Here is a 70,469-nt window from a genome sequence, read left to right on the forward strand (position 1 = left end):
GGGAGGCAGAGATTGCAGTGAACTGAGGAAACGCCATTGCACTCTGGCCTGAGCAACAGAGTGAGACTCTAAAACATAAATAAATAAATAAAATAATTATCTGGGTATGGTGGCTTATGTCTGTAGCTACTCGAGAGGCTGAAGTGGAAAGATCAATTGAGCCCAGGAGTTCGAGGCTGCAGTGAATCATGAGTGCAGCCTGGGTAACAGAGTGCGACCCTGTCTCCAAAAATATAAAAATAAAGCCTATATCTCAATGGAAAGATTTCTGCTAAGACAGTTCAACTTAATAGAGTTGCTGCATTAGGTTTCAACATGAATGCTGTCACTTCGAGTAAAGGGTAAGTGATTTTTCCATTAGCTGTAGAAGTCTGGAGAGTTATTTACCAAACCAGATCAATGATTTAAAACTTATTGGAAATTCATCTAAGAATCAAGTCTAAATGCCCAATTCTATTGCAGTTCATTAGTGTGATATTCTTTAAAGTTCAGGAATATTGGCAGTAAAATATGAGCAGCTACTTTTCAACTCTTTTTCCTTTTTTTGGTTGGTCTCCACCTATTTCACATGTCCAGATTAAAACATAAATAGTTGGCATTGTGCCAAGATTTGGTTTTCCTACCAAGGTCTCAACTGTGCCAGAAATCTATGTCTTCCACTTTGGTGGATGCTAAACGTTTTTTCTGAGAATTTGCTTTTTTCAATTCTTGCTTCTGACTTTTCTATGTATGAGTGGATGCAAAATTGTCTTTCTAGTTGAATGAATAATTTTGGCTAATGCACATGGAACTTTGCACCGCAGATTCTTCCCATGGCCATTATCAAGTGAAACCCTCAAAAGCATGAACTAAGAGGCCAGGAATATTCAGGGAGAGCAGGGAGAGTTCTCACCCCAACTGAGAAATTCTATTTTTTTCCCGAGATGGAGTCTTACTGTGTTGCCCAGGCTGGAGTACAGTGGTGTGATCTCAGCTCACTGCAACCTCCACCTCCTGGGTTCACCACTGCACCCAGCCCAGAAATTCCCCTTTCCAAATATTCAGGATTATCTCTGTAACAGCCCTGCAAAATGTTTTTTCTTTGGTTATTTGATAATTCTCTTCTAATCAAGTGACTATTTTAATTCGCAAGGTCAAAATCAGAATAAAATCATGGTGATTGTACTATAGTTGACTACTTCATCAAACATGAGCTTGTATCCTTTTTAAATTTTTCACTGGAGGCCAGCGGCTCATACCTGTAATCCCAGCACTTTGGGAGGCTGAGGCAGGTGGATCACTTGAGGCCAGGAGTTTGAGATTAGCCTGGCCAACATGGTGAAACCCCGTCTCTACTAAAAATACAAAAATTAGCCGGGCATGGTAGCACACGCCTGTAGCCTGAGCTACTAGGGAGGCTGAGGCAGGAGAATCGCTTGAACCCAGGAGGTGAAGGTTGCAGTGAGCCGAGATTGTGCCATTGCACTCCAGCCTGGGCAACAAGAGCAAAACTCCTATCTAAAAAAAAAAAAAAAAAAAATTGTCGCTGGAGATATGGTGGGTGAAGACTCTACATACCTTCTTTGAATACAGAAATGGATGTAAACACATGCAAATTACTCTTGTTTTTTTTTCTTGGTGATACATGAAAAAACTTTGACTTGTGGATTACGCTAATTATTAGTAACTGTTATTCTGCAGACTTGTATTGCAGTAGGGTCTTATTTCCTTAAAGAGAAAAAAAATACAGTCATGCCCCACTTAATGATGGGGGAAACTGTCAGAGAAATGCATCCTTAGGTGATTTTGTCATTGTGTGAACATCACAGAGTGTACTTAGCATATAGATGATATAGCCTAATACCTACCTAGGCTACATGGTCTAGCCTATTGCTCCTGGGCTACAAACTGTACAGCATGTTACTGTACCGAATACTGTAGGCAGTTGTAACACAATGGTAAATATTTGTGTATCCATGTAGATATAGAAAAGGTACAGTAAAAATACGGTATAATTTTATGGGACCATCATGGTATATGTGGTTCATCATTGATGGAATCGTTTTTATGCAGCACAAGACTGCATATAATCAACAAATGTCTATACTTCTTGTTTTTATTTGTTGTGTTTTTGCTTTACACATTTGTTAGGGAATATAGAGCTTGTGTCCTTTCATTTCAGTGGAAAGCAATGAGCCAGAATATATTTATTCATAAAGCATTGAGCCACACATGCATTGATGAACCCTGAAAGAATCCACATTAATTGATTAACAGGAACTATTGAATTAATGATGTCATATGTGGTGAAAAATATTTAATATATTCGTTTCTTGGACTTACATACAGCCCTTTAGCTCCAAGTGCTTGGTTAGATTAGAAAATGGGACGAACACAATTTGATGCTGAAGCAGCTGCTGGGCAGCATGTAGGGAGTCTGGGTCATACACCCTATTTTGTTTTGGGTCCACTTATTATTGAGTTGAAAAGTCTCATATGTGTATACTAGAATGTATGTGTTTACAGGCCCATGTTGTATCCGAGTTTTCTCATGCAACTAAGATCTCTTTCTAAATGTTCTAAAAAGATACCAGTATCTTACTGGCCCATTATTTAGTAAGTTTTAGAATACATGTACATCAGTGTTTCCAACTACTTGGTGGACATTTCACTAATGCATCATGGAATCAGAAGAATAATCTGACAATGGAAATTCTATATTTGCTTCCCTAAAAGAATCAAAACATATATCAGATATAATGTGTGTGCAGTATATCACATAGGAAATTTTATTATAGAAAATGAGAGAAGGATGCTACTCAGTTCATTCTCTAGCAGGAAGAATACAGCTTAAAATCATTTGAGTCCCTTTAATAAAGAAAAGTGTGATTATCTGTTGTGTGTTTGGAACTGAAATTGGAGAACACATACCAGTCAACTGTGAAATGGTTGCTGGTCTCACAGATGTGGTTTTATCTGAGAAATCTGGAACCCAAATTATTTTGATGAAAGGTACATAAGGGAACTGCAGAAAAGACTGTAGCTTCTGAGGAGGCAGGAGTACTTTGTTAATGTCCAAACCACCTCTGAGTTCTAATGTTCCTATACCATCTAAAGAAGTAAACACTGAAAACTTTAAATGGGATCATCTAATTTAAATTCTTAGTCTTTTCTTTGTCTTTCTTAACTGATACTTGTAGTTTTGTTTTGTTTTTAACCACCAAGAACACTTGCAGATTTGTTACTGGAAACATCACTAAAGGAAAAGAAGAGTTTCAAAATGCTTGAAAATAAAAAGTAGTATGTGGTTGGGAATTGTTTTTGTTCAAGTTCCTGGAAGTCTTCCTGGCTTACCTCCCTTGTTCCTGTTCTCACTTCATTTCCTTACTTGACATTCCGCTTTTTTGAGCATATCAATAAGTGCATGATGAAATGCACAGTTGAATGATCATGTAAACTTTAATTGCATCCTTTGTTGCTGTAAACAGTTTCTTCTTAAATTTCAGCCAAGTCTGTGACAATCTCACCAATAAGAATGAAATGGGTGGGGTGTGGTGGCTCACACCTATAATCCCAGCACTTTGGGAGGTTGAGGTGGGCAGATCGCTTGAGCTCACTGGTTCCAGACCAGCCTGGGCAATGTGCCAAAACCCTGTCTGTACAACAAATACAAAAATTAGTCAGGCATGGTAGTGGATACCTGTAGTCCTAGCTTCTTGGGAGGCTTAGATAGGAGGATGGCTTGAGCATGGGAGGTTGCAGTAAGCCAAGATTGTGTCACTGCACTCTAGCCTGGATGCAATAGAGCCAGACCCTGTCTCAAAAAAAAAAAAAAAAAAGAAAAGAAAAGAAAAGAAAAAAATGGCTCACTTCCCTATTACGTACTAAAAGAAAGGTAGGTTGGCAGGACCCCAGCCTTAGCCTTACTCTGTAGTGACACAACCCAGAGGGACCTCTCCTGGAATGCAGGGTCAAGTTTATGTGTGAAGGGACTTAGAATAGCTGGCAAAAATGGCTACATGTTAACCATTCATGGCTTAGTCTAGTATTCCCATAATTTGTAATTCCATAAATTTATTCTCAACTGTCTCCCAGCCATCTCTAATAGGAATATATGTGCCCCAGTTTTGACAATGCTCTTGAAACCAAGTTAGTGTTACCTGCATTGCCTTAGAACTATATGTACATGTTAAAGGGAGCCGTTTGATTCCTTTAATGTGTACATATAGGAATTGCAGAATTGGTTTTTACCCATACCAGTTAAAGTAGGTTAGGTTAGTCTTTGGGGGCAGGGTGAGACAGGGCAGGCTTTTCACTCTGAAATGGCAAATTAGCTGTATTCTTTGAGTCTACCAGAGATTCCCATTTGAGTGTGAATGGGGCGTGTGTGTTTGTGTGTCTGTGTGTATGCTTATTCATCCTCATGGTTTCTTCTGTAGTGTTAATTCGGGCTTTCCTGATAAAGGCATCCAAAGAGTACTGAGAAGTGACCATAGGTATGTGGCATGAGTCAATTTGGTTCCTTTTGCCCAAAACTCTCAAAGTTACAATTGGAGTTCTTCTCGACAAAAGGTTGGGGAAATCAGCCATGACTTTATCTTCATTCCCAAGTACACATCTTACCCACAAGGATAAAACTCTGTAGGGCTCATCCTGAGGGCTCATGTGTTGCATTGGGAGGGCAGCAGTGACCAGAACACCACAAGGCCCACAATATGTTTTGAATGGGGGAACATTTAATGTCATTCGTTAGGAGATAGAAACCAAATAATAAAGGACAAGGACCATGCTCATTCCGTGGAGAAGAGGTGAACTCCCTTTGCTATTTGGAATGGATTAAATAAGGAGGCCACCCCAGCCAGAAGGAGTATTGAAGTCATCAGGCCTCAGAAAACAATGTGCACATAATCTTGGGCTGTGAACAAGAGAAAAGAGGGGAGAAAACATGAAAGTCAATCTTAACAATTTTGCAATACCTCTTATTTGCAGACCATTGGATTTATGTTACTGCACTCTTGGTGTGATTTATCATATGTATCTGATAGTTTTTATGAATTGTTTTAAGTTGTAAACTCCTATACCCTTTATTAAAATGGACCGAATTAAATGATTTATGCTTTGTGCTATTTCTTAACTCAGATCTCCCTAGGATTGAAGGGATTCATAGGTATCTTTCACTTAGTGTGAAGCGTAGTAGTATACTTTTATATTCCTAAAGAGAGGACAGCATTAAGAGAAGTCTAAGAGAGGCCAGCATTAACCTCAAGAGAGAAGTCTAAGAGAGACCAGCATTAACCTCAAGAGAGAAGTCTTAGGAAAAAAATATACCTACGAATTTTAAAAATCCATACTGGGAAGGAGAACCTGCCTATTTCCTCTCCAAATTTGAGAAAATAACACAGAGTGGTATTTGCCTGAACTTTAATGAGCTTGACTTTGTCATGATTCAGGGAGAATGGGTAACACCTCTGCTGAGTTTGCAGAGGTGGTGTTTGAACAAGACCCAGGAATCCAAAGAGTTCTGGTGTTATATGCATGAGTGAAGCCAAAGTTGCCTATTTCTGAAAATTTAAGACCTAAATATATACCCCACCAAATTCTACAATGTGAAGTTCTTATCCTTTTCCTATTTCAAGTTAACATTAAGCAAAAGCACAGTCTTTTTTGTCTGTTCCTCCGCAGTTGCTCTGGGGAAAGCTCTTTTCACACTGCCACTGAGCCTTCTGTTAAGGTGGGCCCTGCCTTCCAAGTAGGGAACACAGGAGTTGTAAGCACAAGCTCCCACAGGTGGGCTCTGCATTCACTGTGTCTCACTTTTGCCCTTAAAGCTAGTTGGTAATAGACCAGCCAGGGAGGAGGTGCCCTTATATCACCCCTTAACAGCCAAGTGAGGAACCAGGGTGAGACCCAGGGGAAAGCCATGAGCAGGTGGTTTAGATCTGCTTCTCTAGATTTAAGTCAAAGTTATTTCCCCGTCCCCTGTTACGTATTTTTCCTTGAGTTCCTCTTTTCTTATATTGGAGTAGTAAGAGTAAGTAGTAAGGGCTTAGCTTAGCATGTCAGATTACATGAAAGGAGACCAAGTAGTCCCTCAACCTGCTATTATATAAGCTTAGCCCAGATGCCCCAGAAAGAGACATATTCTCTTCAGAATGCAGCCCAGGTGCGGACGTGGATAAAGGACTAATGGGAGAAGCACATGGGCATATTTGAATGATCAAGCAGCTACGCTCAGCAGCAGAGGAGAAACTCTGTAGAGAAGGAACAGATGAAGGAATAATAGTAACACGTAAAGGGACAACAAGCACACCTAGCACTCAGTTCGTGGCTTTTAAATACCATTCTCTAATAAAAAGAGCCAGGGCTCCATGGAGAAATGGCTGATTCTAGGGCTAGCGTAGGAAATATACAAGATGAACCAGGAGCATCTTGTACTGCAGTGCCAGAAGGTTAAAAAGTACTTAAAAGCCGGGCGCGGTGGCTCAAGCCTGTAATCCCAGCACTTTGGGAGGCTGAGGCGGGTGGATCACGAGGTCAAGAGATCGAGACCATCCTGGTCAACATGGTGAAACCCCGTCTCTACTAATAAAAAATACAAAAAATTAGCTGGGCATGGTGGCGCGTGCCTGTAATCCCAGCTACTGAGGAGGTTGAGGCAGGAGAATTGCCTGAACCCAGGAGGCAGAGGTTGCGGTGATCGCGCCATTGCACTCCAGCCTGGGTAACAAGAGTGAAACACCGTCTCAAAACAAAAAAACAAAAAAAAAAAAAAAGAATTAAAAAAAAAAAATGGGGCCAGGCGCAGTGGCTCACCCCTGTAATCCCAGCACTTTGGGAGGCTGAGACAGGTGGATCATGAGGTCAGGAGATCAAGACCATCCTGGCTAACATGGTGAAAACCTGTCTCTACTAAAGATACAAAAAATTAGCTGGGCATGGTGGCGGGCACGTGTAGTCCCAGTTAGGAGGCTGAGGCAGGATAATCGCTTGAACCCGGGAGGCGAAGATTGCAGCGAGCCAAGATCGCACCACTGCACTCCAGCTTGTGCAACAGAGTGAAACTGCACTTAAAAAAAAAATGTTAGGCCGGGCATGGTGGCTCATCCCTGTAATCTCAACACTTTGAGAGGCTGAGGTGGGTGGATCACCTGAGGTCAGGAGTTTGAGACCAGCCTGAACAATATGGAGAAACCCCGTCTCTACTAAAAAAAAGTACAAAATTAGCCGGGCAGGGTAGCACATGCCTGTAATCCCAGCTATTCTGGAGGCTGAGGCAGGAGAATTGCTTGAACCCAGGAGGGGGAGGTTGCAATGATCTGAGATCATGCCATTGCACTCCAGCCTGGGTAACAAAAGTGAAACTCCATCTCAAAAAAAAAAAAAAAGTTAAAGTGGTAAATTTTAGCCTGGGCAATATAGTGAGACCTCATTTCCACAAAAAGTTTAAAAATTAGCTGAGTGTGGTGGTTCACACCTGTAGTCCCAGCTACTCAGGAGGCTGAGATGGGAGGATCACTTGGGCCATGGAGGTGAAGGCTGCTGTGAGCCAAGATCATGCCACCACTCCAGCCTGGATGACAAAGCGAGATCTTGTCTCAAACAAAATAAAAATTTAAATTTAAAATGTTAGGCTGGGCACAGTGGCTCACTCCCTCATCAGTTGCGATGAGCCGAGATCACGCCATTGCATTCCAGCTTGGGCAACCAAAGCAAAACTAGAGTTTCGCTCAGGCTGGAGTGGTGGCATGATGTTGGCTCACTGCAGCCTCGACCTCCATGGCTCAATGGCTCCGGTGATCCTCCCATCTCAGCCTCCTGAGTAGCTGAGACTACAGATGTGAATTACCAAACTCAGATAATTTTTTAATCTTTTGTGGAAATGAGGTCTCACTATATTGCCCAGGTTAAAATTTACCACTTTAACGTTTTTTTGTTTTTGTTTCTGTTTTTGTGTTTTCTGACATGGATGACAAAGCAAGATCCTGTCTCAAAAAAAAAAAAAAAATGTGTATATATGTGTGTGTGTGTGTGTGTGTGTGTGTGTGTGTGTGTGTGTGTCAGGCATGGTGGCTCATGTCTGTGATCACGGCACAGAGGAGGCCAAGACAGGAGAATCATTTGGGACTAGGCATCTGAGACCAGCCTGGGCAAACACATTGAATTCCCATCTCTACCAAAAGAAAAACGGAAAAATAAAGAGTCGTGGGAACACAAGAGCCAACATGAAAAAACTCCCAATGGTCAAAGCTAGAACAAATTGAGCAATAAAATAAACACTATATTATTAGATTATAACACATAGGATAAACATCCATGAGCCCATACTGGTATAAAAAATGATTAAATAAATAAACAGGATAAATGTGGGAAAAAATCTCTCACACAGAAATTCAATTAATCCCTCCCACAGGAAGTGGAACTCAAGACTTTCTGTATTGAAACCCAGCCACACTCTTTCATTTTTGTATTGCCTGTGGCTGCTTTTGCTCTACAAGGACATGGTGGAGGCGCTGCAACAGAGACCATGTGGTCTACAAAGACAAAAATATTTACCCTCTGGCCCTTTACAGAAAAGTGACTTGACCCCCACTCTAACTAATTCTTGCAACCTGCTCCTCTCACCTCCTGCCCCTGATAAGCACATTCTACTCAGCAAGCTGGGGTCCCCTTCCCTGCTAGGGCCCCTCATTAGCAGAATCCCTCCAGGACAGCTCAGCCTGGCTTGCTTCTGCAGAGCCCGCTTGGCCCATAGGAAAGTCTTGGCATCCTTGTCCCACAAAATATCGGGAATGCAAGCTGGTCTCCTGTTCCTTCTCTCTTTGCTCTGCCACTTGTGGGCTACTTGGACCTGCCTCCCATCTCTGGAATTTATCCCCAAACTCCTGAGGACACTCCAAGGACTATCTTACCATATTTTATCCCAAAATTGGGGAGACTGACCCCAAAATTTCTGCAGGTCAGGAAGCCTGCAGCCAGAGAGCGAGACTTCACCCTCCTCTATCATAGGCACCCTGGGACCTATAAGTCTCGGTTGGCTTGTCTTCTGTAACCTGGATGGGTTGGGTGGAGGTGTCACCGTTTTGTTTTGTTTTTTAAACATATTTCAGGAAGCCTAACCACTTTAAAATGTTTTTGGCCTTATCACCCAATGTCCTTGACTTGGAGGCTTAAGCCAAAACTCCAAGTCAGCAGGAAAGTCCCAGTCCATACCCTGTTACACAGGGCTACCACGCTGGGTAACTCCTGTAACGATTCACATTGCATCCTATTTTATTGTGGCCCCTGGAGTTAAGCAGGACACACCCTTCATAACCAGAAGAGGTAGCCCTCCAGCTACATCTACATATACAGAGCTGCAAACCTGAATGACCAGGTGTTCCCAGGTATTCTCTTAGATCTCAAATCTAAGGACACCTGGCTTTGGAGGTAAAAGGAGAGTACAGTTTGATGAAGGAAATCAAGGTTTTGTTGGTTATTGAGGTAATCATTAGGTATAAAATAGTAGAAGAGCTATAAAGCTTGTAGAGAAATTTTGGGAAATATAAAAGCAGGAACTTTGTTTTAAAATGTTTATTCCAGGTCTGGCATGGTGGCTCAGGCCTGTAATTCCAGCACTTTGGGAGAAGGATGCAGGAAGATCGCTTGAGGAGTTTGAGAACAACCTGTGCAACATAGTGAGACCCCATCTCTACAAAAATAAAGATAAGAAAATAACTGGCACTGTGGTGTACACCTCTAGTCCCAGCTACTCAGGAGGCAGAAGTGGAAGTATCACTTGAGCCCAGGAGTTTGAAGCTGTAGTATACCCTGATCCCACCACTTCATTCCAGCCTGGAAGACACAGCAAGACTGTGTCTTAAATATGTGAAAGGTTTATTCTGGATTATTTAAGAAAGATTTTCTCCCTCTTAATTAACAAACGAAAGGCAGTGCAGAGGGAGCTGTATGTAATTAGAGTGATAAATGGAAAGTACTGTCTTCATTGTTATATGCTTAACCTTTTTTGAGACCTTCACCAACCTCTTAGTAAAAATAAGGTCACAGTACAATGTGACTCTGTCTCTACTCCCACCTTCCCTGTGGAAACAATGACTGACATCTCTTTCCATCCATTCCTGGGATCATGTGTGCTTGGAATAGGTTCTGTTCTGCTACCATTTACTCATTTTTTTCTTCAACTGCTCTGCTGCCTGCGACCAAATTAGCCCCAGAAGGTTGTTAACAGAAAAATTTTAGACAAATTAAATTTAACAGAGCTTAATTGAGCAAAGAATGATTCACAAATCAGGCAGCTCCCAGAACCAGAATAGATTCAGAGCAACTCCAGGATTGTCACATGACTGGATAAGATTTATGGACAGAAAAAGGAAAGTGATCTATAGAAAATAGAAGTGAGGTATAGAAACAGCTCAATTGGTGACAACTGGGGATTTACCTTATTTGACCTGGTTTGAACATCTGACTGCCTGTGGTTGACTGAAATTTGGCTCCTGTGACTGGCTGAGACTCATTGCTTGTTAGAAGAGTATGTTTACACATCAAGTTGGGTTACAATTCACTGTGTTTAGAAAAACGTATCTTAAAATATGTAAGGAGGCAGCTTTAGGCCAAACTTAACCATTTTCTCCTTTTGAACAACCTCTCAATTTGAGAGATTAAAACTTTAGGCATTGATATAATTCTGTCACCATCATACATGGAATTATTTGGTTTCAAATTTCACTGAGAAATAGAAGAACAGTGGGTTTTGTAAGGTGGGAACAAAGAAACAGAACAATAGGAAAAAAACCTGATTGGCTAAGGGTTAGAGCAGAGGGGGACTTCCTTATCATGCTGGAATCTCCTGTTTTCAGGAGAAAAAAAGAAACAGGTCTGTTGGGGGGGTCTATCTGCCTCCTTCAAGTTTCAGTTTGATTACATTTAGCATGAGTCACTCCATTTTGGTTTGTTCTGGTCTGTTGGGACCTGGCACAGGGGCTCAGTCCAAAACAATGGCCTCCCATAATTTTATTTAACAAGACCAAGGCACCTATGGTGTAATGTCTTCCCACTTCTCCTGTTCAGATGGGGGCCGCTGCAGCCTGCTTCAGACCCTCACATCCAATCAGCAGTTAACTGTGCTCCACTGGTCCCACTGGGGTACAACATGCCCCACTTCTTTCACTGGCTAGAAAGCAGCAGAATCCTGGGCTCAGGGCTCACACAGTCCTAGATGTTTTAATGAAACAACAACTTTTGTATGTCACTTTTGTTTCAAACCCTCTCCCTGAGCCTGAGGCAGAGTTCATGGGGGTTGGTCCAGAAGACAGTCTGAGCATCTGGGCTCCCTGACCTTTGATCAAACATACGGACTGACTCTTTCCTCAAGAAAGGAATTTTTCCCCAGGATGAATTCTTTCCCAGAAGGCTTCACCATGCCTCAGGTAAATATTTCTCTGCTGCACCTGCCACAACAGCCCAGCAGAAATGCTCAAATCCATCTCATTTCTAGGAAGAACACAGATCAGTCGGCTGACCTCAGGTGTCACTCCTTGTAGAATGTCAGGAATGAATCTAAAAGTGTTACAGGAGAATAAAGCAACAGCATCATTACAGCTACCTATGTGACAAGCTCAGTTCAAGGCACTTTGAATGCATTTTCTCTGACACTCATTTTCAATAGGTATTGCTTCCTACATTTTACAGATTAGGAAAGTTAGCTCATCCATTCAACAAGGTTTCTTTCGTGTTTTGTTGTTGTTGTTTTTGAGATGGAGTCTTGCTCTGTCACCCAGGCTAGAGTGCGGTGGCACGATCTCGGCTCACTGCAACCTCTGCCTCCCAGGTTCAAGCAATTCTCCTGCCTCAGCCTCCCTAGTAGCTGGGACTACAGGCACATGCCACCATGCCCAGCTAATTTTTTGTATTTTTAGTAGAGATGGGTTTTCACCACGTTAGCCAGGATAGTCTTGATCTCCTGACCTCATGATCCACCCGTCTCAGCCTCCCAAAGTGCTGGGATTACAGGTGTGAGCCACTGCACCTGGCCCTAGAAGGTATTTTCATAGTCCAATGATATGATCTCCAAAGTTATCAGAAACTTGTATTCAAGAGTACTTTTCAGTCCTTTCCATAAATTTATTTAAAGAAGAAAATTTCCTTAAAGAAGAATATACACTACTTTTTGAGAAGACTCAAAGTAAAACAATTGTTTGTGGATGACAAAACTCCTAGAACAGCCATGGTTAAATACACAGCTGGCAAGGACATTTGGTGATTTCTGTGGCACCCAACAATTTAACATAATAATTATAATTATTACTGATATTATATACTAAGATATATCAGAATTACAGGAATCTCACACAATTTTGGAACACACATTAACCCAAAGAAAGTTAAACACCATTTCACATTCGGCAATGCTTCCTGTCCCCCACATACAGTCTATTCCGCTAGTGCCTTTGTTGATTCACACCTCTTCTCCAGGAGCTCCCTGAGACCAGGAATTGTTTTGTTCATCTTAATATCACTCCATGAAGGATTTCAATCATCTCTGAGTAACGGGAAACCTAATTAAACAGTAATGTGAGCAAATGTTGACCTAAAAGGAAGAAGCTGAGGCAAAATTAATATAGAGAATTTATTTGGGCCAATGTTGAGGACTGTAGCCCTGGCCATACTTCAGGTTGTTCTGGAGAGTGCTCTGGGGAACAAAGGAGAGGCTCAACTTTTTAAAGAAAAAGACACAAATCAGGGGAGGGGAACAATTACAAAAGTTGCCCATCAGGGATTCTCACTAGACTTTTTAATTTTTTTCCTTGAGACACGGTCTTATGCTGTCACCCAAGCTGGAGTGCAGTGGTGTAATCACGGCTCACTGCAGCCTCAGCTTCCCAGGCTCAGGTGATTCTCCCACCTTAGCCTTTCAAATAACTGGCACTACAGGCATGTGCCACCATGTCTGGCTAATTTTTTGTGGAGACAGTGTTTGCCGATAGAGACTCCCAAAGTGCTGGGATTACAGGCATGAGCCACAGCACCCCGCCCTGATACTTTTTTTTAAGCTAGTCAGTGGGCCTGATAATTTAAAGGGGCTCATCTTCCTCAGATATTCTGCCAGGTGCAGTGGCTCATGCGTGCAATCCCTCGCTGTTTCTCAAGCTGGTCTCAAACTCCTGGGCTCAAGCGATTGGCCTGCCTCGGCCTCCCAAAGTGTTGGGATTGTAAGTGTGAGCCACCACGCTCAGTAGGTATTCTCACTGTTTACAGAAATAACATTGTGACTGGCTATGCACGCTGAACTATAGGATGTGTGGCATATCACAGCTTAACATTAGTCTAGTGCATACATAGCAAGTGACTTCGAGAAGCTATTCTTTAGCTCAAGGGGAATGAGATATTACTGCTGTTACATTTTAAATGCCTCTCTGGGCCTGATGCTTTTTCTTTTTTTATATTTTTATAGAAATGTGGTCTCACTATATTGCCCAGGCTGGTTTCAAACTCCTGGGCTCAAGCAATCAAACCACCTCAGCCTCCCAAAGTGCTGGGATTATAGGTGTGTACCACAGCACAGGCCTTTTTATTTATTTATTTATTTGAGACAGGGTCTTGCCCTGTCACCCAGGCTGGGGTGCAGCAGCACAATCATGGCTTAGTGCAGCCCTGACCTCCCGACTCAAGCAATCTTTACAGTTTATACCCACTAGGTGAAAGGGAAGCTGAGAAATAGGTTTCTTAAATTGGACTCATTGCTATGTGAATAAAATCAGTGTTCACAGGTAAGGAAGAAGGGAGAAATAGATATTGCAAGGTACCTACATTTTCTGCCAAAATCCTCAACAGTTCCCAGCACCGAGAACCCACTTGATGAATAGTTATTGAATCAGTGAATCGATGTATGAGTAAATGACTTTTTGGTCTTTGGCACATGGTCTGGGAATCTTCTTAGTCAACCAATAAAACATCTTTGCTAAGATATAGAGAAAACATCAGTTGTCTATGAGTTATGAATGTATGTATAACGGTGCATACGTGCACGTGTATGCGTGTGTTATGGGGGTTATAGAGCTATAGGTATCTCAAGTTGTATTTGTCCTTTTTCTTAAAAAGTCGCCCACTCTCTAGTATATGTGGGAAGAAGGAAAAGCTGTTTCACCTCTGCTCCTGGCTACTGTCCCTAGTTTCACATGCCACTGGATACGGTCTTCTCCATAAAATGCTGCACCCTGGCTTGGCACAGCACCGGGCGAGGGGTGAACTGGAGAGGGCCACCCTTTCCTTCCTGACTTTCCCTTTCTGCTGTATACACAACCATCACACTGGGTGAAAAAGTGTACTGAATTTGACAAAGGGTTGAGATGCCTCCATTCATTCACTCAACAAATTCCTTTTGAGCACCTACTGTGTGCCAGGCACTTACTAGGTGCTAAGGATACAAAAGTAAGGAGGCTAATATGTCCCTCAGGAGTCTGAGGCAGGAACATCGCTTCAGCCCAGGAATTCGAGGCTGCAGTCAGCTATGATTGCACCACTGCACGTCAGCCTGGGCAACACAGTGAGGCCCTCATCTCAAAACGAAAGAAAAACAAGAGAGACTGACATGTCCTTCATCAAGCTTAGAGTATGGCAGGTGAAAGGATCATTAATCAGTATCCAAATTCATCATTTCAAGTTGTGAGAATGTGCTATGAAAGAAAAGGACAGGGTGTTTTGAGAGAGGCTAACAGAGGAGACAATTTAGATGGAAGTAACAGGGGGCCCCAAGGAAGGGATATTTAAGCCCAGACCTGGGGGACTCAGTACAAGGGAGTTAAGAAAAGAGGAGGGGAAAGGCATTCTCCGTAGGGGGAAGATCTTATGCAAAGGCCCTAAGGGAGAAATAATTTATCATATTTAAGGAACTAAGGATGGGATTGTGGGAGAGAAAGCTGACAATCTGCTTTCAGACACCTCTTGTGCACACATATACAAGCACACACAGACACACAATTTTATATAAATGAGATCACCCTATACACACTGTTTCTAATCTGCTTTGTTTTCATTTAATCTAAGTGATCAATAACTGGCAAAAATTAATGTTTTGTTAACCCAGATTTTGCAAGAGAGAGAAACATATTCTGGCGGCTGACAGAAATGCTAATTGGTGAAATCTGTCAATCACAAAAGAAAGGGAAGAGAAGAGGGCCTGGAATGGGGGCCCAAAAAGCACCAACATGGAGGGGAAAGCAGATGAAACCCTGCAAGGGAATCCGGGGAGGACTAACCAAAAAAGTAGCAGGGAAAATCTGTGGTTCCTGGAAAGCCAAGATATAAGATTATAAAAGGGAGGGAGAGTTCCTCAGCCTCTGATGTTGTGGAGGTCAAGAAAGAATGGAAAATGGTCCTTGAGGTTAACAGCACAGAGGCTGTGGGTGATTTGACTAGAGCAGGCCCGGGGAACGATGGGACATAGAAGTCTCCTTTCAGTGGCTTGAGGAGTGGGAAGTGAAAGGCTAGAGACTAAGAGTGTAGACAACTTTTTAAAGCCACTTGGCTCTGAAGGGAAGAAAAGAGAGTGGAAGAGGATTTGGGTCTGGGAGGATTTTTCTTATGATAAGGAATCTACAAGAGAGAAAACAATTGAAGACAGAGAACAATTGTTCCCAGGTGGAAGAGCCACATTTTATTCTTGATTCAGGGTCAACAAGAGAGTCTTGGACTGTCTCAACCTTGAGGTCTAGAATGGGGGTGGGGGTGGGAACAGAGAAAGGCCACTGGTGGTTAAAAACAAGTAGGCAGCATTGGGAAGCAAACCAAAAGAGGTACAGCCCACTCAGCGCCGAGGCTCCGCTGAGCTGCAGGCCTGAAACCTCACCCACCCTCTTAGATGTGTCTCCGGGCCACAGAAATGACTAGGGTTGTCTTGGGTGTGGTCTCAACCTGTTCAACGACAGGTGTGCTGTTTCCATTCTAGAAACCAGTCCTCTGTCTTCCAGAACTGTGGTTCTCAAATTCAGCAGGCATCAGAATCCCGGGAAGAGTCTGTTAAAACATTACTAGGCAAGGCCGGGCGTAGTGGCTCACGCCTGTAATCCCAGCACTTTGGGAGGCCGAGGTGAGTGGATCACCTGAGATCAGGAGTTCGAAACCACCCTGACCAACAAAGTGAAACCCCATTTCTAAAAATAAAATAAAAATATTACTAGGCAGGGCGAGGTAACTTAAGAGCTTTTGGAGGCCTAGGTGAGAGGGATCACTTGAGGCCAGCAGAGTTCAAGAGCAGCCCAGGCAACATAGGGAGACCTCTTCTCTATAAAAATACTACGACTACCACCACCACTACTACAATAATAATAAAAATAGCCAGGCACGGTGGCTCACACTTTTAATCCCAGCAATTTGGGAAGCTGAAGCCGGAGGATGAATCACTTTTGGTGAGCTATGATCACACTCCTGCTCTCCAGCCTGGGTGACAGATAGATCCTGTCTCTAGAAAAAACAAACAAAAAAAACTAACAAAAAGATTTCTAGTCCCCACCTATAGAGATTCTGCAAAGTCTAAAGTGGGGCCCAGAATTTCTAACATGTTCTAACGTACCGTGTTCTCCTGCTGTTTTTGGCCTCTAGTCTGCACTTTGAGAACCGTTGTCCTTGAGAAAACTGAATTTCCCAGAAAGGTTCTGGAAATAATGGGCTTTGGAACTCTGCTCTGGAAACTAGTCAATGCCTATGTCAATCCAGAAAAGGGCAGCACTGTACCAGTACGTCCTCTGTGCTGGTTGGTCCAAGATGACCGAGTGGCGGGCGACAAGCACAGCCTATGAGGAAGGGTTAGAAACACGTCTACATCAGACCCATGGGGAAGAGAAACGCGAGAACCTTTGAGAGGGGATGCTCCGGGGAGTCTTTAGGGGCAGTCACTGAGCTGGGCCTGGAGACTGAGTAGGGTCCTACAGGGGGGAATGGGTCAGGTTTAGGGACGGGGAACAGCATTCGAAACCGCAGGACCAGCACCAGCTAAAAACCCAGATAGCAGTTAAAGCAAAGTACGGAAACAGCATGCTTTCAGGGTGCTACGTGAATTAACCAGGGCGCCTGCGCAAACAGCAAAGATTTTCCCCCGCCCCCGCGCCTCTCTGGGTCAGGCTGACGCAGCAGGCCGCAAACCTCCGAGCGCAGGCCACCGCACTTATCCGCAGCAGCGCCACCCGCAGCCTGTGGGGTGCGCTCTTCCAAGTGGCCGCCCAGCTCCCGGCCAGCCTGCGCCTGCGCAGATCTTTAATGGTTCTGTCCGGGAGACCCCTGGCACTCCGGATTAAGATGGCGGCGGCTGCCAGGCGGGGCTGGGGAGCTGCGGCTGTTGCCGCGGGGCTGCGCAGGCGGTAGGTGACGAGCCTGGAGCTCCAAGTAGGGGTGCCGCTGGGCTTAGCCCGCTGAGCGTTCGCCGCCTTGCAGACCCTCTCTTGAGGCGGGTGGGTAGTGCATCTGATGGAGCCGGCGGGTCCGCCGCAGTTCGGGGTGAGCCCTGAGGTGTGTGGCTGTAGGTGCAGGAGCCCGGAGCTTCTGTGGCCTAATCCGGGCGGACTCTGTGGAGCTTTGTGTTAGGCTCAGAGACCCGGTGCTTGAGTCTCTGTAGAGACTGGCTATAGAGCCGGAACGGAGGAACTGTTTTTAAATCATGTGCCTGTCTGGCCCCAGGCACTTTGCCAGGTGCATGTCCTCTTTTAAACACAGAATCAAACTGTCACGCAGAAGGGAAGAAAATACCTTGTCTCGTTTCTTCATTTTCCCAATAAGGCCCTGAAAGAGGAGGTGACATGTCCACGGTCAAACAGTTTCTAAGTGGTGGAACTCCGAAGAGAATCCAGACCCCTAGATTCCCTGCACCCACCACCATTAAAGCCCACTCCGTTCCCTTGTTTTTCTTCCTTCCTTGAGCCGTACCTTTGATTTTCACCTTTCAAAGACTTCTCTGAACATTGTTAAGAGGACATTTATGTAGGTGTATCTTGATTTTACTTCTGGAGAAAAAGGCCTACAGAGAATTTGCCCTCGAGTATCAGACATTTTAGTGTCAATGATGTCTTGAGGTTTAAATGTATATCCTAAAAAGATTTAAGTTAGTAGAAGGTTTTTTGTTAGTTACCTACTGTGTTTGAGTAGATGTCGTCCTTGAATAATGTAATCCACTCTTACTTAAAAACAAGACTTTAAACCCATATGTCGGAATGTGCTGCTGCTTTATTCATTCTGCTACCTTTTCCCTGGGCTGAAGGGACAAGAATATTATTCTTCCAGTGTATTTCCAAATTCCAGTGCATCCGCAGATTCAGGTAGTGAGCTATGGAAAAAGGTATTTCTACCCCAAACCTTGGACTTCACTCATTTAATTAGTAATTATTGGGCACCAATTACATAATAAGGGGTAGCAGCTGCCATTTATTGAGCACTTACTGCATGGCCTGGCACTAGTTTAAGCACTTTACATGGATTTTTGGATTCTTTATGAGGTAGCTGTGAAATTAGTTTTATTGTGAGATGAACTGAGGCCATTGTGCTAGCAGCTAGAAATGAAGACAGTTTCTCCCCTTGAGTATGCAGTCTAGCAAGAAAGATATATTAACAAATAATGACAAAGTTGTAAGTGCTGTAATAGATTCATATAATTTAAAATGGTGACAGCTCTTACCAGGATCAATACTGTTTGGAGCTAATGTGGGGAATGGCAGTCAGGACTTCACGGATTATTTGATTCCCATTCAGTGTTGACTCCATTGTTCTCTTGAATCCTCAGTGCCAATCCTTTTATCTCTCCAATAGCATCTAAGAAACTCTATGGGTTACAGTCCCACAGTATCCCAGTAAAGTAGTCTTGCTTATCAATGGTGTATAAGGATTACTAAAGGTAGGAAACAGTTAATCTGTATTCTGTTAATACTTAATTTATGCCCACTCATTCTTTTCCACAAGCAGAATTCCAGTTTTGTGAGAGAAAAAAATGTGACAGCCACTGTCTGTTGCTTCTTGCCTATTTTAAGCAGAAAATAATTAGATAAATCTTTTTTTTTTAAAGTGATCTTCTGTATGATCACAATTTTTGCCTTTGCAAAAAATTTTAACAGAAAATTGTGACAGCGAAAGACTGTTCTAACCAACCACCATTTTGTCTTTAACCTCTAGACTGCCTATTCCTGGGCTTGGTCAAGCCAACTTTGGGAGACATTTATAGTTCAAATGATAATAGCTCTTCCCCAAAATTAAACCACCTTTATAAAGCTAACGAAAGACCACCAGGTTTGGAGGTTGAGAGGAGCCTGAATTCTACTAAGGTATAGATGTAAATGATTGCCTGCCATTATTCTGGAGGTCATAAGAGTTGCAACTTCCCCAATTACTCCTGCAGACAACATCACTCTTGTAGAACCTAAGATTAGCCTTTTCAGGTTTTTGCATTTCTGACTGGTCCACCCACAAACAGACTAAGCACTCAGTAGGACCGTTTTCCACACCCCTATGATTGCATCCTCAACCAATCAGGAGCAACCATTCCCTGGCCTGTCAATCTATCCTTGAAAACCCCTGGCCTCAGTTTCAGAGAGACTATTTGAGTACTAAAACTCCAGTCTCCCTTTCAGCTGGCTCCGTGTAAATTAAACTCTTCATTGCAGTTCCCTTGTCTTGATGAATTAGCAGTTTCTGGACAGTGGACAAAATGAACCTATTGGCAATTATAAATGACTCCTGTGCTTAAAATTTTTCCATGGCTCCTAGGAAGTGGCAATCGTAAATTGATAACGATGATATTTTCAAGTAAACTGGATTTTAAAGTAAATTGCATTAGGATTCTAAGAATTTTCACTATTAAAGTCTCCTTTTACTTCTTTTTCTAGTAATATTTGCTTTCCTTCCTTTGTTTTCAGTTTGTCAAAGCCATCAAAAATAGCCAATTAAGTTTTCTCTGTAAGAGTAAAGTAAAGTTACTACACTGGGTTAATATGTTTCCATCCAAAAAGCATATAAAAAGCAGGGCATGGTGGCTCATGCCTAGAATCCCAGCACTTTGGGAGGCCAAAGTGGGAGGATTGCTTGAGCCCAGGAGCTGGAGATCAGCCTGAGCAACATAGTGAGAACTCATCTCTACAAAAAGTAAAAAAAAAACCAGCTGGGCATGGTGGTGCATGCTTGTAGTCATACCTGCTTGAGAGGCTAAGGTGGGAGAATCACTTGAGGCTGGGACATCAAGGCTGCAGTGAGCCCTGATCATGCCACCACACTCCAGCATGGGTGACAGAACAAGACCCTGTCTCAAAATGAAACAGGAAAAGCATTATCAAGATTGTTGGCTGCATAATCTCAGCATTTTGGGATGTGGAGGTGGGTGGATCACTTGAGGTCGAGAGTTCAAGATCAGACTGGCCAACATGGTGAAACCTTGTCTCTACTAAAACTACAAAAAATAGCCAGGTGTCATGGCATACACCTATAATTCCACCTACTAGGAAGGCTGAGACAAGAGAATCACTTGAACCCAGGTGGAGGTTGCAGTAAGCTGGGATTGCGTCACCACACTCCAGCCTGGGCAACAGAGCAAGACCCTGTCTCAAAAAAAAAAAAAAAAAAAAAAAGGACAATAGTATTTCTCTCTTTCTTTCTTCCTTCCCTCCTTCCCTTCTTCCCTTCTCCTTTCCTTCTTTCCTCCCTTCCTCCCTCCCTCCCTTCCTCTCTTCCTCTCTACCTTCCCTTCCTTTCCCTCCCTCCCTTCTTTTCTTTTCTTTCTTTCTTTTCTTTCATTCTTTATTTCTTTCTCTCTCTCTCCTTCCTTCCTTTCTTCCTTTCTTTTTTCTCTTTCTTTTCCTTCCTTCCTTCCCTTCCCTTCCCTTCCCCTTCCTTCCTTCCTTCCTTCCTTCCTTCCTTCCTTCTTTCTCTCTTTCTTTCTCTCTCTCTCTCTTTCTTTCTTTCTTTCTTCCTTCCTTCCTTCCTTTCCTTCCCTTCCCTTCCCTTCCCCTTCCTTCCTTCCTTCCTTCCTTCCTTCCTTCCTTCCTTCCTTCCTTCCTTCCTTCTTCCTTCCTTCCTTCCTTCCTTCCTTCCTTCCTTCCTTCCTTTCTTTCTCTTTCTTTCTTTCTTTCTCTCTCTCTCTCTTTCTTTCTTTTTCTTTCCTTCTTTCTCTCTTTCTCTCTCTCTTTCTCTTTCTTTCTTGTCTTGCTCTGTTGCCCAGGCTGGAAAGCAATGGTGCAATCTCGGCTGACCACAATCTGAGCCTCCTGGGTTGAAGCGATTCTCCTGCCTCAGCCTCCCAAGTAGCTGGGATTACAGGCATCCACCACCAAGCCTGGCTATTTTTTGTATTTTTAGTAGAGACAGGGTTTCACCATGTTGGCCAAGCTTGTCTAGAACTTCTGACCTCAGGTGATCTACCTGCCTTGGCCTCCCAAGGTGTTAGGATTACAGGCATGAGCCACCGTGCCCAGCCCAGTAGTATACTTTCTATTAGACTTTGTGAAGTATTGAAATACTTTTCAAAACAGGTAATATGGGTTATGAGAGAGGGAAACATGGTAAGGGACAGGAAAGGAGGGAGACTTTCACTATATATGCTTTTTTCCCTTATCAATTTTGAACCATCTAACTCTATTGCCTAGTTCTAATTTTTTTTTTTTTGAAAGAGTCTCACCCTGTCACCCAGGCTGGAGTGCAGTGGTGTGATGTTGGCTCACTGCAACCGCTGCCTCCTGGGTTCAAGTGATTCTCCTATCTCAGCCTCCTGAGTAACTGGGATTACAGGCACATGCCACCATACTTGGCTAATTTTTTTAGTATCTTTAGTAGAGAAAGGGTTTCACCATGTTGGCCAGGCTGGTCTCAAACCCCAGCCCACCTCAGCCTACCAAAGTGCTGGGATTACAGGCATGAGCCACCGCGCCCGGCCCCTAGTTCTAAATTTTTTTTAAAAAGAAAAAAGAAAAGCTTATAGTTATTTGCTTCCTTTGTGCATAACTAAGAGTCTAGGACTACAGGTTGTAAGTTACTAATGTAGATACAATTCTGTTTCTTATACCTGGATGCAGTATTCTTCTATGCATAACCAGTTATCAAGGGTAGTAATTTCCATTTGAGCTCTACCTGATTTTGAATTGTTTGTAGATATTGCTTGCCTAAGTAAGTGGAAATAACGTAAATGAAAAATGAAAAGTCAGCTCTCTGTTTCTATTGCTGGTTATGTTTAAATTTTGCATAGGTCTTTTTTATACATGAGAAGTAGAAACTGACTTTAAAAGATGAGAGCTCTTAAAATGTCATTCATTATGTGTTTTTAAATGTAGGTTCTGTCATATGTTGAAGAATCCATACACCATTAAGAAACAGCCTCTGCATCAATTTGTACAAAGACCACTTTTCCCACTACCTGCAGCCTTTTGTAACCCAGGTAAAATTTCACCTCTTTTATAGCAATTATGTTTCAGAAACTGTGTTAGGATTTTGTGGATCATAAAGGATGAGAATTTGTACATTTTCTAGTTAGAGGCCTTTAGAAAGAATATTGATAAAAAAGCTATATTTTTCTTATAGGCTTCTAAGTAGAAAATTTATTTGCAAGGACATTGTCCAGTAGATCTATGAAATCTCAGTATCTTGTATAACACATCCCCTGCAACACAGGAGTTGCTCAATAAACGATAATGAAAATATTGTAGAAAGAAGTTAAAATCTGACTGGGTATGGTGGCTCGTGCCTGTAATCCCACTGCTTTGGGGGGCTGAGGCAGATGGATCGCTTGAGCCCAGGAGTTTGAGACCAGCCTAGGCAACACAGTGAAACCCTGTCTCTACAAAAAAATAGCAGGGCATGGTGGTGTCCCAGCTGCTTGGGAGGCTGAGGTGGGATTATCACTTTAGGCCAGGAATTCAAGCTTGCAGTGAGCTGTGATCACACCACTATGCTCCAGCCTGGGTGACATGTGGAATTCTGTCTCAAAAAGAAGTTTCAAATGAGGGTTGTGTTTCAAATAATTCTATGTATTTCAAGCTACTGCTTTCTTTTTTTTTTGATAAGAATACCCCTAAAATTAGTAAATTTCTGGCCTTTATCCAGACCTTAGAACACAGGATTTTGATGTAAAAAAGTACATACAAAATAAAGAAAAACTTTTTTGCTAAAATTAATTACTATGGTTTTGTTAATAATCTTGATTGCTAACAAGATATATACTTTGATTTTTTTTTAATATGGGAAATAGATAGAAGGAAAGGATTTGAAAATAATTTGAAGTCTGATGACTATAATGTGGAGTTAAGGAAGCTTAAGGGGAGAGGATGTGTGTGTCTACATATATGTATGTATGTATGTAAATGTATACCTATATGTGTTATGGAGCTGTAAGCATATAAATTCAGCCTCTCCTTTCCATCACTAGCTTGAACACATGCCTGTGGCCATACTCTGGAAGGTGGCTGATTCTGGCTAAGAGCATGAGTTAAATCAGGGTAGACCTTACCCTTTCTGTAGCCAGGGGCCAGAAGAGGAACACTTTCCTGCAGGCTTGCCTGACTTCCTGAATCACAGAAGAGTTTAGATGTAAATATTGTAAATACTGAGTAACTCAGCCCCTTAAACCACTTTAATTGGACTTTTAAACTTCGTAAGACTGAAATACGTGGTCATATAGGCTTTTCAAATTGGAAACCCATTAATTTTAGTCATTGATATTGACTTTAAGCACACTAATCTGTATTTTGGGGGAGTTTACATCTACCTACTTAGGTACCTATTAGTACCAAGCATAATAGGAAGAAATAGACTGAGTGTGGTGGCTCATGCCTATAATCCCAACATGTTGAGAGGCTGAGGCGGGCAGATCCCTTGAGCCCAAGAATTTGAGACCAGCCTCAGCAACATGGTGAAACCCTGTCTCTACAAAAAAAATTTGAAAATTACCTGGGCATGGTGGTGCGTGCCTATAGTCCCAGCTACTCAGGAGGCTGATATGGGAAAATCACTTGAGCCTGGGAGGTCGAGACTGCAGTGAGCTGTAATCATGCCACTGCACTTCAGCCTGGGCAGCAGAGTGAGACACTCTCTCAAAAAAAAAAAAAAAAAAAAGAAGAAATATTTTTTATCATTCTATCCTGTTGTAACTCTCATGACATTTTCATGAGCATGTTTCTGGGAGTCATTTTTGAAATACCAAATTAAACCCAATTGAGACTATAATTGGAATGATTTTATTAAATACCTATTCAAATTTGATTTTTTTTTTTAATTTTAAGCAGGATCTCACTACGTTGCCCAGGCTGAAGTGCAGTGGTGTGATCTCGGCTCACTGTAACCTCTGCCTCCCAGGCTCCAGCCATCCCCCCACCTCAGCCTCCACAGTAGCTGGAACTACAGGTGTGTACCACCACACCCAGCTAATTTTTGTATTTTTTTGTAGAGATGAGGTTTTACTACATTACCTAGGCTGGTCTCCAACTCCAGAGCTCAAGTAACCTGCCTGGTTCAGCCATTGAAAGTGCTGGGATTACAGGCATGAGCCACCGTGCCCAGCCTCAAATTAGTTTTTTAGTAATAGCTTTATTTATTGTCAAAAGAAATAAGTTCTGTGGTGATGTCATTCATTTTCATACTTTCTACTTTAGACAGTATAGAGTATATGCTCTTCACTTTTTCTTTTCTTTTTTTGCATTTGTAGTTTTTACCCTCAAGTATTTCTAAAAGTTTTTCTTTCTGCAGGTATAGTTTTTCTCAAATTGATTGAGTAGAATAAAGCCAGATTTTTTTTTTTTTTTTGTCTTGGCTCACTGCATCCTCTACTTCCTGGGCTCAAGCAATCCTCTTGCCTCATCCTCCCACATAGCTGGGATTATAGACACGTGCCACTGCAACTGACCAATTTTTGTATTTTTCTGTAGAGACAGGATCTTTGTTTCCCAGACTGGTCTCGAACTTTTGACCTCAAGTGATCCTTCTGCCTTGGCCTCCCAAAGTGCTGGGATTATAGATGTGAGCTGATGTACCCAGCCAAAGCCAGATTTAATTCTTCAAATACTGGTAGAGTACTGTGTGCAGATTTTGGTTAGCAATAAATTATTAATACAAGCTGCAATAAATGATTGGTTCAGAACCAGAGTTAGATTATTCACGGAAAGGGTTGGCAGCCCTGTCTTTAATGTGTCATTGAAAAATCATTCCCTTGTAACACAGATTTTCAGAAGAATATTTTGCTGGAAATATACATATTTTAAAGGAAGCACTTGGACATTGAGGTTATTTTTTCATTTTTTAGGATTTGCCTGGTGTCTGATTAGGACAATGACTTAAGCAATATGTATGGGAGTTTACTTTCAATTTTTTCTTTATCTACGAAATGGTTTTATATCAGCTAGCTGGAATTGCATGGCAAAGTGCAAAAATGACTCTCAGTTGTCAAATTAGAACCTTTTCCCTAATGGCTAAGAAAAGCATTTTTGTACCAACCATATGTTTTGCCAAATTTAATCTCTTTCAAATTTAAAATAAAACTGTTGCTTTTTGATATTCTCTCTCCTAAAATAGGCAATATGAAAATTAGAACAGAAAGACTGATTTTAAATGTGTTTTCCTATTTCGCTTGGCAGTGTCAGATAAGGATTAGCAATATGTACAGTGGCTAAAAGAGTCAGTACCTAGAAAATTGTCCAGCTTTGAATCCTGGCTCTGTCACTTAGTAGCTTAGTGACCTTTAGTTTTCTTATTATAAAATAAGATAAAAACAGTATCTTGTTGAGAGGATGTAAGGATTAAATGATCTAATACATGTAAAGTGCTTAGCACCCAGCCCAGCACGTGATAGGCACTGAGTAATTTTTTTTTTTTTTTTTTTTGGGACGGAGTCTCGCTCTGTTGCTCAGGCTGGAGTGTGTGGTGGCTTGATCTCAGCTCACTGCAAACTCTGTCTCCTTGGTTCAAGCAATTCTCCTGCCTCAGTCTCCTGGGTAGCTGGGATTACAGGTGCATATTACCATGCCTGGCTAATTTTTGTATTTTTACTGGAGACAGGGTTTCACCATGTTGACCAAGCTCCTGACCTCCGGTGATCCGCCTGCCTTGGCCTCCCAAAGTGCTGGAATTACAGGAATGAGCCACTGTGCCTGGCTAGGCACTGAATAAATTTTAACTGTATATCCTATGGTCAATTTATTTAAATATACTCCTGTAAGATGGAGGATTTCTTCTTACTCAGAAGGCTCATTTTCTTTTTTTTGAGATGGAGTCTTGCTCTGGGTCACCCAGGCTGAAATGCAATGATGTGATCTGGGGCGATTCTCCTGCCTTAGCCTCCTGAGTAGCTGGGATTACGGGTGCCTGCCACCATGCCCAACTAATGTTTGTATATTTAGTAGAGACGGGGTTTTATCACGTGGGTCAGGCTGGTCTTGAACGTCTGATCTCAGGTGATCCCTGCCTGCCTTGGCCTCCCAAATTGCTGGGATTACCGAGTGAGCCACATTTTTTTTTTTTTTAACTGAATCTCACTTGTTTGCCCAGGGTGGAGTGTAGTGGCACACTCTTGGCTCACTGCAACCTCTGTCTCCTGGGTTCAAGTGATTCCCCTGCCTCAGCTGCCTGAGTAGCTGGGACTACAGACGCATGCCACCACAACCAGCTAATCTTTGTATTTTTAGCAGGGACAGGGTTTCACCATGTTAGCCAGGCTGGTCTCAAACTCCTGACCTCGTGATCCACCTACCTCAGCCTCCCAAAGTGCTGGAATTACAGGTGTGAGCCACCATGCCTGGCCTTCTTTTTTTTTTTTTTTTGAGACAGAGTTTCGCTGTTTTTGCCCAGGCTGGAGTGCAATGCTGCGATCTCAGTTAACTGAAACCTCCTCCTCCCAGGTTCAAGTGACTCTTCTGCCTCAGCCTCCCAAGTAGCTGGGATTACAGACACCTGCCACCATGCTCAGTTAATTTTGTATTTTTAGTAGAGACGGGGTTTCATCATGTTGGCCAGGCTGGTTTCGAACTCCTGATCTCAGGTGATCCACTAGCCTCAGCCTCTCAAAGTGCTGGGCTTACAGGTGTGATCCACCATGCACCTGACAGAAGATTCCTTTTCTTTTCTTTTTTTTTTTTGAGACAGAATCTCTATTGCCCATGCTGTAATGCAATGATGAGATCTCCGCTCACTGCAACTTCCACCTCCCAAGTTCATTCAGTTCTCCTACCTCAGCCTCCTGGGTAGCTGGGATTACAGGCACGTGCCACCACTACCAGCTAACTTTTGTATTTTTTTAGTAGAGAGGGGGTTTCACTATGTTGGCCAGACTGGTCTCGAACTCCTGACCTCAGCTGATCCACCTGCTTGGCCTCCCAAAGTGTTGTGATTACTGGTGTAAGCCACTGCCCCTGGCCAGAAGGTTCATTTTCCATAATGAATAATCAGGTCTGTTTAATAGTTTTAAAACTATTAAAACACCAATGCTGTATTTTTGTCCTGCAAGCCGTTGTTATAATAGCAAAATAGGAAATTAAAGATTCTGTTATATCTTTATTGCTTTAGTGAATTCATTCTCAATCTAAACATGGTCCTAGAAAAAACATAAGAAAAGAGTTGGCCAGGTGCAGTGGCTCATGACTGTAATCCCAGCACTTTGGGAGGCCAAGGTGGGTGGATCACCTGAGGTCAAGCGATTGAGACCAGCCTGGCCAACTTGGTGAAACCCCATCTCTACTAAAAATACAAAACATAGCCAGGCGTGGTGGCGCGTGCCTGTAGTCCCAGCTACTCCGGAGGCTAAAGCAGGAAAATCACTTGAACCTGGGAAGTGGAGGTTGCAGTGAGCTGAGATAGTGCCACTGCACTCCAGCCTGGTGACAAAGACTCTGTCAAAAACAAACAAACAAACAAGCACTAGCTGGTTATGGTGGCACATGCCTGTAATCTCAGGTACTCAGGAGGCTGAGATGGGAAAATTGCTTGAACTCGGAAGGTGCACATTACAATGAGCTGAGATCATGCCACTGCACTCCAGCCTGAGCAACAGAGCAAGACTTGTCTCAAAAAAAGAAGAGTCTCTAATGATATCTTTTAGGACAGGTGCAGTGCCTCATGCTTTTAATCCCAGCACTTTGGGAGACCAAAGGAGGCGGATCGCTTGAGGCCAGGAGTTTGAGACCAGCCTGGCCAACATTGCAAAACCCAGTCTTCTACAGAAAATACAAAAATTAGCTGGGTGTGGTGGTGCACACCTGTAGTTCCAGCCACTCGGGAGGCTGAGGCATGAGAATGGCTTGAACCCAGAAGGCGGAGGTTGTAGTAAGCTGAGGCAGTGCCACTGCTCTTTAGCTTGGGCAACAGTGTGAGACCTTATCTCATAAAAAAAAAAAAAAAAAGGTATCTTTTAAATATTCCAGGAAGTAAATTGCATAGATTTATGCTTATATTTTGTTATGTTACTTACTGTATCATTAGGCAACTTAATTAATATCTCTTAGCCTTAGTGTCTTCATTTGTAAAATGGCAATAAGAATTTCCTCTTTATAGGGTTGTTAAACGTATACATACATTTAAAGCACTTGCGCCAGGCCACGATGGCGCCTGCCTATAATCCCAACACTTTGGGAGGCTGAAGTAGGTAGATCACTCAAGGCCAGGAGTTTGAGACCAGCCTGGGCAACATGGTGAAACTCAGTTAAAAAAAAATTAGGCTAAGCATGGTGGCTCACACCTGTAATCCCAGCACTTCGGGAGGCTGAGGTGGGTGGATCACCTGAGGTGAGGAGTTGGAGATCAGCTGGGCTAACATGGGGAAACCTCATCTCTATTAAAAATACAAAAATTAGCCAGATGTGGTGGTGCATGCCTATAATCCATGCCACTCTAGAGGCCGAGGCAGGAAAATCTCTTGAACCTGAGAGGCTGAGGTTGCAGTGAGCCAAGATAGCACAACTTTACTCCAGCCTGGGCAAAGAGCAAAACTCTGTCCCAAAAAAAAAAAAAAAAAAAAAAAATTAACTAATTAAAAATAAATAAAGCACTTGGCCCCAGAGCTGGATATGGTGGCTTATACCTGTAATCCCAGCACTTTACTTTGGGGGGCCAAGGTGGGATGATCACGTGCGGCCAGGAGTTTGAGACTAGCCTGAGCAACATTGGGAGACTCCACCTCTACAAAATTTTTTTTTTTAAAAAGCCTTTGGCCCTGTATTTGGCATATAATAAGCACACAATAAATATTTATTATTACTATTATTATAAACTGCTAACTTTATTGTCTTTAAAACAATGATGGCACTTTGGAAAGAGAATGTAACATTTTACTGTATTAATATCATAGCAATAAGTGATCTATGATTATGATAGCCATTGGTATGAAGCCACCACATAGAATATATATAGGACTCCTGAATTATGAATATATATAAGAGTTAAGTGTAGACTATTTCTGGAATCTGTTTCATAACACAACTATTTAAATAATCAGAGTATTGGCTGGGCACAGTGCTCACATTCTAATCTCAGCACTTTGAAAGTGTGAGGTGGGAGGATCATTTGAGACCAGCCTGGGCAACATAGTGAGACTCTGTCTCTACAAAACAAACAAACAAACAAACACAAAAATTAGCTAGGCATGATTTAAGCTGAATAAATAGCTGGGACTTCGGGTGTGCACCATCACACCTGAAGTCCCAGCTATTTATTCAGCTTATATGGGAGGATTGCTTGAGCCCAGGAATTTGAGGTTGTGGTAAACTGTGATTGTGCCACTGTACTCCAGCCTGGGTAACAGAGCAAGACCTTGTCTAAAACAACAACAACAAAAAAACCCAGAGTATTAATAGACAACTGTATGCACTTAAATATAGTGATATATGTCTTTGTTATCTTTATAAATGCTTTGTCAGGACAATAAAGTCCTGGGTTTTCCCCCAGTTTTTCTCATTTCTTCTGGTTCTCTGCAAATGAGCACTTCATACTCCATAAACTTGTTAACTATTTTTTCTAGAATAACATTTTCTTCTTTTTCTTTTTTAGTAAGATACATGTTTATTCAAACACAAGATACCCCAAATCCCAACAGCTTAAAGTTTATACCAGGAAAACCAGTTCTTGAGACAAGGACCATGGATTTTCCCACCCCAGCTGCAGCATTTCGCTCCCCTCTGGCTAGGTATATTACTGTTTTCATTTGCTTTTACCAAGAAACATAAATAACTGACATTGGGGTTAAGACAACCTTATTTAACTGTTGCCTTTCTATGTGTACTGTATTTTCTTTAAGTGTAGAGAATAATTTTTTTCTTTTCAGATAAGAGATTTTTTAAAAATGCCTGTTGCAGCTGCTCACGCCTGTAATCCTAACACTTTGAGAGGCCAAAATGGGAGGATTGCGTGAGTCCAGGAGTTTGAGACCAGCCTGCACAACATAGAGAGACCCAATCTCTACCAAACACACCACACACACATCACACATACACACCCTCATACACCCGTCTCTATCACACATGCGCGCGCACGCGCACACACACACACACACACACACACACAAATTTAGCTGGGTGTGGTGGTGTGCACCTCTGGTCTTAGCTACTCAGGAGGCTGAGATGGGAGAATCGCTTGAGCCTGGGAGGTCGAGGCTGCAGTGAGCCATGATAGTGCCACTGTGCTCCAGCCTGGGCAACAGAGTGACACCCTGTCTCAGAAAACCCCAAAAATGTTGAGGAGGCTGAGGATCACTTGAGTTCACGGGTTTGAGACCAGCCTGGGCAACATGGTGTAACCCTGTATACAAAAAATACAAAAATTAGCTGAGTGTGGTGGTATGTGTCTGTAGTCCTAGCTACTAAGGAGGCTGAGGTGAGATCACTAAGCCCAGTAGGTTGAGGAAACAATGAGCTGTGATGCCATGATTGTGCCAGAGCATTCCAGCCTGAGCAACAGAGTGAGACCCTGTCGCAAAAAAGGAAAAGAAAAATGAGAGTTGATATTCAAAAATCTTTTTCCTGAAAAGTGATATATTTGAGAGATCTATCGCATGAATAAATAAAAACATATTTTTACTTAAGAAAAAATGTTCATCAAATTGATAAATGTGGTAAATTTCCATTTCAGATCTTTAAAAATCTGATTTTTAAGAATAATGAGAACTTGCTTATTTTATTCATAAGGGTAGCTGAATTTGTAGATGTTTCAAGATGGAGTAATTTATAAAATACTCTATCAGAACTGTGAATGAAAATGAGTCAATGGAGACAGTTTTAAAATTTACCAGATAAAGGCATGTTTAAACCAGTAGTTTCCCCCCTTATCTGTGGTTTCACTTTCCCTGGTTTTAGTTACCCAAGATCAGCCATAGTCTAAAAATATTAAATGGAGAATTTCAGAAATAAACAATTCATCTGTTTTAAATTATGCTGCCTTTCTGAGTAGCATGGTGAAATCTTTCGCTATCCTCCCAAAAGCATAAATTAGCCCTTTTCCAGTATATCCATGCCTTATACACTATCCGTCTGCCTGTGTCCTCCCCTCTGCTGATCCCTCCTTCTCTCCTGCCCTGCCTCCGCAGCACCATTAGTCACTTAGTAGCCATCTCTTGCAGTAAAGTAGCTGGCATATTGTTATAATTGTTCTATTTTTTTTATCAGTTATTAATCTCTTTTTGTGCCTAATTTATAAATTAAACTTTATCGTAGGTATATATGTATAGGCAAGAAACAGTACTTGCAGGGTTCAATGCTGTGTATGGTTTTAGGGATCCACTGGGGGCCTTGGAACATATCCCTGAGGATAAGGGGGGCTACTGTATGTTAGAGATGATAAAGCACAAATGATAAAACTGTTGGAATTAACCACTTTTTAACTGATAGAGAAGTTAATAATAAGGAATATTAGAGTCATTCAGCATCAGTTGAAATTTTTGGGAACTGAAGCCTCAATCCGATTGCCAGGAATACTCAGAAAACAGAGCTTAGGTAACTACTTCTGTACATATAGCCATTTTATGTCTCATTTAAGGAACCTAGGGATTTGCTAAGCTCTGGAATAGTTTTTAAAATTTATAATTAGTAAGTACTTTTTTTTTTACTTAAATATATCAGTTTTCATAATATACCTTAGAGTATTTATTTTTCATATTTTATTTTTTACTTTTTATTTATTTTTTGAGGCAAGGTTACACTCCTGTCACCCAGGCTGGAGTGTGATGGCATGATCTTGACTCCCTGCAACCTCCGTCTCCTGGGTTCAAGCTATTCTCCTGCCTCAGCCTCCCAAGTAGTTGGGACTATAAGCATATGCCTCCTCACCTGGCTAAATTTGGTATTTTTTGTAGAGACTAGGTCTCATCATGTTGCCCAGGCTAGTGGTCTTAGACTCCTGAGCTCAAGTAATCTGTCCTTCTCACCCTCCAAAGTGCTGGAATTACAGGCCGTTTTTCATACTTTTTTGATACAAGCCACAGTAAAAAATATTTTACATTATGTGTGTATATGTGTGAGATACAAATGTTTGATGGGATAATTTTCACTTGTTTTTTCACCCATACAATGGGTAATAGATTCTTACATTTCCTTTCTTCATCTCTTTTTGTTGCTCTGTTTTATTTTATTAAATAAAACCCTGTCACTACATATTTGATTCCACAACTCACTACTGGGTTTGAAAAACCCTACCCTAGAAGTTACTTGCACATGTGCCCAAGCTGTGTGAGGGATGTATTTACTGTCATAGAAGGACATCTGAGACATACAAGTGAAGAAAGCAACTTGCAGAACAGTGAGTCAAATAAAATATTATGTATATAAATACAAAAACCACAGAACAACAAATGCACTGACAAAAAGATCTGGAAGAATACGTACGAAACTAATAACAGAATTTGGGTATGGGTGGTCAAGGAGCATTTAAACTTTGTTATTTGAAACATTTACATCAAGAATGAGTTCATATTTTATATTAAAAAATATAAAAGTAAAACCCCATTTCAGCTATAGATTAGTTAAATATTATTTCTGTCCGATGTTCGGTTGGCAAAGTCTCTTTTCACATTAGTCTTTTGGACATAGCCTATTAAGGCCGGTCGTGGTAGCTTATATCTGTAATCCCAGTACTTTGGGATGCCAAGGTGGGTGGATCACCTGAGATCAGGCATTCAAGACCAGCCTGGCCAACATGGTGAAACCCCATCTCTATTAAAAATATAAAAATTAGCTGGGCATGGTGGCATATACCTGTAATCCCAGCTACTTGGGAGGCTGAGTTAGGAGAATGGCTTGAACCCAGCAGGCGGAGGTTGCAGTGAGCCGAGATCATGCCACTGCCTTCCAGCCTGGGTGACAGAGGGAGACTCTGTCTCAAAAAGAAAAAAAGAAAGAAAATAGTCTGTTTAGTGCTTAGTACAGTGCCTGGCACTTAGTTGGTGTCAAATTATTTGTTGAATGAATGATTGATTGTATGGATATAGCAGTCTATTCATTCACCAGGTAGTGGACATGTCCATATTTTTGTGTATGTGTGGCTATTTTATTTATTTTTTATTTTTCCTTAGTTCACATTTTTTAATAACATGGCACAGTTTACATTACACAAGAAGGTTCTGCCGATGAGAACATACTGAAGTTTCAGTTGCTTCACTTTTCTTTGTGGCTATTTTAAATGAAGCTGCTATAAAGATTTATGTACAAGTCTTGGTGGAGCATGTGTTTTAATTTCTTTTGGGTATATACCTAGGAGTGGGATTGCTACATCATAGAGTAGGAATATGAAACAAAATTGGCCAAGAGTTGATCATTGCTGAAGCTGCAAAGGATATGTGGAGAGTTTTTCACTTTTCTGTACTTTTGTTTATGTTTAAACTTTTCCATATTCAAGCATTTTATTATCTCTTATTTTTTCTTTATTTGCAGGCAGTTATTTAGGATTGAAGGAGTAAAAAGTGTCTTCTTTGGACCAGATTTCATCACTGTCACAAAGGTAAACATAGGATTATATAAAATAAGACTTGAAATAATTTTTGTTTTTTTCTGAGTCCAGTGCCTCTCTCCAACATTTCCATTCTTTCTGTTCTTTAATTTTTATTTTTTATTTTTGAGACAGAGTCTTACTGACTTGCTGCCTGAACGTCACAAAATCAAGCGAAATATGCTGTTTTTCAACAGTCAAGGCAGTATCTGCTAGAAATGGCTGTTCATTTTTGATGTCTCAAGATTAATGGGACATGAACTATTTAAATTTGAACTGTGTGTCTTTTTAAAACTGTTAATTGACATATATCCACTGAAGTTAAATCACTTGCCTGATAATGTGTGAAAATCAAAAGTATTCATTAAACTCCCCTTAAGCAATTTGAAAGCATTAGTCTGAGTTCTTCATGTCCTTAAAAGTGGACTTACTGCTCAAACCTGTAATCCCAGCACTTTGGGAGGCCGAGGCGGGTGGATCATGAGGTCAAGAGATCGAGACCATCCTGGTCAACATGGTGAAACCCCGTCTCTACTAAAAATACAAAAAATTACAAAAAATTAGCTGGGCATGGTGGTGCATGCCTTTAATCCCAGCTACTCAGGAGGCTGAGGCAGGAGAATTGCCTGAACCCAGGAGGCGGAGGTTGCGGTGAGCCAAGATCGCGCCATTGCACTCCAGCCTGGGTAACATGAGTGAAATTCCGTCTCAAAAAAAAAAAAAAAAAAAAAAAAAAAAAAAGTGGACTTACTGGGTTAGTGACATGTTAAATCTAGTCCAGTATTCTCTTGTAGTTATTTATTTACTTAGAGACAAAGTCTCGGTCTGTCGCCCAGGTCAGACTGCAGTGGCACGATCTCAGCTCACTGCAGCCTCAGCCTCCTGGGCTCAAGCAGTCCTCCCACCTTAGCCTCTCTAGTAGCTGGGACTATATGTGCATACCACCACATTCAGCTAATTTTTGTATTTTTTGTAGAGACGAGGTTTTACCATGTTGCCAGGCTGGTCTCAAATTCCTGAGGTCAAACAATCTGCTCACCGTGGCCTCCCAGAGTGCTGGGATTACAGGTGTGAACCACTGTGCCCAGCCCCCAATTCCTCAGTTTTCTTTCTTCCATGTTTTTTAAGGGGAAAAAGGACAAGCATTTATTTAATGTATTCAGTGTCAGATAGGGCACTAGTGCTTTACATATATTATCTAATTCTTATAGCTATTCATTTTATAAGTGGGAAATTATATGTTTATTTTTTTAAGTTATTTAGTTTTTTACATATAACCTATGCTATATAAAAATTTTTATAGATTAAAATGTGATTATATCTTAAAGAGTTTTTCTTTTTTCCTTTTCCTTTTTTTTTTGAAGACAGAGTTTCAATTTGCCACCCAGGCTGGAAGTCTGGAGTGCAGTGATGCAATCTTGGATCACTGCAATCTCCACCTCCTCGGTTCAAGCAATTCTCCTGCCTCAGCTTCCTTAGTAGCTGGGATTACAGGCATCTGCCACCATGCCCAGCTAATTTTTTTGTAATTTTTAGTAGAGACGGAGTTTTACCATGTTGGTCAAGCTGGTTTTGAACTCCTGACCTCATGATCCACCCACCTCGGCCTCCCAGAATGCTGGGATTACAGGTATAGCCCCTGGCCTCCTCCTATTTTTCTTGATTAGATTTAGTAAGTCATTTTTTAGCTCTCTTTCTTTTTTTTTTTTTTTTTTTTTTAGTAGAGGCAGGGTTTCGCCATGTTGGTCAGGCTGGTCTCGAACTCCTGACCTCGGGTGATCCACCCGTCTCGGCCTCCCAAAGTGCTGGGATTACAGGTGTGAGCCACTGCACCTGTCAGCTCTCTTACTTTCATTATTTAGTTACCCTATTTGAAATTGCTCTAGCTCTACTGTTTTTTCTTAAGTAAAATGACATAACTAATAGATAATATTCCAAGTTAGGGTATATGTTGATGTGTGTGTGTGTGTGTGTGTGTGTGTGTGTGTGTGTGTGTGTGTGTGTGTGTTGATGTGTGTGTGTGTGTGTGTGTGTGTGTGTATCTATCCATCCATCCATCTATCCATCCATCCATAGATGTAGATGGGATCTTGCTCTGTTTCCCAGGTTGGAAGGCAGTGGTTCGATCATGGGTCAGTGCAACCACTAACTCTCAGGCTCAAGCAATCCTCCTGTCTCAGCTTCCCAAGTAGCTGGGACTACAGGTGCTTGCCACCATGGCCAGCTAATTTTTTTTCTTTTTTCTTTTTTCCTTTTTTTTTTTGTAGAGACACAGGATCTTTCTATGTTGCCCAGGCTGGTCTCAAACTCCTGGGCTCATACAATCCTCCTGGCTTGGCCTCCCAAAATTTGGGATTACAGGTGTGAGCCACCATGCCTGGCCCATGTTGGTATCTAATAGATGGAATAAGAATTTTGATTTGTTTTCTTTCAGTAAGCTTTCTCATCATAGACTGTCACATTTTACTCAATGTCTTCAGCAATCACCTGTTTCTATTTCTGATTTCCAGTTGGTAATTAGACTTCTTTATGCATCATTTGTGTTGCTTTTTCTAAATGTATATATATATTTGCAGCTTATATGCTTCCTTTTTTCTCATTCAGGCAACTTGAGAATATTTTTCTTTTTATTACCAATATTTTCCTATTTAGTAAGCCTGCTATTTACTGAAGATCTGAGGTAGCACTCTTATTTATTTTCCAAATAATTTATTAGCTGGAACTAGTTTTGGTTCCCAATCACTAAGATATTTCACTAGTTTTCCTTTACTTTTATAACATTAGCAGTCCCCATTTATCTCACCTCTTATGTACTATCTCTAAATTCGTTTGTTCTTTGTTTTTTTTTTTTTTGAGACAATGTCTCACTCTGCTGTCCAGCCTGGAGGGCAGTGGAACCATCTCAGCTCCCTGCGACCCCAGCCTCCTGGGTTCAAGTGATTCTCCTGCCTCAGCCTTCTGAGTAGGTGGAATTACAGGCATGTGCCACCACACCGAGCAAATTTTTGTATTTTTAGTAGAGACAGGGTTTTACCATGTTGGCCAGGCATGTCTCAAACTCCTGACCTCAAGTGATCCACCCTTCTTGGCCTTCCAAAATACTGGAATTACAAATGTGAGCTACTGCACTCAGCCTCTAAATTGGTTCTTAATCCATGAATTAAAATAGTTTCTTTTATCTATGTTGACTCAATTCTTTTTTTTTTTTTTTTTTTTTTTTTTTTTGAGACAGGATCTTCCTCTTTTGCCCATACTGGATTGCAGTGACATGAACGTGACATACTGCAGCCTCAACCTCCTGGGCTCAAGCAGTCCTTCTCTTCAGCCTCCTAGTAGGCAGGACTATAGGATATTACCATGTCCAGCGAATTTTTTATTTTTTTGTAGAGATAGGGTCTTGTTATGTTGCCCAGCCTGGTCTGAAACTCCCGGGCTCAGGCAGTCCTCCTGCCTTGGCCTTCCAAAGTGCTGGGATTACAGTTGTGAGCCACTATGCCCAGCCTCAATTTTTAATAGTATTTAAGTATAGACTCTAGCTAACAGGATCCTAAGAGTCTAAATAGACTGCATCTAATATTTTTTCCTCCTATAGAACCTCCCTTTGAAAAACTAGAACAGGCTGAGTGCTATGGCTCATGCCTGAAATCCCAGCACTTTGGGAGACTGAGGTAGTAGGATCACTTGAGGCCAGGAATTCGATATCAACCTGCGAAGCATAGTGAGATACCATCTGTATTTAAAAAAATAATAAAAATAAAAATAAAAATGATTATCCAGGCTTGGTGGTACATGCCTGTAGTCTTAGCTACTCAGGAGGCTGGGGTGGGAGGATCATTTTACCCTCAGAGGTCTAGGCTGCAGTGAGCTATTATTGTGCCACTGTATTCCAGCCTGGGTGATAGAACCAGACCCTGTCTCTAAAAAATTTTTTTTTAACTTAAAAAGTTAAAAAATAAAATTAAAAACTGAAAAACTAGAACAAAACGTGTTGCCTTTCTCTTTGTAGATATTAGCACTATTTAGGTATTTAATAATTTCATCTTTTTATTTATGGAAACAACTAGTTGGCCAGGTATACTGGTGAAACAGTTTCGGAATCCTTCTTTAGGAGACCAGTCTTCTTGACAGTCCACAGGTCCTCCAGCAGAATAACATTGATTCTACAGTTATATCATTGAATTTCTTTTTTTTGTTTGTTCATTTCTTTTTTTGGGGGGAGACACAGTTTTGCTCTTCTCACCCAGGCTGGAATGCAGTGGCACGATCTCAGCTCACTGCAACCTCCACCTCCCATGTTCAAGCGATTCTTCCTCAGTCTCCCAAGTAACTGGAATCACAAGCCTGCACCACCACGCCTAGCTAATTTTTGTATTATTAGTAGAGACAGGGTTTCACCATGTTGGCCAGGTTCTTCTCGAACTGCTAACCTCAGATGATCCACCTGCTTTGGCTTCCCAAAGTGCTGGAATTACAGGTGTGAGCCACCATGCCTGGCCGAATTTCTTTCATACCCTTTAAGTAATATAGGTAAGTAAATTTTTTGTACAGTTGTAGGCTGTCCTGTATACTTGATCAAGCAGTTACATCCTATTTTTTTTTAAAGAATGGGAATCTCTTTATCATCCTCTTAACAGACAGAAAATCCATTTAATATTTTGTCTTCACATCACAAAAAAAGTCTTTTAATCATTTAAATCATCCCCTATACATAGTACATACAACACAATGAAAGTTTGATAAGTGAATAAATTAATGAATGAAAGGAGGATGTTTAAGATTTTATCTTCTAAAAGTCATTTAAACAGCACCCTTTAAGATGTGGAGCTAATATGTATTCTTCAGAAATGGTTGCCATTGCATAGGTATAGTATGTATATAGGAAAAGATATTTTTTTCTTTATTTTTTCTTCTTTTCCCTTTCCCTTTTCCCTTCTCCATCACTTTGCCTGCCTGCTTGCCTTCCTTCCTCCTTTCCTTTTTTCTGCTTCTTTTCTCTTTTTTTCTTTCTTCCTTTCCAATTATATATTATTTTTAAAAATATAAAAAGAGATGAAGTCTCACTATGTTGCCAAGGCTAGTCTTGAACTCCTGGACTCGAGCAATCCTCTTGCTTCAGCTTTGGGATTACAGGCATGAGCTATCACACCTGGCCAGGAAAAGATTCTTAAGAGGTATAAGGTAGTGTTCTGTATTGGTCTTTGCCCTTGCCTGAAAATATAGCATTTTCCTTTAAATGTTTATAGGAAAATGAAGAATTAGACTGGAATTTACTGAAACCAGATATTTATGCAACAATTATGGACTTCTTTGCATCTGGCTTACCGCTAGTTACTGAGGAAACACCTTCAGGAGAAGCAGGTAACATGTTGTATTGAGTAATTAATATCTGTCTTTTTTTTTAGACTTTTCTTTTTTCACATTTACCTTTATTTCAGAAGTCATATGAATATAGATGTCTATCATTTAATAGGTTTAGCTCTGGGAATTTATATATCATTTTGAAAACTTGTATATAAATTGGCATTATTATATAAAACCAGAATTTTCAATTATAAAAATTTTCAAACATGCAGAAAATAATATCATGCTTACCAATATGCTCTTCACTCATATTTAACAAATGTTAATTAAGTTACAAAATGGGCTTTTAGGAAAAACAAAACAAATGCTATCTTTTGCCACAGTTGCTTTAGACTAATTTTAAATAAAATATTAAACATACAGTGTTAGATTCTAGAGCATAAATAAAAAAAGAAACAGCTAAAACCGCTACACCCTCATCCCATATCCCTTTCTACTTTCAGAGATATGTGTAAACTTGGTTTGTTTTTATACTTTTATTATACATGTAAGTCTCTGCAGGAAATAGATAGTATTAGTTTTTGTTCTTAAGTTTTAAATATCTTTTTTTTTTTTTTTTTTTTTAAGACAGACTCTCACTCTGTCACCCAGGCTGGAGTGCAGTGATGTGAGGTTGGCACACTGCAACCTCTGCCTCCCAGGTTCAAATGTTTCTCATGCCTCAGCCTCCCAAGTAGCTGAGATTACAGGCGTGCACCACCACACCCAGCTAATTTTTGTATTTTTAGTAGAGGTCAGATTTCATCATGTTTGCCGAGCTGGTTTTGAACTCCTGACCTCAGGTGATCTGCCTACCTAGACCTCTCAAAATGCTGGGATTACAGGCGTGAACCACTGTGCCCAACCTTAAATATCTTGTGTTGTACTGTAGCTTGCTTTTTTTACTAAGTATAATATTTTTAAAATATATCCGTTTCAAAAAATATAGTTCTAGTTTACTCATTTTACATGCTGGATAGTATTTCATTAGAGGAATAAGATATAGTTAATTTGTTCCTTTGTGTTCAAGTGAAGTTTTGTACTAATTTTTATTGTAAACATTGCTGTAGTGGGTATCCTTGTACAAGTTGGTTTGTGAATATGTGGAGAGCTTCTTTATTTGTTTATTTATTTATTTTATTTTTATTTATTTTTGAGACAGACTCACTCTGTTATCCAGGCTGGAGTGCAGTGGCACCATCTCAGCTCACTGGAACCTCTGTCTCCCAGGTTCAAGATTCCCCCTCATCCTCCTGAGTTGCTGGGATTACAGGTGTGCACCACTACGCCCAGCTAACTTTTGTATTTTTAGTAGAGACGGGGTTTTGCCATGTTGGCCAGGCTGGTCTCGAACTCCTGACCTCAAGTGATCCACCCCCCGCTTGGCCTTCCAAAGTTTTGGAATTACAGGTGCAGGCGTGAGCCATTGTGCCTGGCCAAGAGCTTCTTTAGACAATGTTCCTAGATGTGGAATTGCTATATCATAAGTTGATCTAATTAAATGTACATTAGCAGTATATTGTAAGAATTTCAACTTTCTTACATGTTTGTCATCATTTAGTGTCTCTTATTATTTTTTTCAACCCAGTATGTTGGGTATAAAATGGTATCTTTTTTTTTTTTTTTGAGATGGAGTTTTGCTCTTGTCCCAGGCTGGAGGGTAATGGTGAGATCTTGGCTCACCGCAACCTCTGTCTCCCGGGTTCAAGCCATTCTCCTGCCTCAGCCTCTCAAGTAGCTGGGATTACAGGTGCCCGCCAATACACCCAGCTAAGTTTTGTATTTTCAGTAGAGATGGGGTTTCACCGTGTTGACCAGGCTGGTCTCAAACTCCTGACCTCATGATCCACCAGCCTTGGCCTCCCAAAGTGTTGGGATTATAAGCGTGAGCCACCATGCCTGGCTGGTATCTTGTTTTAATTGCATTTCCTTGATTAATAGTGAGTGTGAAGAGTTTCATATGTTTATTGGCCATTTACTTTTCTTGTCAGTAAATTTTCTATTTATATCTTTTCCACTTAAAAAAACAATTCAGTCATGTGTCTTTTTTTTTTTTTTTTTTTTGAGACAGTGACCTGCTCTATCACCCAAGCTGGAGTGCAGTGGCATGATCATTGTTCACTACAGCCTCTGCTTCCCAGGCTAAAGCAATCCTCCTGCCTCTATCTTCCAAGTAGCTGGGACTATAGGTACCTGCCACCATGACTGGTTAATGTCTTTTTTTTTTAAAGTTTTTTGTAGAAGCCAGGCATGATGGCTCACGCCTGTCATCCCAGCACTTTGGAAAGTCAAGGCAGGGTGAGGAGTCATGAGATCAAGAGATTGAGACCATCCTGGCCAACATGATAAAACCCTGTCTCTACTAAAAATACAAAAATTAGTTGGGCATTGTAGTACATGCCTGTAGTCCCAGCTGCTCGGGAGGCTGAGGCAGGAAAATCGCTTGAACCCAGGAGGCGGAGGTTGCAGTAAACCCAGACCAGATTGTGCCACTGCACTCCAACCTGGTAACAGAGTGAGGCGCTGTCTCAAAAAAAAAAAATTTTTTTTTTTGTAGAGATGAGATCTTGTTATGTTGCCCAGGCTGGTCTCAAATTCCTGGCCTCAAGTGATCCTCCTGCCTCAGCCTCTCAAAGTATTGAGATTATAAGCATGAAGCACCACCACCTGGCCCATATATTTATTTAAGCATGTTTTAAAAAAATATTCTGGGCTGGACACCATGCTCCACACCTGTGATCCCAGCACTTAGGGAGGTCAAGGCGGCAGATTGTGTGAGCTCAGAAATTTGAGACTAGCCTGGGCAATATGGCAAAACCCTGTCTCTATAAACAAATACAAAAATTAGCTGGGCATGGTGATGTGTGCCCGTAGTCCCACCTACTTGACAATCTGAGGTGGGAGGATTGCTTGAGCCCACGAGGTTGAGGCTGCAGTGTGCCATGTTCACGCCACTACACTCCATCTCGGGTGATAGAACTAGACCACGTCTCTTAAAAAAAAAAAAAATCTCATTTTCTCTGTATACATATAAACTGAATATTAATTCTTCCTTAGGTATATTCTTAGCAAATGATAACTCCCTAACTGTGACTAAACTTTTTACTTTGTTTATGATGTCTTTTGTCGTACAGAAGATTTCCATTTTAATGTAGTCACTTTTGTTCATCTTTTTCCTTTGTGGCTTGTGCCTTTTGTACCTTGTTTTAGTAAGTTATTTAGTGTGAAACCCTTGGAAAAGTAACTATACATGAAGTTCAATAAGTATTTGCTGATACCGCTATATTTGTTGTTGATGAAATTTTTCCTTTCTTTAGTATCACGAAGGTATTGTCATGTGTATATGTGTATATGTATTTTTGTTTAAGTTTTATTTTTTACACTTACATATTTAATCACTGTGGGATTTGTTTTTCTATATAAAGTATAACAATTTTATCTTTGTCTACGTAGGTAATCAATTATCCCAGTCTGTTCTTTCCTCATTAATTTATAATGTTATACATGGGTCTTTTTCTAAGATGGTTTTTGTTCGTGTGGTCTTTTTGCTCCCCTTCCTATTTCAGTAACATATATGATTTTAATTACAGTAGCTCTGTAACAATTAGTATAGTATATGATCATATCTGGAAGAAACAGTTCCTCAAAAAAACTTTCTGGTGGTCTGATCGCTTTATTCTTCTTTGTAAATTTAATGATTATCTTGTAAAGTCTCCGAAAAACCCTTTCAAGAGTTTGGTTGAAATTGCATTAAATTTATAGATTAAATTTGGGAGAATTAACATTTCTTCAACATTCAAAATTTTCCCATTTACTTGAGACTTCTCATGTTATTTTCTTGATATGAGCTCATGTTAGTTCTAGGTACCATACAGGTTTTGCTGTCATAAATGGTTCTTATTTTGTTAGTAAGCACTTATTGCTGTATTTCAAGCACAATTCTAAGCACTTTACAAGTATAAACTCTCTTAATTCTTAAAATAACCTTATAAGATAGGAACCGTTACCACATTTCATACATGAGAAAGCTCAGGCACTGAAAGGTTGAGTGATTTGTTGAAGGTCACACAGGTAGTAAGTGGCAGAGATAGCTACGAACTTTGGGAAGTCTGGCTCCAGCGTTCATGCTCTTAACCACTACACCGTGTTGCCTGTATTTGTTTTTTCGGGGTTTTTTTGACAGAGTCTTGCATTGTTGTCCAGGCTAGAGTGTGATGGCGCAATCTCGGCTCACTGCAACCTCTGCCTCCCGGGTTTAAGCAATGCTCCTGCCTCAGCCTCTTGAGCAGCTGATTTTTGTATTTTTAGTGGAGATGTGGTTTTTGCCATGTTGGCCAGGCTGCTCTCGAACTTCTGACCTCAGGTGATCTGCCCGCCTTGGCCTGCCAAAGTGCTGAGATTACAGATGTGAGCCACCTCACTTGGCCCTGTATCTGTTTTAAAATAATGTTTTCTAATTTGGGGCGTTGGGTATAGGAATACTGTTGATTTCTGTATATTGATCTTATATGTGTCAGGGTTAATGCTCATTAGTTCTAATAGTTGATCAATGTTAATAAGCATTGACCACAAAAACTGAATGTTTATATATGCATACATATACATATATACTGCTGTAGTTTGGATGTTTGTCCCCTACAAATCTCATGTTGAAATTTGATCCCAGTATTGGAGGTGGAGCCTAATGGGAGGTGAGTGGGTCATGAATGCCCTCTGGAAGAGCTGGGAGTGTGAGGGGATGTGAGTAAGTTCTTACTCTATTAGTTCTTTTGAGAGCTGAGTGCTAAGAAGAGCCCCAGTAACCCATCTCCTTCCTGTCTCACCGTGTGATCTCTGCATGGGCCAGCTCCCCTTCTCCTTCTTCCATGAGGTGAAGCAGCTTGAGGCCCTCACCAGATGCCAAGTCAACTTTTCTAGACATCAGAATCAACCAAATTTTTTTTTCTTTATAAATTACCCAGACTCAGTCATTCCTTTGTAGCAACACTAAATAGACTATGACATACAGAAACATTTGTATAATTGTCTTTAGATGATACAGGTATACTTTTAGATATAGAATAAGAGTCTTAGACATGGGCACAAGGCAACAGGTATAAACATGTTCACTGAAAATTTTTTTTTTTTAAGATGGAGTCTTGCTCCCATTGTACAGGCTGGAATGCAGTGGCATGATCAGCTCCCTGCAACCTCTACCTCCCAGGTTCAAGAGATTCTCCTTCCTCAGCCTCCTGAGTAGCTAGGATTACAGGCCTATGCCACCATGCCCGGCTAAATTTTGTATTTTTTGTAGAGATGGGATTTTGCCATGTTGGCCAGGCTGGTCTCGAACTCCTGACCTCAGGTGATCCACCTGCCTCAGCCTCCCAAAAGGCTGGGATTATAGGCATGAGCCACCGTGCCTGGCCCACTGAAATATTTTTTAACTATACTGGCAGTTAAAAGGAATGAACTAGATTGGGAGATACCAACATGGACACATAAAAATGAAAATATTAAGTGAAAAAGGAAAATTCAAATGTGTGTACATTTATAAATGTATCATTTATGAAAATTTTTAGTACTACATGCTTGATTGATCTATATGTAAACCTTATGACTTTCTTAGAGTAATTTGACTATATCTACTAACATTAAAAATGCACAAGCTGGCCAGGCATAGTGGCTTATGCCTGTAATCCCAGTAATTTGGGAGGCTGAGGCTGGTGGATCACCTGACGTCAGGAGTTCGAGACCAGCCTGACCAATATGGCAAAACTACATCTCTGCTAAAAATACAAAAACTTAGCCATGTGTGATGGCAGATGCCTATAATCCTAACTACATAGGTGGCTGAGGTAGGAGAATTGCTTGAATTCAAGAGGCAGAGGTTACAGTGAGACAAGGTTACGCCATTGCAATCCAGCCTGGGCAAAAAAAGCAAACCTCTGTCTCAAAAAAAAAAAAAAAAAAAGAAGCACAAGCCTGTTTACTCAGATATCCCACCAGTAGGTATTTATCTCATAAATATAATTGCAAAAGTACATTGATGTGTGTGTGTGTGCGTGTGTGTGTGTGTGTATAAATAATTTTTTTTGAGACTGTGTGTGTGTGGGTATAAATAATTTTTTTTGAGACTGAGTTTCACTCTGTCACCCAGGGTGGAGTGCAATAGTGCGATTTCAGTTCACTGCGACCTCCACCTCCCAGGTTCAGTGATTCTTCTGCCTCAGCCTCCTGAGTAGCGGGATTATAGGCACCTGCCACCACACCCAGCTAATTTTTGTATTTTTAGTAGAGATGGGGTTTCACTATCTGTCCAGGCTGGTCTCAAACTCCTGATCTCAAGTGATCCTCCTACCTCAGCCTCCTAAAGTGCTGGGATTACAGGTGTGAGCCACTAAGCCCGGCCTTATGATGTATATTTATATAAGCAAGTATGTTTCAGGATTGTTAGAAATAGCAGCAAACTGTGTAAACAACTGAAATAATGAAGAAACTGGCCAAAGACAAATCTATATAAAAGTTACTGTGCACCTATTTTAAATATTGTGGCATATTTGTATATGCCAATGGGGAATGACCTTCAAGATATATTACATAGAAAAGAGCAAGATATAGAATAGTGTGTATAGTATAATCTCATTTATGTTAATTTATACATGTAAATGTAAACACCTGCTGGGAAGATATAAACTCATGACAGTGATTGTCTATGGAAGGGATGGTGGGGAAGTAGAATTTAGGCTTATTGAATTTTAGCTTTTGAGCTTTTTTCCCCCCAACAAATTTATTTATTTTTATTTGTTTTATTTTATTTTATTTTTTGAGGTGGAGTCTTACTCTTTTGCCCAGGCTGGAGTGCAGTGGTGCCATCTCAGCTCACTGCAGCCTCTGTCTCCTGGGTTCAAGCAATTCTCCTGCCACAGCCTCCCAAGTAGCTGAGATTACAGGCATGTGCCACCATGTCCAGCTAATTTTTATATTTTTAGTAGAGACAAGGTTTCTCTACTAAAAATGGTTTAGTAGAGACCATGTTGGCCAGGCTGGTCTCAAACTCTTGACCTCAGGTGAGCTGCCTGCCTTGGCCTCCCAAAGTGCTGGGATTATATGCGTGAGCCATCATGCCCTGCCCTTATGTGTGTTTTATTTGTCTTTTCTTTCTTTTTTTTTTTTTTTGAGACAGAGTCTTGCTCTGTCACCCAGGCTGGAGTACAGTGGCATGATCTTGGCTTACTGCAACCTCTGCATCTGGTTTCAAGTGATTCTCACGTCTCAGCCTCCCTAGTAGCTGGGATTACAGGCACCCACCACCATGCCTGGCTAATTTTTGTATTTTTTAGTAAAGACAGGGTTTCAGCATATTGGCCAGGCCAGTCTCGAACTCCTGACCTCAAGTGATGTGCCCACCTCAGCCTCCCAAAGTGCTGGGATTACAGGCATGAGCCATGTTTTATTTCTTTTCTTAAAAAACTCAAAGTTCAAATGCCCATTGATGATAGACTGGACAGGGAAAATGTGGCACATGTACACCATGGAATATTATGCAGCCATCAAAAATGGTGAGTTCGTGTCCTTTGTAGGGACATGGATGAACCTGGAAACCATCATTCTCAGAAAACTGACACAAGAACAGAAAAACACTGAATGTTCTCACTCATAGGTGGGTGTTGAACAATGAGAACACATAGACACAGGGAGGGGAGCACCACACACTGGAGTCTGTTGGGGGGAAATAGGGGAGGGACAGCAGGGGGCGGGGAGTTGGGGAGAGATAGTATAGGGAGAAATGCCAGATATAGGTGAAGGGGAGGAAGGCAGCAAATCACACTGCCACGTGTGTACCTATGCAACAATCTTGCATGTTCTTCACATGTACCCCAAAACCTAAAATGCAATTAAAACCTCAAAGTGAATATAATTTAATAGTCATTATTTGTGGGGTTGCCAGAATCTAGTGTATGTTATAATGTAATGTGAAATCTCTACATTTGTGGTTTTCTTAAAGGCTACCTTTTTGCTCAGAAGATTTGTAGAACATTTCAGAGTCGAGTCATGGCTCATGCTTGTAATCTCAGCACTTTGGGAGGCGGAGGCAGGAGGATCACTTGAGCCCAGGAGTTGAAGATCATCTTGGGCAACTGTATTAGTCCTGTCTCATGCTGCTAATAGAGACATACCCGAGACTGGGTAATTTATAAAGGAAAGAGGTTTAATTGACTCACAGTTCAGCATAGCTGGGGAGGCCTTAGGAAAGTTACGATCATGGCGGAAGGGGAAACATGTCCATATTCACATGGTGGCAGCAAAGAGAACTGCCAAGCGATAGGGAGAAAAGTCCCTTATAAAACCATCAGATCTTGTGAGGGCTCACTCACTATCACAAGAACAGCATGAGGGTAACCACACCCATGATTCGGTTACCTCCCACCAGCTCCCTCCCACAACACACAGGGATTATGGGAACTATAGTTCGAGACGAGATTTGACTGGGGACACAGCCAAACCATATCAGCAACATAGCAAGACCCCCATCTCTACAAAAAATTAAAAAAATTGCTGGGTGTGGTGTCTCACACCTGTGTTCCCAAACTACTTGGGAGGCTGAGGCAGGAGGACTGCTTGAGTCCAGGAGGTTGAGGCTGCAGTGAACTGTGATCATGCCACTGTACTCCAGACTGGGCAACAGAGTGAAACTCTGTCTCAAAAAGAAAAAAAAAAAGAACATTTCAGAAATTTCCAGAAGGCTTACATCTATATTTAGTATGGTTATCATTTTGAAAACCAGTCAATTAAGAAACTGAAGATGTAACTTACAAAGTAGGTGTGGCTTTTTGTCTCAAAGTTTCCATCAAAATTCCGTCTCTTTTCTCTAATACTTTCAATCCTTGAGAACAGAGAAAGTCTACAAATTTACTGGCTTAAAATTTCAAACCCTAATATCATTAGTATATCGAGATGTTTTAGTGTATTCGTCTTTATCATCAAATGTTGAGTTGATTGGTATTCCTTAATTTTTCCAGAGAATCAAATGAATAATTGTCTCTTCAGTTTCCCACAGTATATCTCCATACCAGGTTACATGTTCTATAGTTTTATTTAATGAATCATGTAATTAAAATCATTCTATTTTAATACTTGTATTTGCATGGCTATAAAATTTCTACTCTTGATGTTTTTATATGTAATTATTTCTAGGATCTGAAGAAGATGATGAAGTTGTGGCAATGATTAAGGAATTGTTAGATACTAGAATACGGTACGTGCTTCTCTTTCTACCCGAAATCAAGTGCTTTGGAGGCATTTTTCATTATAGCAATATAGTTTTAGTTGGCCATGAGATGAGAGTAGATTTTTTAAATAAGCACAAGTTAATATAAACCACAACAGGTAACCATGACAATTGAATTTAAAGCCTGTATCTTCTCTACATTTACTCAAAATTTTAAACCATCCAATATATTTAAACATATTCAATGAAGAAATGTATTCTTCACAGTCTCAATTTAGGTTTGATATTGTTATGATACCAAGTTTCTTAAAAAGAAAAAAAAAGACTTAATGTTTCAAAAGGTTGTAAAGACAGAATGAGTATTTATTTTCAGGATGTTGCCCATGAAGAATAAATTTAAATGAGTGGAGAACAGCAGGCTTCTACTTTTGCTTGTAGCAGAGCAACAGTCACGCTGAGAACTCCCAGAAAAGCTGGATAAAATACAATAAAAAGAATTTGTTTGAAGGCATTAAATAGCTGCCAGAGCAACTAAGATTTGAGGTGCCAAAATCCTGGAGAGAAGGGAAGCTCGCTGAGTTTTCCCTTCAGGCATATGCTGTTCCTTTCTATATAGCTAGAGTAGGAGAAACTGAGCAGAGGGCAGCTGCCAAGAATCAGAGAAACCATTGGGCCTTCAGAAAATTTGTTTAGATGGGAAGACAAAAATTAATATTCTGGGTTACCAGTGAAATCTTGATTTGAAGGACCAAGATCCTAGAGAGCAGGAAAGTTAAGAAAAGTAAGCCTATAGTTTTTTTTTGTTTTTTTTTTTTAAGATGGAGTCTCGCTCTGTCACCCAGGCTGGAGTGCAATGGCACAATCTTGGCTCACTGTAACCTCACCTCCTGTGTTCAAGCGATTCTCCTGCCTCAGCCTCCCGAGTAGCTGGGATTACAGGTGTGTGCCATCACATCCAGCTAATTTTTGTATTTTTTAGTAGAGACAGGGTTTCACCAGGTTGGCCAGGCTGGCCTCTAACTCCTGACCTCGTGATCTGCCCACCCTGGCCTCCTAAAGTGTTAGAATTACAGGCGTGAGCCACTGTGCCCAGCCAAGTAAACCTATAGTTAATAACAATGTATTGTATTCTTGAAAATTACAGCAGGGCATGGTGGTTTATGCCTGTAATCCCAGCACTTTGGGAGGCTGAGGATGGTGGATCACCTAAGGTCAGGAGTTCAAGACCAGCCTGCCCAACATGGTGAAACCCCATCTCTACCAAAAATACAAAAACTAGCCAGGTGTAATGACGGGCACCTATAATCCCAGCTACTTGGGAGACAAGGCAGGAGAATCACTTGAACACAGGAGGCAGTGGTTGCAGTGAGCCAAAATCGCACTGTTGCACTCCAGCCTGGGTCACAGCAAAACACCTTCTCAAAAAAAAAAATTGCTAAGATGGTAGCTACTAAGTGTTCTTGACACAAAAAATAAGTATGTGAGGTAATGTATATGTTAATTAGCTTGACGTAGCCATTCCACAGTGTATGAATATTTAAAAACATCATGTTGTACATGTGAATATATATGGTTCCTGTCAATTAGAATAATTAATTGGCTAGGTGGGGTGGCTCATGCCTGTAATCCCAGCACTCTGGGAGGCCACCAAGGGAAGTGGATCACTTGGGGTCAGGAGTTCGAAACCAGCCTGGCCAATATGGTAAAACTGTGTCTCTACTAAAAATACAAAAATTAGCCAGGCGTACCGAGTACCAGCTCGGCCAGAGAGACCCCCACCCAGGCGGCGCTGAAGGAAATGAGAGGCAGACACCTAGATAGAACAGCAAAGTGGGTCTGTGGGTGGGAGCAGGCAGCAGCCTTCCAAACCGAAAGCCTCAGGGGCTGACGGCATTCCAGGCTGAAGGCCTCCAGCAGATCCTGATCCACCTATTTATTCTCTCTGGACAGGTGATTATTATTAACAGACAGGCATTCTGTATTTTCTCATAACTCAAAGATATACCAAGTAGGCAGCTGTTGCCCACTTACCACTGATTACAGACAAACTAAAAGGTATTCTGCATGAGGGAGCCCTGGGGGCAGAGTCAGATATCTCAAAGAGTTGTTATAAGGGTGTATGATATTTATACATTGTCCTGCCACTTTGAAATGCCCCAAGTGGTTTTCCATTTGGAGTGGGGGGTGGCCAGGTTTTCCTTGCCACCATTCTTTCCAGCAAACAATATATTCTATCATACACTCAGCATTCATCAGCGTTCATAAACTTAATATTTCTTAACACAGGTGTGGTGGCACAACCCTATAATCCCAGCTATTTGGGAGACAGAGGCATGAGAATCACTTGAACCTGGGAGGTGGAGGTTGCAGTGAGCCAAGATTGTGTCACTGCACTCCAGAGTTAGACTCTGTCTCAAAAGAAGAAAAAAAATAGTAATAATTATTTTAAAATAAAGAAAAATAAGCCTAACACTCAGATTTTCTCCCATAAGGCACTTACTTATTTGTAGCTGTGTAAAAAAGGCTAAGAAGTTAAAAAAAAAAAAAAAAAAGTACTTGGAAGACAGAGCAGACTTTTGGCAGTTTTATGGTGCTAGGGTGGGGGACAAAAGTTAGAGTTTAGGCTCTGTCAAGGAGGTTGGGTCTTAAGAAACATCCAAGCTTGGCTAGGCTCAGTGGCTCATGCCTGTAATATGAGCATTTTGGGAGGCCAAAGTGGATGGATCACATTAAGGTCAGGAGTTTGAGACCAGCCTGGCCAACATGGTGAAACTCCATCTGTATGACAAATCCCAGCTACTCTGGCGGCTGAGGCAGGAGAATTGCTTGATCCAGAAGCAGAGGCAGAGGTTGCAGTGAGCCAAGGTCACACCATTGAATTCCAGCCTGGGTGACAGAAAGCCAGTGTCTCAAAAAAAAAAAAAAAAATCCAAGCTCTTGGTTAGGCTCTCCAGAGAACTATACTCTTAAAATGAAGACACATCAGAGGTAGACTAAGCTTACAAGACTGTAGGCCAGTATTAAGTCAGTTTAATTTCGAAGTAGATGAGCTATTGCCAGATGTAGGATGAATCCTTTTTTTTTTTTTGAGACAGAGTCTTGGTTTGTCGCCAGGTGCCAGGAGGAATGCAGTGGCACTATCTTGGCTCACTGCAACCTCTGCCTCCTTGGTTCAAGCAATTCTCCTGCCTCAGCCTCCCGAGTAGCTGGGACTACAGGTGCACACCACCACGCCCAGCTAATTTTTGTATTTTTTTTTAGTAGAGACGAGGCTTCACCATGTTGGCCAGGATGGTCTCGATCTCTTGACCTTGTGATCTGCCCACCTCAGTCTCCCAAGGTGCTGGGATTACAGGTGTGAGCCACTGCGCCTGGCCTTTTTTTAAAGTTGGAGACAGGGTCTTGCTTTGCTGCCCAGGCTGAAGTGCAGTGGCACGCTCATGGCTTATTGCATCCTCAGCTCCCCAGGTGTAAGTGATCCTCCCACCTTGGCCGTCTGAGTAGCTGGAACTACAGGTATGTGCCACCACGCCTAGCTAATTTTTGTATTTTTTTGTAGAGATGGGTTTTCCCCATGTTCCCCAGGGTTTTCTCAAACTCCTGTGCTCAGGTGATCCACCTGCCTCAGCCTCCCAAAGTGCTGGGATTATAGTGTTCATAATTCAGTCAGATATTGCTAGGCATATCTAGAAACTAAACCAAGATAAAATAAAACAGATTCATAGGAAACCTAGATATTGGATATTTTAAACACATGGTATTTAAAAAACTGTGATAAAAAAATAGCAAGATGAAGAATTTCATCAGAGAACTGGAATCTGTAAAAAAAGAATTAGTAACTCTGGAACTAAAATGATAATAACTGAACTTAAGAATTCATTAGATTAGGTTAACATTAGATTGGACATAGTTGAAGAGAAGATTAGCATACTGGAATTTAAGTCAGTAGAAAATACTCAGCTTGAAGCACAGGGAGATAATAGAATAGAAGGTATAGGAAAGAAGCATGAGAGGGTGGGCATGGTGCTCACACCTGTAATCTGGCATTTTGGGAGGCTGAGTCAGGGGGATTGCTTGAGCCCAGAAGTTAGAGACCACCCTGGCAACATAGTGAGACCCTGTCTCTACAAAAAATTAACCAATTAGGTGGGTGTGGTGGTGTGCACCTGTAGCCTTAGCTGCTCATGAGGCAGAAAGATTGCCCGAACCTGGGAGGTTGAGGCTGCAGTGAACTGTGATCACACCATTGTACCCTGGTCTAGGTGATAGAGGAAGACCCTGTCTCACCAAAATTTAAAAAAAAGTTTCAAGCCTATGGAGGGGAGAAATAGAATAAAAGGTACTTCATCAATCCAAAACATTGCAAAATAAGAAACAGTAAATGATAATATAAACCCAAAAGTATTGGTGTGTAAATGACAATATTTTGATGAACAAAAATAAGATTGTCAAATTGGATGTGAAAAAACAAAACCAACTATATACTGCTTAGAAGAGATATAGGGGCCAAGCATGTAGCCATATACTACTTAGAAGAGATATAGTGGCCAAGCATGGTGGCTCATGCCTGTAATCCTAACATTTTGGGAGGCTGAGGGGCAGATTGCTTGAGCCCAGGAGTTTGAGACCAGCCTAGGCAACATAGTGAGATGCCATCTCTACAACAAAAGAAAGAGCGAGAGAAAGAAAGAGAGGGAAGGAAGGGAGGGAAAGAGGAAGGGTGAAAGAAAAGGAAAGAGAAGAAAAGAAATAGAATATTTGTATGACCTTTGGGTAGGCAAATTTTTTTTTCAATGGACATAAGAAATCAGGTTAAAATCAAGGAAAATACATATAAATTGGGCTACAGTAAAATTGTGACTCTTTCTTCATTGGAAGATGCCATTGGCTGGGCACAGTGGCTTATGCGTGTAATTCCAGCCACTTAGGAGGCTGAGGTATAGGGGAGGCTCCCTTGAGCCTAGGAGTTTTACGTAGCAGTGAGCTGTGATCATGCCACTGTACCTCCAGCCTGCGTGGCAAAGTGAGACTGTTAAAAAAAAAAAGCCATTTACAGTGAAAAGGCAAAGCACAGATTAGAAGATATTTATGCATTTATATGACAGAATATATAAATAACTTGTACAAATTGGTAAGAAAAAGATAATCAGAGACTGGAGCAGATAATTCACAAAAGATAATCAAAAAGCAGCTGGGTGAGGTGGCTCACACCATAATCACAGCACTTTCGGAGGTTGAGGTGGGTGGATCACCTGAAGTCAGTAGTTCGAGATCAGCCTGGCCAACCTGGTGAAACTCCATCTCTACTAAAAATACAAAAAAATTAGCCAGCCATATAGGCGCATGCCTATAATCCCAGCTATCCAGGAGGCTGAGGTAGGAGAATCACCTGAAGGTTGTGGAGGTTGCAGTGAGCTGAGATCGTGCCACTACATTCCAACCTGGACAAGAGTGAGACTCTTTCTCAAAAAAAAAAGACAAGTAGCCACTAAACTTGAAAAAGTGCTTAACCTTATTAGTTATTATTAATAATCAAACCACAATTAAATATTAGTACAAATCCACTAAGAAAGTTAAAACTATTAAGACTGACAACACCAATTGTTGGTGAGGATGTGGAGCAACAGAAACTCTCATATACTGCTGGTGGGAATGTAAGTTTATGTAACTGGAAAACTATATGGCAGTATTTATTACATCTCAACATATTCATACTCTTCATTCAGCAATTTCACTTTCAGGTATATTTCCAGTAGTAATATATATGCATAACAAAAAACATTTCGAAGAATCTTTATGGCTGCACTGTTTGTAAAAGCCAAAACCTAGTAGTAACTTAAATGTCCATCAACAGTAGAATGGATAAATAAATTCTGGTATATTTACTTAATGGAATACTATGCAGCAATGTGAGTAAATGACCTAGTACTATATTCAGCAACATAGATGAATCTCACAAAGAGCACAAGAAGCCAGATACAAAAGAGTTATTCTATGTTATTTATAAATATAATTCATATTTGTAAATTATTTAGTTTAGGCAGAACTAATCAACGGTGATACGAATTAGGATAATGGCTGTGTTTTGTTGTGGGGAGTGATTGGAAGGAAGCCCAAAGGGGACTTTTGGAGTCTTGGTGTTGTTTCTTGGCTTGGGTGGTTTTAAATGTGTGTTCACTTTTGAAAATGTCGTGAACTGTACATACATGATTTTAAGCATTTTTCTTTATTAATGTTATATTTCAATGAAAAATTACTTGAAAATGAAGCCAGCATGTAACAGTCTCCCTCTCCCTTCACTCAAAAGAAGTGACTGAATATATCTTAGGTAATCACAATTATTAGGAAATTTGAAATCTTAAATGCTTTAAAATGTCATAGTTTTTATTTATTTAAATTAATTTATTTATTTGTAGAGATGGGGTTTCACTATGTTGGCCAGGATGGTCTAAATCTCTTGACCTTGTGATCCTCCCACCTCGGCCTCCCAAAGTGTTGGGATTACAGGTGTGAGCCACTGTGCCCGGCCCATAGTTTTTATTTAAAAAAATTTTTTTTAGAGACAGGGTCTCTCTGTGTCACCCAGGCTGGACTGCAGTGGCATGATAATAGCTCACTGAGCTTCCAACTCCTGGGCTTAAGCAACCCTCCTACCTTGGCCTCCCAAATTGCTGGGATTACAGGTGTGAGCCACCATTCCCAGCCTTGAAAAGATTATTGGTAAACAAGATCAAATGTGGTAAGTGGAGTAAATATTTGTATGAGTGAATTTTGGTATTTTATCTGAGAGTGAAAAAAAAGTTAAAATTATAAATAAAACTTAGCCACAGTTATTATTCTCTGTTTTAAAAGTAGCTCTTTGTGAATTTTACCATTATAACATGTAAGCTCTGAGCTGTATTAAGTTTTTTCAATGATAACTTGTATTTTAAAGAATAAGTAATAAATATTCTTTGACCTCACAGGCCAACTGTGCAGGAAGATGGAGGAGATGTAATCTACAAAGGCTTTGAAGATGGCATTGTACAGCTGAAACTCCAGGGTTCTTGTACCAGCTGCCCTAGTTCAATCATTACTCTGAAAAATGGAATTCAGAACATGCTACAGTTTTATATTCCAGAGGTAGAAGGCGTAGAACAGGTATGCCAATATTATATGACAGTGTAGATTTTTTTTTCTTTGTAGATATAAAGGCTGGAAATAGATGTTAAGGCAAGTATTTGAAAAGAAGTTCATGACGTAGCTTTTTATTCAAAGGATAGATTTTTGTGTTGCAATTTTTTGTTTTTGTTTTTTGAGATAGAGTCTCACTCTGTTGCCCAAGCTGGAGTGCAGTGGCAGGATCTCAGTTCACTGCAACCTCTGCCTCCCGGGTTCAAGCGATTCTCCTGCCTCAGCCTCCTGAGTAGCTGGGAGTACAACCGTGTGCCACTACACCCAGCTCATTTTTTGTATTTTTAGTAAAGACAGGGTTTCACTGTGTTAGCCAGGATGGTCTCGATTTCTGGACCTCGTGATCTGCCCACCTCAGCCTCCCAAAGTGCTGGGTACAGGTGTGAGCCCCTCTCCTGGCTCATTGTCTTGCAATTTTTATCAGACTTGAAATCTCTTATTATAGAAGTAACTTCAGTGTTATGAATACCTACTATGTGCAAGGCATTTTTACTAATATTACCTCATTTCAACTTCTAATAAACACAGTCCATTAAGTCATTCCCATTTGCACACAATACAGCAGAGACTTAGAGGGCATATTGCTGCTCTGAATGCACAAAAATTGTGAAAAAGGTTAAAACGTAACGCAATGTTTTATAGATGAGATTTAGAAATCTTTAGTGGAAGAACTCTACTACATCATATTTATTCACTTTGTTGTTGTTGTTGTTGTTGGTAGAGACATGGGTCTTGCTATATTGCCCAAGCCGGTCTTGAATTCCTGGCCTCAAGCAATTCTCCCAAAATGCTGGGATTAAGGATTAACACAACTGGCTTAATCTATGTATTCTTAAACATGCAAGCAAGAAGCCCATTAAGAAATCATAGTTCATCGCTATACTAAGTAGAATTCTAGAGCTTTATGTATGGCACAATATCAACATTTTTTTCTTGCCAACATACCTAAGGAATATAGCATAGCACCTTGTCATCAGTGATAGACTCTCACTGCAGTGATTCTTAACTAGAAGTCATGGCTTTATGGAGAGAGATTATCAAGGAGGGAAGAAGGGATGTATGGAAATTAGAAATTTTCAACCCACAGAACCTCAGGTAATTCTTTTTTTTTTTAGACAGAATCTTTCTCTGTTGCCCAGGCTGGAATGCAGTGATATGATCACCACTCACTGCAACCTCTGCCTCCCGGGTTCAAGCAATTCCCATGCCTCAGCCTCCTGAGCAGGTGGAATTACAGGCATGTGCCACCATTTTTTGTATTTTGTATTTTAGTAGAGACTGGGTTTCACTATGTTGCCCAGGCTGGTCTCGAACTCCTGAGCTCAGGCAATTTGCCCACCTCGGCCTCCCAGAGTGCTAGGATTACAGGCATGAGCCACCTCAGGTAATTCTGTGCCCTAGCCCCATTGGAAATCACTCATCCTTGGGTAGTATTAAAATTCATTGGTTTCACAGTGAGCAGGTCTATACAAACCTATCCCCAAAGTCTGAGGTTGCTGAGAGGCTGAAGAAAGAGGCTGACGAATCCAGTTGGTCAGAAAGAAACATTTAATATGGACTGAGGAACAGAAGCCATTTCTCTGGTGGTTGCAATGATGGATCCCCACGTTGTTACCCCATAGACTTAGGGTTTATATACCATAAGGAATGGGTATACATGCTTCAGAAGATATGTGTAGGACAATTAAAGTCAACCCCTCTGGAAAAGGCAAGAATGCTTATTTCCCTAACAGCATAAGCAAATTATAGGCTAAGTATGTGTTTAGGATAACACCAAGGTTGTTTTGACCTAAAGGCAGTATTAAGTAGAAGTCTTAGAGGCATTCCTAGAACTGATGTTAGTGAACATGGCAGATTAGCATTTAAGATGGAGTTGCCTTAGCCTCCACACCATCGTTTTTGTCCAATACATGCCATCTCCTCTTTGAAGTCTTTATCAGTCTCCCACTTGGAATTAAGTTCTTCTTTGACAGGTCCAAAGCTTCTGTTTTGGCTTTATGTTTATGCAACTTTCTGTATCTGTTTTAGCTTTATGTTATGTGGAAGTTCCCTAAGAGACTTGAAATCATATCCAAGTCTTTGTATTCCCCGGCAACAAGTAGCCCTGTGCCTTACGTCCTATACATGCTTTATTATTCCAAATTAAGGAACAATTCTGCCTAAAATATGAGTTGGTTGACAAAATTTTTTGGATTGAGTATTGTTAAAATTGGATGTAAAATATTAATTTTTTGGAAATAAATACCAATTTTTACTCAACTGAAAAGATATCCTATGAAAGAATTCTTTTTCTATTGATTGCCTCAGATCAGAGCCAGAATCTCTCTCTCTCTATATATATATTTTTTTTTTTGAGATGTAATTTCACTCTTGTTGCCCAGGCTGGAGTGCAATGGCGTGATCTCGGCTCACTGCAACCTCTGCCTCCCAGGTTCAAATGATTCTCCTGCCTCAGCCTCCTGAGTAACTGGGATAACAGGTGTGCGCTACCACGCCCAGCTAATTTTTGTATTTTTAGTAGAGATGTGGTTTCACCATGTTGACCAGGGTGCTCTCGAACTCCTGACTTCAGGTGATCCACCCACCTCGGCCATCCAAAGTCCTGGGATTACAGGTGTGAGTCACCACATCCAGCCTAGATTGATTGATTGATTCTTTCTTTCTCTCTTTCTCTCTCTCTCTCTTTCTTTCTTTTTCTTTCTTCTTTCTTTCTTTGAAACTCTTATTTTTGTTCCATTATCATTTATATGCCTTTAAAAAATTAGTTAGTTGACACTTTGGTGGATTGACTGAGGAACATTTTTATTCATTTGTCCAGGGTGGGGTGCCAAATTGGCCTTCAGATTATAAACTTGAATTGGCATCTAATTGTAGTAGGTGTGTTGAGGAGAAAAAACATTCTTAGGTTTATGTAACTTTTTCCTTCCCAACAGAGTAAGTCTGTTATCTTAGTAATACATTAACTCGTGGAAAGATAATAGCTGCGGTAACATTTTTCTGAGGTTTAAAATGATCTTTTTTCTGAATAAGACCATAATTAGTTCCTAATATGGGGTTTTTTGTTTTGTTTTGTTTTTTGTTTTTTTACTTTCTTTGGGGATTCATTTTAACAAAAATAAATATTTTTATAATAACAGTTTGGTATAGCTTCACAGAATATATTTAAGTAAATAAGATGGTTTTGAAAAAAAAAAAGACAAAAAGTCAATTACATTAGTCTTATGGCTAGAGAATACCAGTTAATTATTTATAGTCATTTCTGCCCACCTGAGACTCTGCTATGGGTAACCTCTTAGAGACAAGGAGAAGTGATCAGTGCTTTAATTAATTTCCAAATATTTAATTTGCTTTTATGTTTTTATGATACCAGGTTATGATTCAAACCTTGTTCTTTGGGACTGTTGATAGATTTATTCTTACTGGCTTGCCATGCATTGTTATAGAGTGTATCAGGTAAAAAAGTAATATAAAAATCAGGAAAATAGCAAAATCTAATCATTTTCTTAATTCTTAAGTTGTCTTTGTTTTTCGTTTTTAGGTTATGGATGATGAATCAGATGAAAAAGAAGCAAACTCACCTTAAAATAATCTGGATATTCTTTGGGTACAACAGTCAGACTTGTTGATAATATATACAAGTTTTTATTATTAATAGGCGGAGGAACTTAAAGATTAATAAAATATCTTCAGAGAATGATATATAAATATTGTGTGTTTGCTTTACCTCAGATGAGTTATTTATAACCTCTTGAATCATCTTCTGTACACGTGGATTTTATCCAAGGATATTTTTATTTTTGTTCCTCATTTCCCATGGCTCCTTCTTTACATATGTGTGAAGGAATTTAAAATACATTTCTTCTCATCTAATTTATTTACTTTTTTTACACAGGAAGAAACAGAATGCTATTAAAAATTATAAAATTACTTTTTGTGAAATATCTAAAACTATTTTTACTAAAGTTTTGTTGTTTTGTTGTTGTTGTTTGAGACAGTCTTCCTCTGTCGCCAGGTGCCAGGCTGGAGTGCAGTGGCACGATCTCAGCTCACTGCAGCTTGCACCTCCCCGGTTCAAGCAATACTCCTGTGTCAGCCTCCCGAGTAGCTGGGACTACAAGCACGCACCACAACGCCCAGCTAATTTTTGTATTTTAGTAGAGACGGGGTTTCACTACGTTGGCTAGGATGGTCTTAATCTCTTGACCTCATGATCCGCCTGCCTCGGCCTCCCAAAGTGCTGGGATTACAGGCATGAGCCACCGCGCCCAGCCTTTTACTGAAGTTTTTAGCTTAAGAAACAGCTAAGCAATTCTGTTTTAAAAATTGTAGCCCCCAATTAAGTAGCACAGAACTTCTTAAGACCAAAAAAGAAAAAAAAATGGCCTGGTGCAGTGGCTTACACCTGTAATCTCAGCACTTTACTAGGTAGGCAAGGCTGGTGGATCAGGAGGTCAGGAGTTTGAGACCAGCCTGACCAACATGGAGAAACCACATCTCTACTAAAAATACAAAAATTAGCTGGGCGTGGTGGCGCACATCTGTATTGCCAGCTACTCAGGGATTTCAGATCTCAGGCTGAAGCAGGAGAATCGCTTGAACCCAGGAGGTGGAGGTGGCAGTGAGCCAAGATTGAGCCACTCCAGCCTGGGTGACAGCAAGACTCCACCTCAAAATAAAAAAAAGTGAAAAACTCAAAAACTAATTCCAGAATCCGGACACAGTTTCTATTGGTTAAGACAGAGAATTAGAAAAACTGCCTCAGTATGCCCAGCCTTTACCTGATAAATCAGAATTGCTGAAGACAAGGTAAGAAGTTGCTTTGGTCCTTCCACCGGCTTCTGACTCAGAGATCCATAATCTGTACCATGCCAGAAATGTGCACCGTTGTCTTTCTACCATAGGGGTACTGCTTTTTCAGGTACCCAAAAGAGTGATTTAGCCTTCCCTCTTATTTTTCTATAGTAATTCAGAGACTGCAGTTAACAAAATACTGGGAAAGAAAAGATGGGAAAATAGTAGTGATACATTGCATCTCTGGAATTCTAGTCCCCCAAATTAAGGAGATTAAGATACTGATGGAAACAGGAAGAACTCTAGCAGTTGTGAGTGCTGGGAATTGAAGTTTTTACTTTTGTCCTTTGGTTCACTGAACCAGATAGTAGGGTTGGAGAATTCATTCCTTGAGATACCATGTGTGAATTTAATTTAGACGCTGGGAATTGCTCTATAAGCAAGGAAACTTAACCTGCCCTTTAGTTGAAGCTACAGGAAATTAACATTGTGGATAAGATGCAAGTAATGACAGATCTTGGATGTGGCCATGAAATAAGTGGCTGAATCAGGTGGAGGATTAGATTATTAGAAGAGAGGAAATTGGCCAGGCGCAATGGCTCATGCCTATAATCCCTGCACTTTGGGAGGCTGAGGCAGGCAGATCACTTGAGGTAAGGAGTTCGAGACCAGCCTGGCCAACAGTGAAACCCCATCTCTACTAAAAATACAAAAATTAGCCAGATGAGGTGGCGTGTGCCTGTAATCCCAGCTACTCAGGAGGCTAAGCCACAAAAATCCTTTGAACCTGGGAGGCGGAGCTTGCAGTGAGCTGCAATGGTGCCACTGCACTCCAGCCTGGGTGACGGAATGAGACTCTCAAAAAAAAAGAAAAAAGAAAAGAAAAAAGGAAATGATTCAATTGAGAGGCCAAAGTATTGGAAAGATTTTCCATAAAAGTGAACAGCCATGAAGAATAAGGAGGAAAGGGGTGGGAAGAATATTCTAGGCATAAAGAGCAGTGTAATCAGAATTATAAGTGTGAAATATATTTTGGAAGCTCAAGAAGCTAAGTATGGCTTGAGTATAAAGTGGAAATGGTGCACAAGCAGGCAGTGGTAGTATAGAGAGTGCCACAGAAACTCCTGGTTGCCTACCCTACACATACCCTTACTTCTTATTAAGGAAGGCCCTCTCAGTAGATCTCACCTCAGTCCCAGGGGATAAGTTAGGACTAGTTTAAACTGGTCACTTTAACTCCATTTTCTTTTCCAATCATTAGTCTGTGAGTAGCCATATGACCCAGCTCTGGCCAGTAAACTCAAAGAAAAAGTCTTTGGAGAACTCTGGAAATGTTGTCTTTCCTGGTTAAGAGAGTGTGTGTGTGAGTTAATCTCTGGAAAGAAGACTCATTTTCCTCCCATCTGTTCCTCTCCTTCTTGCTTGGTATACTGTGGAGTGTGATGTTCAAAGCAATGACAGTAAACTTGTAATCATGACTAAAAGATGGTCCACTGAGAATAGCAAAGAAAGGGAGGGAGCAGATCCTTGGCTGGGTGCGGTGGCTCACGCCTATAATCCCAATACTTTGGGAGGCCGAGGCGGGTAGATCACTTGAGGCCAAGAGTTTGAGACCAGCGATGCCACCATGGTGAAAACTCGTCTCTACTTAAAAACACAAAAATTAGCCTGGTGCAGTGGCACGTGCCTGTAGTTCCAACTACTAGGGAGGCTGAGGCTTGAGAATCACTTGAGCCTGGGAGGTGGAGGTGGCAGTGAGGCAAGATCACATCACCACTGCGCTCCACCCTGGGCGACAGAGCAAGACTCTGTCTCAGAAAAAAAAAGAAAGAAAGAAAGAAAGGGTCTGAATCCTTGATGCATTGTTGGCCTTTTGGCCAGGCTAGGAATTACCCACTTCGAGAGTTTATATGAAGTGAGATCAATGTTTTTCTTGTTTTAGCCACTGTTATCAGGTATTCTGTAACTTGGTAAACATAGAGGACTTGGCAAATGCTTTTGCTGATTTTTCATTTGTGGTATACTGTCTAATGTCAACCTTAAAATGAAAACAGTCTAGGGGTGGTGGCTCACACCTGTAATCCCAGCACTTTGGGAGGCCAAGGCCTGATCACCTGAGGTCAGGAGTTTAAGACCAGTCTGGCCAACATGGTGAAACCCTGTCTCTACTAAAAAAATGGAAAAAGTAGCCGGGCATAGTAGTGGGTTCCTGTAATCCCAGCTACTCAGGAGGCAGAGGCAGGAGAACCACTGGAACCTGGGAGGGAGGCGGTGGTTGTAGTGAGCCAAAATCACACCACTGCACTCCAGTCTCCGTGGCAGAGCAAGACTCCATGTCAAAAAACAAATTGACATGTACGTTTTAATTAATTGAACCACTATCCAAAGATTAATCAGGTAATAGTTTTTATTTTGGAATATTTATACTGAATTTCTCCCTATATAATCCCAAAGAAAGAATAATAATCACTATTAGTTGTGTTTAGCTAAAACAAAAATTGAAAAAAAAATCCCCAAAATGTATAAAACATATATTTTTTAACTTTTATTTTTAAAATAGAGATGGAGTCTTACTCTGTTCCCCAGGCTGGAGTTGCAGGTATACAATCATAGCTCAATGCAGCCTCAAACTCCTGGGCTCAAGCCATCTGCCTGCCTCAGCCTCCCAAGTAGCTAAGACCACAGGCATGCACAACCATGTCCAGCTTTTATAAAATATTTTTACATGAAATATTCTGAAAACACTTTGTAAATATAGGATTCTTCAATAAGTATGTGAAACTAAGATTATTGGTCAAGAGAAAGCCAGGCACATGGAGGATTTTTTTTTTCTTTTTTTTTTTTTTTGAGACAGGGTCTCTCTATTGCCCAGGCTGGAGTGCAGTGGCATGATTATGGCTCATTGCAGCCTTGACTTCCCAGGCTCAAGTGATTCTCCCACCTCAGCTCCCAAGTAGTTGGGACTATAGGTGCACATTACCACACCCAGCTAATTGTCTTTTTTTTTTGTAGAGATGGGTTTTACCATGTTGCTTAGGTGGATCTGCAACTCCTGGGCTCAAGTGATCCAACTGGCTCAGCCTCCCAAAGTGCTGAGATTATAGGCATGAGCCACCATGCCTGGGCTGAGGATTTTTCACTAAAATCCTCAAAATTAGGATGAAGCCCTATGCAGGATGACATATGGTCATATGAGAGCAACATATGATAAAAAATAGCGAATGTTCATTGAATATTCAATGTTCATTAATTCATTGAACATCCTTTGTCTTCAAGCCTGAGGTTTTCACATTATTCTAAGCACCTTACATTTATGGATCATTTAATCCTGTGAGATAGGTAACTATTGTCTCCCTGCACCCTCCTCCCTTTCTTTTTTTTGAGACAAAGTCTTGTTCTGTTGTCCAGGCTGGAGTGCAGTGGCACATCTCAGCTCACTGCAACCTCCTCCTCCCAGGTTCAAGCGATTCTTCTGCCTAAGCTTCCAGAGTAGCTGGAATTACAGGTGTGCACCACCACACCCGACTATTTTTGCATTTTTGGTAGAGACAGGATTCACCATATTGGCCAGGCTGGTCTCAAACTCCTCACCTCAAGTTATCTACCCTTCTTGTCCTCCCAAAGTGCTGGGATTACAGGTGTGAGCCACTGCGCCTGGCCTATTGTTCCCATTTTTATAAACTGGAAGATGTAGGCACAAGAAAAAGTACATTGTCCATTGCCATGCAACTTGAGTGGAAAAGCCAGGAACATGAACTCTGGCATTCTGGCTGTAAGCCATGTGCATATGATAGCTATACTATTCTGCCTTAAGGAAGTTGAGCCCATACCCCTCTTGAGTATTCCTACTTGAGGGAGGAGAGACACTTTCCTTGCTTGCACAGGTGCTTACTAGTGGGCAAGAGTCTAGAACCACAGTAGACAAAAGCAGTGGTATGTACATGTATGTCCATTTTTTATGCAGGAATATAAAGCTGGTTGCTCTCCAGTCCAGAGGAAATCTACATTCCTCTTAGGAAACTCCAGCGAGACACTCCATTTTGCTATATGAGTGTTATCTGTGATTATTCCCTAGGGGCTTACAGGATATACAGAAGCAACTTTTGCATCCCTTGAAAGAAACCCTAGAAAATAGTACTTTTTCTGTGTCCTTATATTTCAAGTGTTCTTTCAGTTCTAGGCAGCTCTCTGAATGGTCCACCCCTTATTGTGGCTCTGTTCACATTCTACAGGACAGAAATAGTAGGTTAAAGATAGGACCAGTTAATCTCATGATTTTCAATTTATTGACTTTCTTGGCAGTAGAATGAGTTTCTTTTCCAAAGAGCTAGAAAACTCTGCTCAGCTTCTGCCTACAGGAAAAATTTGGAGCTACCTTGGAGAGGAGTATTGGAAAGGCACAACTTCTAGTTGGAGTCAGCATCCTTTGTCCTCAAGCCTGAGGTTTTCTGGGGGCAGTCAGGTCATGTTTGCTTGATGTGATGGACATACTTTTTTGTGCCTTCTTGGTGTTCTTCCTTCTTTTAGCAACACCTTCCCCTTTTCTTTGAAGAACTGTTCCCTCTTGCTGTATGTGGCTGTATGACTCTATAGGGCTCTGGTAGAGCTGTCCTATCACAATGTCCTGCCTTCTTTGCCACAGGAGTGGGGCATATGATTCACACTGGACTGGCCAGAATCCTTGTCTAGAAAATAAAAAATAAGAAGGGAGGAATAGCCTCTCTCTCCTTTTGGGCTGCAAGCTATAAAGAAGTGGCTGCAGAGCTATTTGAGAGTTGTTTCCCTGTCCATGAGATCAGAGAGATGGTCAAAGACTTCTGACAACATTCTGTCCCTGGATATAGATGCGCTGAAAGCTGTTTATATTCCTGTCCTTTCCAATTACAGGAGCCAGAAAATTCCCCCTTCTTCATCTAGTTCGAGTGGGCTTCTATTATTTGTCATTGAAAGCTCTGTCCTCTAGGCACATCTTTCACCATGACTGTGAGAAATAAATTTGTGAGAGCTGGATCCTTCAAGAGCTCTCAGAGAGCTCTTCTCTGTGGGAATGCTGCCACTGAATTGGGAAACCTAGTACTCATCCTGTGGGTGAAGAGTACCCATGGAATTGGAAGCAAGGAAACATGGGATCAGATTTGTATTTTTGAAAGGTCCCTCTGGATCCAAACTGTGTGGGATAGATTATGGGGGCCAAAGGGGTTCACTCACAGAGTCTTTCTGAGGCCCTGATTGGTGCCTTTTGTTCCTGTCCTCATTTCTTTTCACAGGCCTCAGGGGCTCAACCTATTTCTTTTTCCTTTGATACTTGCTACCATTTTTCTGTCCACCGGGGTACATTTCTCCACAAAGCTCCCTAAAAAGAAGGACATATGTGCCCCAGCTCCCCATATTCTTATCATGCAAAGGAATTTTTATTTTAATAATTTCATTGCTATGTATTATGGGCATTCATATAAGGGTTAACAAAAATTACTATAGCTATTTCAATTAAGGTTCTTTGTTGTGTTGGTAATGGCAACTGGAAGTTCTGATGGCCTTCAGCCATCAGATCCAATGGGACTAAATCTATGAGCAGGGAAATGGACTTACATAAAGAGATGGTGAATGACAGACACCCTCTTGCCATCATTACTTTTTTTGTTGTCGTTCAGAATGTTTTGATCACGAGAGAAAATCCATTTCCTCAGATGTTTGAATTAGACCCAGATGTCCCCTTTCCTTCACAGATCATTTCTTTTCTTTTCCTCCAGGCCTTATTCCCAAAGGCCCAGCTAAGGTGGAGCTCTGTATAAAGGGAGGTCAGGCACCCAAAGTGTGTATCTTAACTGGCACATGGTTATGAAGGGTTCTTTGTTGTATTGGGTTAGTGAGGTTTTTCAAGGCTGGGTTGGGAAAATACTGTCTTTCAGTTTCTTCTTCTCTTTTTTGTCAAATTATTATATTTTGAGACAGAGTCTTGTTCTGCCACCAGGCTGTAGTGCAGTGGCACTATCTTGGCTCACTGCAACCTTTGCCCCCTGGGTTCAAGAGATTCTCCTGCATCAGCCTCCCAAGTAGCTGGGACTACAGGTGCGCACCACCACACCCTGCTAATTTTTGTATTATTAGTAGAGAGGGGTGTCACCACATTAGCCAGGATGGTCTTGATCACTTGACCTCGTGATCCACTTGCCTCGGCCTCCGAAAGTGCTAGGATTACAGGTGTGAGCCACTGCACCCAGTCTCAAATTATTTTTTTCTTTCTTTTCTTTTTTTTTTTTAAAATTTTGAGGTAGGGGGCTTTCCATCCTTTACTGGAAACTTAAAAATTTGTATTTAGACAAATTCTAAAAGACCTGTAACACTAGTTTGTTCTCAACTGATTCATAGATATCTTCCAAAATAGCTTGTTGAGTAGAGATGTATAAGACAAGTTGATAGTCATTGTGGCAGAGTAGCAGGCAGAAGTGGAAAGCAAAGGGTACAATAGATTATTATATTTGGAGCATAGAATTCTGGTTGTATTGCTGACATTTTCTTTGTGGCATTGACAGGTTTGCTGCCAGCGCCCAAAGACATTGCTTAAGCATTGGAACCATATCCTGGCTTCTAGGTAATATGATGGAGTACTCACCAGAGCCTTAGATGAGGGTTATTAGGCTAGGTGAATATCTACAGTCTTTTTGTTTCTTGAATTAAGAAATGTATTATCGCACTAGACAAGGATGGCCTCTCTCACCACTCCTATTCAATATAGTACTGGAAGTTCTAGCCAGAGCAATCAGGCAAGAAAAAGAAATAAAGGGTATTCAAATAGGAAAGGAGGAAGTCAAATTGTCTCTATTTGCAGATGACATGATTGTAGAAGACCCCATCTAGAAGACCCCATTGTCTCAGCCCAAAATCTCCTGAAACTTATAAGCAACTTCAGCAAAGTCTCAGGATACAAAATCAATGTGCAAAAATCACAAGCATTCCTACACACCAATAACAGACTTAAAGAGAGCCAAATCAAGAATGAACTGCCATTCATAATTGCTGCAAAGAGAATAAAATACCTAGGAATACAACTAACAAGGAACGTAAAGCACCTCTTCAAGGAGAACTACAAGCCACTGCTCAACGAAAAAGAGAGGACACAAACAGATGGAGAAACATTCCATGTTCATGGTTAGGAAGAATCAATATTGTGAAAATGGCCATACTGCCCAAAGTAATTTACAGATTCAATGCTATCCCCATCAAGCTACCAATAACCTTCTTCACAGAACTGGAAAAAAACACCTTAAACTTCATATGGAACCAAAAGAGAGCCCACATAGCCAAGTCAATTCTAAGCAAAAAGAGCAAAGCGGGAGGCATCACCCTACTGGACTTCAAACTATACTACAAGACTACAGTAATCAAAACAGCATGGTACTGGTACCAAAACAGAGATATAGACCAATGGAACAGAACAGAGGCCTCGGAGGCAACACCACATATCTACAACCATCTGATCTTTGACAAACCTGACAAAAACAAGCAATGGGGAAAGGATTCCTTGTTTAATAAATGGTGTTGGGAAAACTGGCTAGCCATGTGCAGAAAGCAGAAACTGGACCCCTTCCTGACACCTTACACGAAAATTAACTCCAGATGGATTAAAGACTTAAACATAAGACCTAACACCATAAAAACCCTAGAAGAAAATCTAGGCAAAACCATTCAGGACATAGGCGTAGGCAAGGACTTCATGACCAAAACACCAAAAGCACTGGCAACAAAAGCCAAAATAAACAAATGGGACCTAATCAAACTCCATGGCTTCTGCATGGCAAAAGAAACAGTCATTAGAGTGAATCGGCAACCAACAGAATGGGAAAAAATTTTTGCAGTCTACTCATCTGACAAAGGGCTGATATCCAGAATTTACAAAGAACTAAAACAGATTTACAAGAAAAAAACAAGCCCATTCAAAATTGAGCAAAGGATATGAACAGACACTTTACAAAAGAAGACATACATGAGGCCAACAAACATATGAAAAAATGTTCATCATCACTTGTCATTAAAGAAATGCAAATCAAAACTACATTGAGATGCCATCTCATGCCAGTTCAAATGGCGATCATTAAAAAATCTGGAGACAACAGATGCTGGAGAGGATGTGAAGAAATAGGAACACTTTTACACTGTTGGTGGGAGTGTAAATTAGTTCAACCATGTGGAAGACAGTGTGGCGATTCCTCAAGGACCTAGAAATAGAAATTCCATTTGACCCAGCAATCCCATTACTGGGTATATATCCAAAGGATTATAAATCGTTCTACTATAAGGACACATGCACATGAATGTTCATTGCAGCACTGTTTGCAATAGCAAAGACCTGGAACCAACCCAAATGCCCATCAATGATAGACTGGACAGGGAAAATGTGGCACATATACACCATGAAATATTATGCAGCCATCAAAAACGGTGAGTTCGTGTCCTTTGTAGGGACATGGATGAACCTGGAAACCATCATTCTCAGCAAACTGACACAAGAACAGAAAATCAAACACCGCATGTTCTCACTCATAGGCGGGTGTTGAACAATGAGAACAGATGGACACAGGGAGGGGAACATCACACACTGGGGTCTTTTGGGGGGAAATAGGGAAGGGACAGCGGGGGGCGGGTGGGGAGTTGGGGAGAGATATCATGGGGAGAAATGCCAGATATAGGTGAAGGGGAGGAAGGCAGCAAATTACGCTGCCACGTGTGTACCTATGCAACAATCTTGCATGTTCTTCACATGTACCCCCAAACCTAAAATGCAATACAAAAATAAAAAGAAAATAAAAATAAATTAAAAAAAGAAATGTATTAGCACCAAAAAGTTTATTTATTTTTTAAAAACTTTGCTCTGGGTAATCTAAGGACCCTTTTTTTTTTTTTTTTTTTTTTGAGACGGAGTTTCGCTCTTGTTATCCAGGCTGGAGTGCAATGGCGTGATCTCCGCTCACCGCAACCTCCGCCTCCTGGGTTCAGGCAATTCTCCTGCCTCAGCCTCCTGAGTAGCTGGGATTACAGGCACGCGCCACCATGCCCAGCTAATTTTTTGTATTTTTAGTAGAGACGGGGGTTCACCATGTTGACCAGGATAGTCTTGATCTCTTGACCTCGTGATCCACCCGCCTCGGCCTCCCAAAGTGCTGGGATTACAGGCGTGAGCCACTGCGCCCCGCCCCTAGAGACCTGTTTAAGGGCTTGACGCATCAAAGGGCTTTTAGGTGAGAAATACTTTGCTTAATTAAATGTGACATTTTTCAGCCTCTCTAAGGGAAGTGAAAAAAAGTCACTTTTCCTCGTAAGAAAAACTGAAAGCCTTATGCTGACTTAACCAGCCATAGAAGGTTAATCCGCTAAGAAAATAGCTTTTCACATTCATTCCAAAATAAATTTGTTCTTTTATACTGTGGTCGATATTAAGTGTTGGGTATGTAAAATCTAGTTCTAGCGTCAAGAAACTTATAGCTCAGTGGGGAAATATACAAAGAAAATCATAAAATATCAAAGCATATTTCCTTATAGCGAGTAGCTCAAAGAGTGAGAGGTCTCCACGTCTGTCTGTGGGAGATAAAAAACGCTTTCCTGAAGAGGTAGCATGTAAACAGAGACAGGGTGGGGATTCTATGCAGAGTAACCAAAGTGTGCTTTTAAAAGATTTGGGAATCTTTGCCCAGTTGAGGAACTACCTGTTGAGCCCATTGGGAGTGTGTAGGACTGGAAGAACGCCTAAGACCAGACACATGAACAGCAGTTAGCACTTCAGGAATTCTGTGTGCCATGTCAGTTTCTAATACTATTCTACTCTAGAGCCATTATAGAGTTCTGATAACTCGACATTTGACTAAAGAGACCATTTAAGGCTGTTTGAAGCAAACGCCCAGGAATAAATTCTCAGAACCATCATCCCTCTCTAATCAAGTCTCTCTTGTCAGGCATGGTGCATTAACTCACATAATTAATCTTTTTTAAGTCAAACGCGCGGCTGTTAAAACTAGGGAATTCCTAGCCCTCTCAGGTGGGCCATGGGAGGAGGTGGGCCATGGGAGGAGGTGGGCCATGG

At 41.1% G+C, this 70,469-nt stretch overlaps 1 protein-coding gene and 2 long non-coding RNA genes across 9 annotated transcripts in view; 1 reads left to right on the plus strand and 2 right to left on the minus strand.

Moving 5' to 3' along the window:
- Positions 1 to 2,098: 2,098 nt before the first annotated feature.
- LOC116560489 lies at positions 2,099 to 10,548 on the minus strand. The gene is made up of 2 exons (XR_004272989.1): positions 10,415 to 10,548; positions 2,099 to 4,894 (listed from the first exon to the last, which is right to left on the minus strand). It is a non-coding gene; the product is annotated as an uncharacterized LOC116560489 (long non-coding RNA).
- A 6,526-nt stretch (positions 10,549 to 17,074) lies between these two features.
- Positions 17,075 to 59,308, plus strand: NFU1 (NFU1 iron-sulfur cluster scaffold). Of its 7 annotated transcripts, none has more exons than XM_032291870.1 (8): positions 17,075 to 17,327; positions 22,266 to 22,369; positions 29,956 to 30,091; positions 33,825 to 33,891; positions 39,123 to 39,237; positions 48,397 to 48,457; positions 55,396 to 55,570; positions 59,142 to 59,308. In XM_032291870.1, exons 1-8 carry the CDS (start codon positions 17,227 to 17,229, stop codon positions 59,184 to 59,186), a joined length of 804 nt encoding a protein of 267 aa, XP_032147761.1. In that variant the 5' UTR covers positions 17,075 to 17,226; the 3' UTR covers positions 59,187 to 59,308. The 7 variants fall into 7 exon arrangements, with proteins under 7 accessions (XP_032147761.1, XP_032147767.1, XP_032147765.1 ...); XM_032291874.1 differs by having other exon boundaries at positions 17,214 to 17,417; positions 59,142 to 59,302; XM_032291873.1 differs by lacking the exon at positions 17,075 to 17,327 and adding an exon at positions 17,457 to 17,475 and having other exon boundaries at positions 59,142 to 59,302.
- Positions 59,309 to 64,663: 5,355 nt separating this feature from the next.
- The window catches only part of LOC116560493, a 6,379-nt gene continuing 573 nt past the window's right edge, over positions 64,664 to 70,469 (minus strand). The window contains exon 2 of the long non-coding RNA XR_004272990.1: positions 64,664 to 65,079. This is a non-coding gene — a long non-coding RNA (uncharacterized LOC116560493). The remainder of the gene's footprint in view (positions 65,080 to 70,469) is intronic.

This window comes from Sapajus apella, unplaced genomic scaffold (assembly GCF_009761245.1).
Source record: "Sapajus apella isolate SASKATOON/1434 unplaced genomic scaffold, GSC_monkey_1.0 scaffold26, whole genome shotgun sequence".
Classification (NCBI taxonomy): domain Eukaryota; kingdom Metazoa; phylum Chordata; class Mammalia; order Primates; family Cebidae; genus Sapajus; species Sapajus apella.

What these genes read in the sequence shown, in the direction of transcription:
- NFU1 (XM_032291870.1), top strand. Translation starts at nt 17,227, where the DNA reads ATGGTTCTGTCCGGGAGACCCCTGGCACTCCGGATTAAGATGGCGGCG. An exon ending in GCCGCGGGGCTGCGCAGGCG is followed by an intron (nt 17,328 to 22,265) that starts GTAGGTGACGAG and finishes TTTTAAATGTAG; the next exon opens with GTTCTGTCATATGTTGAAGA. An exon ending in ATTTCATCACTGTCACAAAG is followed by an intron (nt 33,892 to 39,122) that starts GTAAACATAGGA and finishes AAATGTTTATAG; the next exon opens with GAAAATGAAGAATTAGACTG.